Raw genomic sequence first — 72,089 nt, forward strand, 5'->3', positions numbered from 1 at the left:
TTATCAATCAATCAAATTTTGCATAGAAAGTGCATAATTTGTCATAAATTGTCATAATTGACATTTTTGATTTGCAATTTCTATTTGAATTGAATCATGCTAATTTGATCCATCTCTCCAATTTGTCTATAAATTGGATGAATTTCTTCAATCAAATCCCTAATCAGATTATCGAATTTCTAATCACTTTGTCAAATTACGCTTCGAGTACTCTTGAGCAATCATCTTGTCTACTTGCTTTCATATCATGATCATGCACTAGTAGGTGAGATCCACAACAAAACTATTTGGAGAAGAAAGAAGGACAATGGAGCCACATGAAGGAGACATCTGCATTTGGTTTGCTTAGATTTCATTTAGAATGTCTTGTCTTCATGCTTTCATTGAATGTTTTTAGGATTGTTATCACTGCATTTTAGTTTTTGTGATTGAACTAATATTAATTGATACTTGCTTTGATGATTTCCGATTTCCTAGCTACATCAACATAATAGCCACAGAAACAGGGACCAAGCCCACACAACAAAAAATAAAACAAAACAAGGAAAAAACCTAAAACTCACTAGACCAGAGATTGCATCATCTCCAAATTCTTTTGAATCATTCTCTTGTTGATGTCCTCGAGCTCATCCATGATTAACTTGGAGGTATTCTTCTCTTGGTTCCTGCTTCTAGTCCTTGTATAGGGGCCTGTGGTGGTCTGACGTCTCACACCTTGCAAGTTCGGTTCTTGGATTTTCTTCTTTCATTTGGTGTTAGAGGAAGGTAAATTGGTGGTGGGCTGAGCTCTTTGATCCACTATCATCACATTTACCTTCTTAAGACCATGGGCACTGTTATTCATAGCTTCTCTGCTAATATTCACCAGGTTCTTCAGATTAACCTTAATTTCTTCCAAGCTAATCTCCAACTGACCAATCCTTAATTCATGATCAGTTTTCATGGTCTTTACATGTTCTGTGAGATCCTGTGTCATTTGGAGAAGTCTATATATTTTTCTTGGCTGGGGCGTCTCAGTAAAAGTATCAATGATGCCTTTAATTCCGTCCTTCAACAAATTAATTTCCTTACTAACCCAAAGAAAGCAGTTCTCTTGGCTTTTGACAGAGCTACTAAGGAGAGTACCGAAATCGGAATCTTTTTGGGTATTCCCCCGTTCCCCCTGGTCAACGTTAATGGGGATTTCCAGCTTTATTTCCTTCTCCTTTCCCTTGGTATCCCCTATTTTTCCAATTTTAGACTTCTTCGTATTTGATGGACCAGAACCCTGTAACTTGGGGTTGGGTGTTTTATACTTGCTGGTAGCCCATCTGGGGTGTTTGTTTCTTCTTCTACTTCTCGTGATAGGTGTAATATTTTTTTGGGAGCCCTCCTCTTGAGAAGGACGATATTATAAATCATCCGAGACATTGAGGTCCTACCAGTCCATAGCCCTACCAGACTCTTCTTCGTCCATCTCCGTATTAGACACATAATGAACCTCAGTGTTGGTCAGAGATTTGGGGATTTTAATCATTGGGGAGGGTTTAACCCCATGATCCTTAGCATATTCCATGATGAGCATGATTAGCCCCTCATGCAGAACAAGGTTATCACCATTTTTGGCATGATTCACCAGGATATTTTCAAGAGAAGATAATAGATAGAAAGACAAAGAAATTATTTTGTTGTACGTAAAATGGTTTAATATCATAAAGAGGTAAGAGAAAATACTGGCATAGTTCCCATCAAGAGCAATGTACCTCATAATCACTTCGTCCATCTCCGCCCAAAGTGATTACAAGTCCTTCCTGTTATAGCCGTCGTCCTTCATCTTTCACACCTTTTTTTCTCTCACTTTCTTTGTCAAAGAAAGCCACAATGGCTTCTTCTGCTGCCTTCCTTTCTCTATAAAACTTTTTGCCTTCCATCTGCAAACCAGATATCTCCACGATGAAGGTTTAATCAGTTCTAAACTCTGCTCTAAAGGTCGCGAGGATGCCTTTCTCCCAACCATTCACAAAATCCTCTGTCACTTTCAGATCATTGCCATGAAGCCTCTCGAGATACGACACAAGGCCTCCATCAGTAATCTTTGTTCATAGCTCTCTGTTCTTTTCTCATTTCTTGTAGGATGTGGGCTCCATTTTGTTTTTGTCACCTCCCATGACAAAATCGCCTCTGCAACAATGGAAACCAAACCAAAACCAGGAAATCAAAAACTAGATATGAAAGAAGGCTCTAGAAAACCTGGTTTTGGAATTCGGACAAAAATCCCATAAATGATTATAATTCATTTGGTAGTCCATCATCATTAATGCAATTGGAGTGGCCAATGCATTCGGCGTCCTTTCTTGTCAGTTCACACAATTGTCTCGGGAAAGTTTCTTTTCGCGTCCACCACCGTATTTCCACATAATCCACACCCATACATTTTCCAGGTGGTCCGCTAGCCTATTACCTTCCTGATATACATGGGAGATTTTGAAATCCTCCAATTTAGTAATCATGATATGGCACTCCTAAATTAAATGCTTAATGGTCTAGTTGGGCTCAGTTTGCTTACTCACACATTTGATGATATTTAAAGAATCACTCTTGAGCCAAACATTTTGAACCCTTCTCTGATCGCCATGTGTAACCTAATGTAAGCAGCTTTAGCTTCGACATAGTATTTTGTCTGGGTGCATAGTTAGCTAATTCTTGATTAATTAATTTTTCATTAATTAATTTTTGAGTGTTAATTAATTAATTTGTATCTTCATCAACTAACATCACTTCAAAATTAATTAATAATTAATAATTATTAATTAATTGTAAAGTTCAAAGTTAGTGGATGAAGATGGGAATTAATTAAATAATTATGTGAATAACATTGACTATCCTCTTAAAAATTTCACAAATAAACTACATGCACACTCAATATGTTATTTTTAAAAGTCGATCTCTTCACTCATTTAATCATGCAAGGTTTTAATTCCTTAGTTTTTGCTTGGATATTCATAAATAGAATAAATCACAGGTAATTTAAATTAGTTTTGAAATAAGATTAGGAAAAACAAACATAAGTTGCTAAATCAACTTAATTAATATCAAGCATTCATCTCCTCATCTAATTCAACATCTAAATATACCTCTTCTTCCTACAAGAAATCATCAACACACTATAGAAATATTGTATGATCATTTGAGTTTCTAAATTCCATGAGAATGACCAAATCCACTTATTTGCTTGATTGGATGTTTGCTTGTAGTATAGAGTTTGAATTTATTTATTATTATTTTACTAGTCACACCAAATTCATACTTGAACACATTCAAGACAAAGGGGAACATATTTATTAATTATCCTTGCACTTATAGTGTTTGGCTTATATGAAAGTGGGTTTTACACTCTTTAGAGTGATACCCCCCATGAACATTTTGTGATCTACAAAATCATCACTAGTATAATTCTAATATAAAGAAGGATGTGAATTTGAATGGTAAAGTTCTTCTTGCTTCTTCTTTCAAAACTTAAGCTCTCGCCCCTTCAACATCATTTGTAAAGAATAGAATTGGTTGCCCATTAACTTGGTTGGTTTGACCAATCATTGAGACACAAAATACCCCCTACCTCTTTTATATGGTGGAATTGTTTAATCCAAGTTGATGATTTACTCTTTTCTCTAAAACAAAGATTGAAAGGGAATTTAAATTCTTTTGGAAAATGTATTATGCCATTAAAAAATTATAAGAATTTCCCCAAGCTGGAATTCACTATACAAACTTATGTCCTATCACACCATTCATACGATACTAAATTATACAGATTTAAATCATAAATATTAGATTTTTAAATAATTTTTAATCATAATTTATATAGTTTATTTCATTTCTCTTGTATAATGGTTTAACAAGATGTTGAAAGCTCAATCAAAAGTTTAAAGAATTATGATATTTTTTATTATTGGACATATTTATGTGCTTAACAAGATTTTAAATGCAAGTCTTGTCTACATCTCCTCTTTTTGGTTCCCATGCAAGATATGCTACAATCAAATTTCCTTGTTTATTAAATTTTTTTTATGATAAAAGTATGATAACTTGCATGCCAACCTCTCCATAGTTGCATTTCATTTCATAAAAACTTAAATTTATTATTTTCTATTGTCAATTCCTATGGTCTTAAATTATACATACATACATAGTTATAGTACAAATTATAATAAATTTCTCATGTCATATAACATCATTCATACGATACTAAATTATACAGACATACATACATACATACATATTTCTACATCATAATATTTAATGAGTAACACCTTCCAAATATTTTTTCAATTCTAAATAGCACTTATTTTACCTTGTATACAAATTATAATAACATTAGTTCCCTAATTACACCTAAAATATTGGACAATTTTTTAAAACATCACTCCACTCCACCATAGTAACAAATGAGTAAACTAGTTAGCTAGAAGCTGGCAATGTAATATTTTTCCAATAATATAATGTTTCCCCAAGTCATGTATAACTAAGTGTCAACCATACAATATAAATTTTATTATGGTGTTATGATCAATGAAGTTTAACTATTGATACTAAATGAAAGCATACCTTATTTTTTTTATAGAGGTCATGTTCACTTATCATCCTTATCATGTCATCATGTACATTTTGGTAAATTGTGATCACAACCAAATAGTTAAAAATCCTTATCCACCTCATCCAAGTAGATTATATAGCCTATGGAGAGAAAATTTAGACAATCAAGCCAAACAATAGTGTATAGGATCAAATTTCTAATGACCACCCATCTAAGGTAGTACCCACTACTATTAATTCAAGTTATTGTTTCCTACATTAGGATATGCCAAAATTGGATTGTGTGGTCTAGACCAATCTCTGACATTAATATTTATCATTAGAACTTCCTTTCCCCTACAATCCATTAAAAGCATACACATAAAAATGGTATATCACCTATATGTTGCTATCCCTAAGGCCCACATACCATTGGAAAAAACCATTCAACCCTCCAAAGTAACACTGGGTATATCCATCACTTGTGTTTTGGTGGTATTGAAGCTTTCATGTTACTACTGGAATCCATCTATACTTTTAGAGTGACATGAGTCACCCATCACCTACATGCTACTAGCACTAAGGCCAACATGCCACTATCAGTAGATCATCCTATTATCTATAGGTATGGATAATAGTATACAATTAGATAAAACTCCCTAATTTATCTAAGGTTGGAGTATCAATAAGCTCATCTTGGATGTGACATAGCATTTATCAATTGTTGATCAACTTGAAAAAATCTATGAATAATATATGTATCTTAAGGTATGTACACACTTTCCTTATCACTTTATAGATTTCTTAATCCATTTGTCTTGTGTTTCCTTAAAAAATATCCCCCATACCTCACTCGACACTATAAGTGGAAAAGAGACTCTTAATTTCAAAAGAAGTGGTGTCTTATTTTGCCTTCACTATGGCTTCAATACCTATTTCAAGTATTATTATGCTATGAAGGATTATTTATTCCCAATGTTATTTTGTGTGAGCTATTGACTTGCTAAAATTATCTACCACCTTCAAAGAATGTAGTCATGAATAATTTGCTAGCACAAATCCTAGAAGAGGTGATTATACCACCCATAATTTTGAGGTTATTGGCAGGATCTAAGGACCAATACAAATCTGACTTAGGCTATCACATATGGTCTACAAAATGGGAATAGACCTCTAGACTAATTCATAGAGTAATATCTTAGCTTGGGAAGTATATATAATATCATTGTATCTAATATTTGAAAGTAGTTGTGTGATAGAATAAAGATATGTGTGTGATGTAGCATGATAGATTTAGATCGAAAAAACATTTTGTACTTGGAGATTCATGATATAATACAATGATATTGTTAATGGTCAAGTTCCTTGAGTTATGATTGTAATTATGAGTTCTTGAGGTATGAATGTTATAATGTTTTGCTTTATCATCGTATCTACTAATTTTCTTTATTGTGCTCTCAGTGGTATAAAAACTACATTAAGATCTATTTGGAGTACAAATATTTGGATTGTAGTTTTCCCTTAACTCTTGCTAACATTTTGGTTCCATTATCGAGACCCAAGAGCAAACAGTGAAGAATGTTTTGTAGAAGGAAGAGATCCTTGAAGGAGCCTTGCATGTCGTTTATCCAAGCTCCCTATCAATCAATTCCCACCTCTCCTCCCAACACATGTATTGATTATGATGTGATATTTTTAGACTTTGACACTAAGAATGAACCCTCTTCTCTATACATTTCAACACCTCTATTTGATTCTAAAAACGGATGTAATGGACATGATTTAGGATGTGTGCAACAAAGTTTTGATGATCACGAGAAATATGCATCACACTTTTCAAAAGAAGGTTTTGGTTTCCAACCTCCTCCATTGTTGAAATCCCATCCCCCATTGTCTAATGCATATTCTTACAACTTCTGATCACAACAAGAGAGTATTTTGTATGAGCTTCTTAAAGCCAATTTTATTACTCTGCCTTTAAAAAATCAAAGAAAAAATTATAAGAAAAATCAACACAATCCTTATTTTTGCAAGTATCATCAAATCCATGGCCATTCCACCAATGAATGTTATGACTTGAAAGATAAAATTCAACAACTTATTATAACTAGTACCGTTCAAATACTAGATGACAATGAGTCAAACTCTCATCCTACTATTTACACAACATTTAAGTTCTTGTTATCTTTCTGCTCGCTATGTGACATTTCTAGCTTACTTATTGGGGGCTCATTTTCATTCATGGTGGTGAAATTTCAGGTGCAATCATACTTGGGTAGAAACATAATTACATTTTGATTCTTGTATCCATGCTTGGGGGGCAAGAATAGCCTTTCAAATATTCTTTCTTCGTAAAGATCCACTTTTCCTTTGACATGTTGCATCATTTCATAATTTGATGTAAGCTCTTCCATAGAATTATCATTCATGCGAGTACATGTGTATTCCTTGTATACGACCTATTCTTCCTTGAAATGGTTTGTCTTTTATGAATAATCTCTCCTTAGTGAAAGTGTGTAATCCTTCACTAAGAATCCACTTTTTACTAAGTAGTTGAGAAGGTGTGTAATCTTAGTTGACCTCTCCTTTCATAGATGTCTTTAATAAAATCTCTTCTACTCTTGTAGGTAGATATCTTTATGCAAATATCTCTTCCTCCTTTGTCAATCATGCATCCCTCAAAAGGATCCCTTTACACTTGTTGCAGCATATCTCTTTTACAACTATCTCCTCCTTGCCTCAAAAGCTATGCCCTCTTTGGCTTGGATTGCATGTACATTGTTGCTTAAAGGATATTTCCTTGGTGTTGAAGGTGGTTATCCTTGTTTCTATCTACCTTAAGATATCAACATCATACTATGTTGACATTTTAAGGAGGGGGCATATATGTGACATCCTAGTTGTGTTTTCAATTATCAACTATCATTTATGGGGTTGTTGCATCCTCATTTATGCATCATTTACCTTAGATGGGTTGTTGCATCCTCATGTTGCATTCCCAAAACTATACATATTCTATCATGCATCTTATACAGATTGTTGCATGCTCAAAACCAGATCAAATTTTTAGACAAGATGCTTCATTCCTTAAACTAGACAACATCATAGTAGGATGAGTTGACCATCATAACACAAATTTCTAGACCTTTCAACAATTCCTGTTAGATAGGTTGACTAGCATAACACAACTTGCTTGACCTTTCAACTCCTCTTTCTCTCTTTTTAGGATGAGTGGATCTATCATAACACAACTTGCTACTAAACTCTTCCTTCTTACATGGATCACACAACATAACACAACTTGTTGTGTTGTGAGAATCTGTGCTTCCATGGATCACCTAGCATAATACAACTTTCCTGATTGTGGATTTTGTGTTCCCTCTTTCTCCATCTCCCATGAACCCATAGCATGACACACTTTGATAGCCTTGGATCATGGTCTTTTCTCCTTTCAATTGGTGTATGTCCTTGTTATTTCTATAAGTACACTTGTGCTCTTGCAATAACATAGCAATAATCATTTAGTGGTTGAGACATTCTGATTATCAAGGTCTCTTCAACTAGTTGACTTGGAACTTTTTGTTTTAGTTCTAATGTTGTTTTCTTTTGTTTATATTTGAAGGTTACTTGCCTGGATTGATAGGATCCTATGCTTGGGGGCTTGCGCATCCCTCAAATTTAGTTCTCTCCTATCCCTAGTTGGTCTTACTCTCAGATGCTCTACCTTTTCATTTCTACTTTGCCAAGAGTATGACCATAAGGTCATACTCTGCTAAAGTGGGGGCTAAATGGAGCATCGTAAATTGTACACCTCTATAAGTGTGTCCAATATTACAGTCTCCTAGCACTCATTTTAGTATCGTTCATTCATTTATGCATTATAGGACCGTTATTGTAATTAATTAATACTAATTCAATCTTGTGTCTTATTTAATTTTATTACATCATCACACTCTAATTTGGGACCTTAATTCTTGGTGTGCCCTTTATTTCTTCAATATCCCAATTTATCCTTAATTCCACCCCAATTTCAACTTCCAAAACATATTTCACATGTTTATGCATCATATTTTGAACCACTGAGCTGGAATAAGCATAAGAACAATGTTATTTTGCATCCCTATAAATTTGGAAAATGGTTGTTGGAACCAAGTTTCCCCACACTTCTTGTTCCTTCTCTTTTTGCCTCATATTTTGGAAGGGTAATTGTGTGGTAGTACCCTATTCAAATATATCTTTGCGTGAAAATAAACCAAATCTAAGTCATCCTAAAGGTGATTTTAATTGTGAAATCCCTATATAAGGTACCCTCCTCAATTCATTTTCAACATCTCATTTCATGCTAGCATTACCAATTAAATAGGAGAAATTCTTCTTTCTCAAGAGCAAATCTGATTCAATGAACAACATGTTACATCAAGGCATCTTTAATTATATTTTGATAATGATTTCATAATGGATTTTATGTGATTTATCATGTTATTGCATCAACACATGGAGGACTTATCCTAAGAGCATTGCACCACCTATTGAAGGTATAATCACTTACTTTCAAGTATTTCAATTTTAGATCTAGCCTTGCCCTCAAAAGGCAATCTTTGCAATTTAAGTTAAGTTTAATTTCTATTTTAATTAAGTTTAATCCAAACCCAAGGTTTGACCTAGGATAACCCTTATCCACAACACCCGTTAGATCTCCTCTTGTGTGCAGCTATAGGTCACCGACAGAGACACAAAGATCAAGATACCTTCAACAAGTGAATACAAACCTATCTTTAGAATTTGGACCTGATTTTTTGGGACCAAGGCACTCGGGGTACCCATGTCTAGACCAGGGTACTTGGGGCACCCTTGTCCTCAAGGTTTCTCTCTAGATTTTGTAGGTAGCTCTATCTCAATCTCATAAAGTAGATTTGTAGAAACCAACTATAGGATAGAAGAATAGGGTGTTATTGGTGTCCCAGACCCATAGATTCAACTCTGAATCACTATTATTGATGCACAATTAGATGTCCTATCCTCAAATCCAAATTTATAGCTTTGTGTGACATCTGGAACTTACTGTTAGTATGATGTTATGTCAATTTTCCATCATTTACCCTAGATCTAGCATTCAAATTGCATCTTCAACTCAAACAAAAGGGGACCGAATCCAATTGCATTCATCCCTCTTCCTAATATAATTGGGGTTCGATCTATTGAGTTCATTTTCTTTTTAATGTAATGTCTGCAAAATAGATGTTTTTCCTAGTTTACATAGCTAAACTTGTGAAACCCTATTTTCATCCATTACACTCTTTAATTCTACTTTATTTATTTCTAGATATATTCTTTCATTTGTTGAATTCATAAACATCGTAGCTTAGATTTTGGGAGATATTGGTAAATTTTCATATATTGTAGCAACAATTGATAACTATTTTCTTATTATATGGTGTTATTAATAGTCATTTTCTTATTGGATGACACACAAAAAGTAAATATATGTTGTACATCATTCTAAAAATTAACATGTTTATTTAGTTGTGAGGATTCAAAATAGTCTATATAAAAATCAATGAAACTAAGTGCGCATCTGATAATTCATTTGGCCTTTCCAAAATTTTCAACTCTTTTGGTATTTCAATCAACAAAAAGAAAAAGACAAGAGGAATGTTTTAAAGATAATATATTTTTATAGTCTATATAAAGGAACATGATTTTTGATATAAAATTATGTAAGAATTAATTAGTGTCTTATTTGATCCTATTGTTATATCTAGGAAAAGAGATCTTAGAATAACATGGATCAATCCTTCTCCCATGCAACATTGGAACACGAACTAGTCAAATGCATTGTACTTGACTAGCATCATAAAAAGATAGACAAGTTTCATGTGTTCTATTCCTTTTCTATAAATTACAAGGATTATTGAAAGATCTTCAATGAACTAAGATAATGATGATCCAATTGACTGAATGAACATAATACTGATGTCATAGATCAAATGTGCAAAAACAGGTGGATTAGAAAAGATAACATAGAGAAGAACCTAGTGCTAGAATTTGGTGTGAACTATCAAGGATGCTAGTATAACATGCTAGTTTCTAGAGGCTATGAAAAATTAGGGTTATGATCTTATATGGATTCAGCAAGGTTTGGATAACTAGGATAGAAATAGTTTTAAATCAACTTATGAATTGTCATGAATTATTATATAATAACCCAATGTAATCATGATAAGTTATGAAAAAAAAAGATAGGATTTAGGAGTATCTAAATATGTTGTAATAATAAATATTTTATCTATAGTAGCAACCTAGACACCTACACAATGAGGAGGAAAACGATTAGGGGATTGCCTCAATATAATCATGTGTTTGTGTTCCCACCTTCATAACAAATATGAGGAAAATGATAAAGAGTATATATGCTCGTAGGGAAGCAGACGAAAAAAAAAAAAATGATTAAAAAAAACACAAAGATAGGTATTATCATTCATATCTAAAATCCTTGTTGGACTAATGTTGGCACATACACCAAATCTTGGACAAGTCTTGAATGGGTCATCTTCCTCAAGATCCTATAAGTATTAGTGCATATTGTAATAATAATAAATAAGAAACATCAAATAGTTATTGAACATAGATTCACTGTAATTATGGAGCTAATTAGTTTACAAATTGTAGATTAGAGTGCTTGTGGCTTTGATTATCTAAATCTAGTGTGTCATGTTCTAGGCACATTCAAATGCAATCAAGAACATACACTAAAATGAGTGCCAAAACATGTAACACAAAATTATGAGAAATGATAATATAAGATGCTACATTTACCCTCCACTTTATCAAGGGTGTGAAATTATGTGCATACCCATAGTAAAGTACAAATAAGTCAAAGTATTTTCGTTAAAACATTGAAGAGATAGGATGACCCCAAGCTGAGAGATGTGATAAACCCCAAATTTTGGATCCTATCAGTCCACAATGTTAGGATAAAAAGGTCACACACACATTAGATACATGGTAGGAAGGGATATACATTTTTAATCTTAAATTTTTTTTTTTATCAACATAGTAATTTATAAATATATATGCACATAGAGCAACATGACAAATAAACAATATACAAGGTATAGCATCTCATACTAGCAAGATCTATAGATACTTATCAAGAGCCATATCCACATAATGTTTATAACTCATGGCCTAGTGAAGTGCATCGTTTGATAGGTCACTCAAGAACAAGTGAAAAAATCATAGGCTAGTAAAGTCCATTGCTTACTAGGTGAGCTTCAAATCTAGAAAATGGAAACAATATAAGCTAGTAAAATCTATTATTTACTTGGTGAGTTTCATGTCAACAATATAAAAAATTACAAGACAAGAAAAACATCATGTTTACTAGGCAACTCTAATAAATTGCCATATATATTATCAAAATGTATCATGATAGCACAACTAGCTTTGCCACATATAATAAAGTGAAGTACATAGAAGGATGTATACCGCCATCTTAAAGTAATTGCTAACGAAAATAAAGATCAATTACCTTTAAGGTTGTGTAGACATATAAATCTGACCACTTTCCTAAGTGAATATGTAATATTCATTTTAACCTCATTCCTCTATTTAATTAAATTCTATTAATTAATTTCTTCACATTCATCTATTTAATTAAATGAATTACTTGAAATTTATTTAATTAAGTTCACCTAAGCCTTTCATAACCTTTAATTAAATAAATCACTTTATTTAATTAATTTCCCTTTCTCCCTTTTAATTAAATTTACATTTAATTTAATTGATCCTTGCAAATAAATAAATCTAATTTATTTATTTAAATCGCCCACTTGTATTTATGCAAGTTGCATCTATTTGATTGAAATAGAGTAATTTATTTTAATTAAAATTCCCCTCCATCCTCTTGCAAAATCCTACATCTCCCACTTGCCTCCCTAAACCCCTTATAGATTCTTCTAATCAATTCTAATTTAGCGTAATCTATCTCCTAAATATTGTCACATCCCTAAGCAAAGAGAAGTCACTTCTCAAAGTCTTCAAAGTCTTTGAAAACCATTAAAGGCTTTATGTCCTCAACAAGTTAACCCTCAAAGTCTTCATAACCATTAATGGTTAACTCAACCTTCTTGCATGATTAGAGTCTTTCTCTCTAACTCAACCCTCATCTAACCCAAGGGTCTCATAAAGAATTCATGGCTTTGACCTTGGTTATCCCTTTAACCCTTGCACAAGAGTTTATCCCTTAGGTAAAAGCTTTATCCAATGGATAAGCCTAACCTAACCTTAACCCTTACCTCCTAAGGTAACCTTCATGTCTCCTCAAGCATTAAATGTTTCTTTCATCTCCTCCCAAGCAACCTCTTGTTGACAATTGTCACCATTTCATTGGTGAGAATTGTGAACATGGATTGATAACTTTCAATCCCGGCCCTTGTTTAGATTATCTAATATTGACCATCCATTGCCCTATTTTTCCTATAAATAGAGCTCTCATTCTATCATTTTCATATATACAAGTTTCATGCATCTAATTTATAGTCATTTTACTAAGCATTTAGCCTCTCTTTGAAAAAAAATCATCTTAATAGCATTTTAGAAGTAATTTTAAATATCATAGCATATCCATGTTAGACTAGTATATATTGTTAGGATAGGATTATAAATATTTATCATAACATCATATCCATGCTAGTTTAAATCATCATAGATTCAATATCATACATATCTAGGAATGCATTCATGCTAAATTAATCAAACATCCTTCATTCTTGGAGTTGTCATTCCAAAGTCACTTTTCTCAGTGATCTGAGAGAAAATGCATTGACTTGAGGGATCCTGTGAGATAGAGAACAATGGAACACCTCTTGGGAAGTTGAGCTATTCAATATAGCTCCCATAACTTGCACCAAGAGTCCCATTAGTGTGTGGACACTTTGGAATCAGAGTTTTATGTTTCTGTACCCCACATTTCTTGCACACAGGTAGAAATAATGATACAAGCAAAGATAAGCATGTTGTGACAATGAGTCTGCCTCTAGCATAGGAAAATTGTGGCAATACCACATATAAAAAGCATCATGATACAATAGAACATAAGGGATCCAAAGATATTGGATTGGTATAAATGTATGATAAATAATGTATATCAACATGATAATTTTAAACTAACCTCATCCCCCAAATATAATGGAATTACAAGTATGAAGGAGGAAGAGCATGAAAAAACAACTCATTTTTTTTTGGATCAACATGGAAGAGACCTAAATGTCTTGACACTTTGCATGATCACCAATAGATGAAGAAAAATAAAACTTTAAAAAAATGGAAAAATGAAGATACATGTGGGGAGTAATGTCATAATAAATGTGTTCCCTTTGTATCCTTGTGCCAACAAGAGAATCAAGGGTCATCCAAAGAGGACTAACAAATAACTTACACAACAAGCAACACATCACGAGGATAACAACATGTGCAAGAATAACACAAAATATAAATAATATCATGTTATGAGTCAATCTACAAAAAATCATCTTCATCTCAATCTTTCTCATCATAAAGAGATGGAAACCAAGATGTGTGAGGGACTACATCAAGTGAAATACATGGATAGATGCTCGGTTCCATACATGGTGGATCATTCACCAAGAAAGGATCATCATGTATGCCCCTAGAATCCAAATTCATTGATTGTGTAAAAATTAGAGAATTCTAAATTATTTTTCATTATCTCAACCATCTCTTCTAAATCACTATCTGATTATAGCACAATGTGTGGTATAATAATACTAACAACATGGTCGCAAGCATTTGGTAACTTTCTCCATTATCTTTCCTTTCCTTAATATTCTTCATACCTTTCTCTGTTAACTTATGTGTATCCCCATTCATCTCCTTTGGTTGTCTCCAACATGATATTCTATTTCTACTAAGGTGTCTGTGTTGGCTAAGACCCTCCTCCAAACTGACTTTCATAAAATTTTGTGCACCATTTTGCAATGACTCTTCACTTTAATATGAGAGGTTCCCTCTTTTACATTTTCTTTGATTTTAATTTTTTGAATTTAGTTGCATCTTTTGATATAAATGTAATAGGTAAAAAATTAGGGTTTTCACCATGGAAGGACAAAAACCGCTAATTTTACCATTACATTCAAAAGAGGGGTGAAACTGAATAGATTCAATCACAAACCAAAAATATAAGGATTGAATAGTGATTGGATTTCAAAGGGGGTAGAGTGTGTTTTCCCTTTTGTGAATTGAATTACTAAAATTAGGGTAAAGTGCTAAAAATGAAGGTAAAAATGTGGAAACAGTTAGCTACAGATGCGGGACTTAGATACGCACCTGGATCTGAGCAGCATAAGCAGATTCAGACCTAATCCCCAAAAAAGATCCAAAAATGTTATGACCGGAATGCTTGTCGCTCTGGTCCTCCTAACTTTTCACATAACAAAAGGGGTTGATTCGTTTATGTGAATAATGCTTATTATGAAGATTACAGCTTTGTACCTGTTTCTTTCACACAAAAAGAAAGGGAAATAGGTTGGGAATAAGGGTTTTCCTAAGTCAAACCCCAGTTTAGGAATTAACCTTGATTGAAATATTGAAAATACTAAAATAAATAATAGAAGGATATACCTCAGATCTAGAATGACTGATAATGATGCTTTTCTTCTTGAATGTACAATCACATATGTTGTATGAAATGACATGCACATGACAAAATCCTAATCACACACATTCTTGCAAATGAAATATGTAATGATGCTCCACAATTGAAGAATGAAGAATGCAACCTTGAAGACCTCTAGAGATGCTTGATGATGAACACTTCAATGTTTGAATGATTTATGATTATAATTGTGCCCTTGTTTCATGTATCTTGTATATGCAAATGAGAGGGGAAAGCCTCCTTATATACTTGCTTGTTGAAAAACATGCTAATTTCTCGACATGAGCCGACATAGAGAGAGATTTTCTACTCAAATTTGACAATGAAAGAGGTATTCAAAATAGGGCCCAAGTAAGGAGGACCAAAGTATGGAGCCCTAGTCCTAGTGAGGACCAAAGCGTGGAAAGCCTGGTCCCAGTGAGGACCAAAGTGCCACGTTGTGGTCCTACCTTATTTTGGGGCCAGACCAAGGGGTCATGTAGTGCGTAAAATAAAAATAAGACCAAATTTGCATGATGCAAGCATAATCAAGTCTTAATTAAGCATTGGGAGATGAACACTAAGGTGAGGGTCTGAAATGTGGACTAAATTGTAAGGGAGTAAAATTTAGGACACTACAATAAATAAACCCTTTAACTCAAATGCACTACAGTCCCACTATGAGTTTTTATTTAATTGTGCTTTGATGGGTTTTTTCTTCTTCTGTCCCACCTTTATCATATATGCATTGAATGGTTTAATATTTAGAAGCATATAAAATAATTTTGATTTTACATCGAGCACATTTCCAAGTCACGATTCCTTTGAACAATGGCCCTTCAAAACAAAGCTTTTACCGACATAAAATTTATAGCATTTCTCATATAATAAGAGATTAGGATAGAAAAGTGGTGGCAGATTACATGGTAAATCTGGGCACCTAAACTTTTGACATGGCTGAAATGATGGTGGCCTTTATTGGTATTTCTATTGCCAAGGATAAAGGTAGGAGGGTTTTTATTGAAGGGGATTCAAAGAATGTTATCATGATGTTGCAATGCACAACCATATCTAGGTGGCAAGGGGAGAAAATCATTTTTGATTTCCAACATGTCTCCTGAATATTATAACATGTCACGTTTCAACAAGTTTTTAGGAAAGGTAATAAGGTCGCTAACAAGTTTATCAACCTAGGCCCCTTCTCCGAGGGCATTGAAGTGTGGACAAATCTGCACAATTTCCTTAATGAAATATGTGTCATGTTTGATGAGGACAACTAAATCTATAGAGCTAGAAGATTTGAAAATTATCGTTTTATTTCGTTTCCTCTCCACGATGTACTTCTATTATTTTTTGAGATTGACTAGTGCTATTAATGGTAAGGACAATAATTATTCCTTTACCACCTCTGAAAAGGTTTATTTTGATTCTGGTTTGTGTGATATTGCCTTGGCTTCTGGCTCTAGGTTCTATGTGTCTAAGATAGAGGAGACTTAATCCAAATAGAGTCGAATTCCTATGATAAGTATAAATAAAATGTTGCCCTTTGGGAGAAAATAGTTGAGGGTAATTTAGCTAATTATGTGGAGGGTATTAAGGGCTTTGACCCTGCGGTTTCTAATGAATTTTCTTAGTCATGGAGAAATGGTGTTATTCAAGTGGTGAAGGTGAAATTTGATGTGTTGGTGGAGACTATTGTTGTGGTCACGGGGCTACCCATATAGGGCAAGGCCTTCCAAAAGAAGCCTAAATGGAACTATAAGGAAGATTTTAAAAGGTTTCTGGGACCTGGTAAGAAGGTGGCCCCCCACCAAAGCACTTTCAAAATAGATGAATTGCCTAGTGTTTGGAAAGACGCAATCATGCTCTTCATGAAATTATTCACTCTCAATAAACACTTCAAAAGGTTTCACTCTCAATTGTTCCCAATTCTTAATCACCTTCGGCATGGGGTAAGGATGAATTTTCCCTTTTAGATTTTCACCTCTATCTCCCAATTTGACAAGGTTTCTAAGTCTAAGGGCTCCCTACCCCTGCATCAGGGGCTCATTTTTCATCTCTATAAGTTCCATTTGAGTTTAACCCCTTCCATTGACCCTAATGTTAACCCCCTCTGAATTTGTTTCGGGTCTAGGTCTTTGTGTTAAGCTTTCGATCAATCAATCTATTGTTGTTTCTTCTACTAAACCTCAAAAGGTGCCTACTAAGGTTAATCCCTCATGAAATGCTAAATCCAAGACCCCTTTAGGGCCCCCCTATTGGTGAAACCTTGACTTAGAAAATGGTCATTGTAGAAGAGGAATCGTAGGATATGGCCTCCTCTTGGTCTACTAGGTCTGATTGGGCTCCAAAAAAAATTGAGAGTAAAGAGGCATATCCCCTATCCCTCCATTCTTCCTATGATTAACCTAAATCCTCCCCCCGTAGTGCTTTGTTTAAGGAGGAATTTCCCCTCTTTGCGGATAAGGTTAATGAACTATTTGAGGGGTTCAATAAACACAAACTAGTTCTCCATTGGTTGTTGGTTCAATTTGAGGTTTGAGGCAAACAATGGAGAGTATGTTTGACCAACACAGGGAAATCATAGAGAAGAATTACACTACTCTCCATGACATTCAAGATGAGATATCTAGGAGGTGGGCTAAGAAAATAAGACATCTTGAGTTCCCTTCTACTAGAACATCTGTTTCAAAGGTGAAAGCTTCATTGGAGTCCTTGGTTGTTTCCTCTAAGAAAGATTCCTCTTTAAAACTCTCTATGCTGGATAAGGGTAAAAATATCTATGTGGAAAAGAAGTTGGAGTTCTCTCCCACCCAATAAGCCATTGGTTCATGCATTTGGTGGGAGAGTACTTTATTTTGTTGCTTTATCGTGTCTAGTTGTGTCTAGTTTTTAGTTAGTTTCTAGGTTTGTGAGTGCTTTGGTTTCTGTTGGGTCTGGTTAGAAATACGTTTTAGTTTATGGATTCTCACTCCTTGTGAGTCCCAGGTTTTTTTGCCTTTGCTACAGATATGTAAGGTTCAAGTCTCTCATAATTTTGTTGGCATCTAATTCAAAATATGGTTTGCATTATATAATTTATTTCATTTCAATTTTTTCATATTGGTCAAAAGTCGTCTCGTTTCTTTTAGCTATTATATTTTATTGAGGTGTATAAAAATTAATTTTTTTCAAAAAAATCTTATGTTCGTTAGATAAATGCTTAATTTTATTATTTTCATGTCTTTCTCTTCTACCAAATCTGATTTTTATAATAATACACATTCATATGGTTTTAAATCATTTTAAAAATTAGAAAAATAAAACTATATTTCATGAGATAGTCTCAACACAACCTAGGAAGAATATGCATTTTTCTAGATAATGAAAATCAATTCATGTAATGTATATTGGAATGAATAATTTCAAGTGGGTTAGGAGCTCATCAAGTTTTTTTCTTGTGAAAATGATCACTACAAGATGTTTCTCAACTCACACCCTTCAAACTTAGAATTTTTATACTATTGGCATCCTTTCTATCATTTTAGTCATCACATTAGTTATACATTCTATAAATTGGCATTCCCTAGCCTCCTATGTTGTAGTTAGCTATCTTTCATTATTATTGGAACTCGTAAAAAATGTTAGTAAGTGTGTGAATTTAGAAGATTTATCCTTCCTATCCAAGTATTTATTTTCGATGATATTATTTTTTATTAATATCTTTCACAAAAAAAATATTTTGATAAAGCTCTATCTTCTTTCCTTATTGTGCTATAAATTATATACAAATAGTAGATCATCACCAGATTAAGAACATAGTAAACGTGAAGTATAACACTATTATTTATAATAACATATCCACTTTTAAAATGAGGATGGAGGAATATTCTACAATGAATAACTTATTCTCCTTTTGAGAGCTAAGGGATGAGTGAAGAGATGTATTGTTAAACGTATGATGTGTACAAAAAAATCTAGAATCCATTCAATTTAAGAGTATAAGTGCAAATAATAGTATTGTTAATGAATGCCTTATCTTGTTTATTTCTTTTATTTGTTTCATCTTTCTTTTCTTATCTATCTTTATGTAATTTTAGCTCTTAAAACTCAACATTTTTCTCTTTATATTCATTTTTTTTTCTTATGACAACAAAAATAAACTTTTATCCTTCTTTAGTAAGCTTTCTCTATTTTGCAATGACTTTTGTTGTAACTATTTGCACTAGCAATATGAGTTAATATTGGGTATTCGAAGAGAAGACAATGAGCGGGAGAGGCGGTGGACGAGGGTCGGGAGATGGGGTTTTTGCGTCAGAAGAGGATGTGGGCGAATCAGACAACACAAAGGATGGAGATGAAGGCGGAGGTTGGTTTTTTGTGCCTGTGGAGGTCATTGTGGTGCTGGTTGGGGCTGGGGCTGGGAGTGGTGGCAGTGGGAGAGCTTCCCCCCAGACGTTTTTTGAGGTCTCTTTCCCTGCTTGTTGGTGTGAGCTCGTCGGTGGGTGCCTTGTGGGAGTCTAGGATCTGCAGAAGTTTGGCGGTCCATGGAGGCCTTCCCTTTCTGGTAGTTGGGGTTTTAAATCTTCCTTCTATGATGTTCTTTGTGTCTCCATGCTCGCTCCTTTGGCCTTTTTAGGAGGGATTTTCGTCATTGTTTTTGGTGGGAGTTGTCTTCCCTCATCTTTGGTGGTTGTTTGCCCTAGTGGCGTTTGCTATCGTGGGTATTTTCTCTGTCTTCTTTTTCAATGGTATTTCTTAGCCTGGTCTATTGAGGTGACCCCATCCCCTTTTGAGGTGGAGATGTGTTCGATTGGTCTTTCTCTGTCTCGGTGCAGAGGGTTGGTATGCTCTATTCCCTTGGTGCTTTGGGTGATATTGAAGGTTCAAGGGTTTATGTTTGTCCTCCGTTCAAACCCAGATCTTTTGGTTTGGGGAGCATGTTAAATCCCCATTGGGTGGTGTTTTTTGCTTATGGGTTTTTTTATGTATACCCCTATTCTCTTGTTCCAGAGGAAGGTTAAGGGAGCCTTTTTAAAACCCTTGTTTTGTCTGTCGTTGGAGTTTGGTATTCGCTATCCTTATTTTGTGACTCTTATGCCTCTTTCTCTCCTATTTCAGTTTTAGCTCCTTTGGGTTTCCTTGGTTCGGCCTATTGAGGTGGAGTTGGTTTGTTCTGGGGATGAGTTTTCTTCAATTGAGGTGAAATCGGGTGTTGTGTCTGTTTACAGGAGCTGTGGGTGGTATTTAGCATATCAGCTGTCAGGTTGTGGGAACCTTGGAAAACCCTTGTTAAAGGTTGAGGGAGTCTGTAAAAACCCTACTTATGGTTGTGGGAGCCATTCAAAACCCATCAAAGTTGGGGGAGCCTACCAAAACCCCATGTATTTTGTTTTTGCTAAGGACGGATTGGATGTTGAAAGTTTTCAAGAGCCTAATTTGGCCATCTCTTGTTTTTGGTTAGGGCTGGGCTTTTGTGGTGGCTTGGAGAAGATGTTACAAGTTATGGGAGCTTGGGAAAACCCTTTTTGTTTAGGTTGTGTGAGCCTTGTAAAACCCACTAATCAGGTTATGGGTGTCTAGAAAAACCCTTGTTTGTTGTTGAAGGTTAAGGGAGCCTTGACAAAACCCTTGTGTTAGTGAAAGGCTTAGGCCTTCTCCTCTTTCAGCTAGGTTTCATTGTTATATATATTTGTTGATAGACTAGTTTTAGGCTATTGGTTGTCTTTGATGTATTTTTAGCAGTTGTCTATTTTGGGTTTCGGATCCTAGTAAAATCCGAGGATTTCGGGTCCCTTCAAAACCTGTTGTAAGGGGTTTCGGGTCCCCTCGAAACCTATTTATCCTAATAAAAAAAAATGCACTTTTGCTCCATATTTCTCATAATAGAAGCATTTTCCAAAGCTTCCACATCATTTACATCTCCCTTGAGAATAGTTTTTTTCCCTTGGTTCTCTACCTTCTCCATTACCTCTTGCTTTCCCAAAAGAGGTACCCATCCTTTATTGTGGCTTAATGCTAATATACACAATGAATGAACTATTATCAAAAAGATTCATAAGGTTATTTCAAAGTATCTATTATAAGTATCATATATCTACTAATCCTTGTTTTGAAAATTCACTTAACCAAGGTTTGATTCTATTTGATCTTTCATAGATAATTTTCTATGAGATCAAGTCTAATTAGTTCAAATTAAATATTGTATGCTTAGCTATCATCAAATATTGAATATCTTATCTCTCCCACACTTCCCTTAGACACTCCATGTCCGTCATCTAGAATCAAAACTAATCACCATAGTCCTTACATTCATCATCCTAATTTTATCCTTCTAGTTTATTACAACTACCAAGTTTAAACTTTGATGTGTAGATCTAAACTAGTGAAATGTATATTTGTAAAGCTTATACATCCCAATCTCTAATTTCTAATAATCTTGTAAAGATGAGAAAATTTATGGATACCTTGTCTGAATCTATTAGATTACTAGGACCAAGTTCTCTTGGGTCAAACTCTTAGATGGGTTAACTTCAAATTTTGGAGGGAAGATTTGAAAAAACTTATTTACTAATATACAAATGAGGGTCTTTTTCCTTTTCATAAAATTGAATTGTGTTAAATTTAAGAATTCTTTTATTCTTGATTTTTAATATTTTAATTAATGACACATTGAATGTCATATGAAATATCATGACATGGCAAAATGTTATACAAATAAGTCAACTCATAATGACTAGTTGGGAGTGACAAGAATCTTGAAATTTGAATTTTGCAATTATTTGCACACTCTCCATGATTAACCGAATAAATAATGAATGAACAAAAATAAATATCAGAAACAAAAATAATCTTGTAGCATAGAACAAATATACAAAAATGAGTACAAACTAGTATAGACAACTTAAATACAAGATTATCTAAAAAACTCTAAAGATATAAGTATCTAGCTATTTCATTTTCTTAAAAGTTATTTTATTTTTCTTTAAAACTATTTATTTTATGTTATCTTCCTTATTTATTTATTTTATTTGTAATACATGGATTGTTTTACATTTATATAAAACTTATAATTTTGTTTTAGAAAGGCCACTATTAATTATTTCAATATTTTATTTTATTTTACTTTTGCATCATATACATATATATTATTTTTTAAAAGTTTAATTATATAGTTTATAAGTGTTTTTCTATTGAATCTAATCCAAAAAGTCTCACACAATCAAATTTAAAAACATATTTAATCAATATTATAAATTATAAATTATATTTTGATTATCGTGTATTATATAATACTTTTTCTTTAATACAATGTAAAATACCTCTTAATATAATAAAATAGCAAGAATAAATAAATAATAGAGGCATACGCCCCACTAACATTCCAACAAAATGGGTGTATTGTATATTCCGCCGTGGTTTTGAAATACAGGAGGGAGGAAACTTCTAATGGGGGGGGGGATCGAGATCTTCTTGATACACCGCCCAGCTTGCGTATTTAAATTACGCACGTTTATAAAATGAATTAAAAAAGAAATGAGACGTGAACGTAACAACTCACAGACCATGAATCGGACTCAGTCAACCACCCTCGGATACAATATAATACACTCTAATTCTGTCAAACAGACATTTTCTTGTACAAAATTCATGAACATGGCGATCCCAATCCCTCAGAAGCGGTATTTATATGTGTGTCATCAAGAAATTTATTGAAGGTCTTGTAAGGAGATCCTCCTGCCCTCACAGCAGCCATGGCACTGCCCTTCAGTTTGACTACCTTCTCTTTCATTTCTGCACATTCTTCTCCCGTGATTATTCTCCACACAGTACTTTTAATTTCCTCTGCCTCTGCTATAATAGCTCGTTTCAAGAAACCTAAAGGAAAGGCTGGTTGCTTTCTGTGAGGATATAAAAAAAGACCTAGTACAAGCCTTAGGTGAGGGTATAATAAGATCACAACATGTGTCTTAATATTATGATTTGATACATACAAAAGAACATGAACTAAGTAAACTTTAGAATACTATTCAGGGATTTAATAATGATTATCTAGGTTATTATATATTTAAGGTTAAAACGTATCAACCCCATGGTGCAAATTTTTTTAATGTGGATGAGTGGGACTCTACTTCAAAGAGATCACATAGAGACCTACTTCCATAGAAGGGAAGAAAGAACCTGGTTTAGAATAGGAATTGAAGATACTTAAAAAAGATAATAAGACATTTGTAGTAGTAGAGAATTGCTCTGTACAGCTCCATGCGATAATCATCGAGACATGAGTTATGCTAGTTGGTATTTACGTTTTGTCTTGTTCCTCTTAGGATCTTCTATCTCTTTCATTGATCCATTGGGTGTGGATTAATTTGCAAGCTAGCAATTTCAAGGCATCACAACAAAGTTTTTTTGGTCATGGGCCAAGTTAGCTACTAACACCCTAATTAACATTTGTGTGTCTTTGACCTAGGAAATTCACCCACAAGTATGAACCTTTAGTTATTATGTTTGTGTTCTTATGAGGTTGTGGTTAGGATATACTGTTAGTTTTTGGTAGCAAGTCCATTAAGGGTTATGATGATCTTGAAATTGAGTGATTGCCATTACTGTTGAAATATCTATTTCCCTTCATATGATCTCTACTACATAAGTAGATTAGAGTTTGTGACAGGTTTGTTAGTTGCTTGCAATTACCATTATTGATATATTGAATAAAATGTGCGATATGGATTTCATTTGATGATCATCCCATTCTTTAAGAAATTTAGATGCTTTCTTGAGTGTGGTTCTAAGAATTATCCTCTAATGAGAATTTTATATTTTCGATGGACTTTGTACAAAGAATAGAGTTAATTTTGAAACTATCTTATAGGATGAGTATTCACAAATAATAATTTCAAGTGCTTGTGGAGTTTTTTCTAGATATAAATGTTAGAGCATTAACTAAAGGTGCTTGTGGAGAATTGGATGACTGCCTCATCACTAGTTCTAAGCATTGGATGGATGGATCTCACTGATAATATAGAAGTGTTTTAGAAGTCAAAAGAATGGGACAAACATTTACAATATAAATCCATGTGAGAATTGCTGAATTTTAAACATTTTATTATTTTAGAATGCTTTTCCAAAAAGAAAATATGATTAGTATTTAGTGATGAAGCATACACATTTATGAAAAATTAGCTAAAATATAAAATATTTTTTTGTCATTTTATCTTTTAACACAATCTCTACCCTTTCCTCAAATAAATTGATAGAAGTAATAGTGAGTTATGTTAAAAGGATCCATCCTTCTTTGGAGATTGCTTGAACTTGAGGGAACCATTCTTGAACAAATATGTGAGTGAAGAGAAGAAAATAATAGTGTGATGTTAGTAAGCACTCTTTTTCAATATGTATGCACATTAAGAAAATAGATATCTATGAGTGAGTAACCCCAAATGTACATGAGAGACCAGTGATCGTGCTCTTCTTTGTAAGGTGAAAAGTGTAGATAATACTTCTTATGTATAATATGTTGTTTTCTATCATAACATTAATATTATAGTTTTCTTGTGTATTTAGCAATTGACTTAATGAAGAATGCTTGAAGTGATTTGTAACAGTATAGGAAGGTTTTGTGGTAACCCAATTTCTAACCTTATCATTATAAAACCAAAAGGATTAATAAATATAAATGGAACTAGGACGAGCATAATAAACACAAGAGAGATTAAAATATTTATCTTTCTTGATTTTAGATAGTTTATAAAATAACATCAACCTCATATATTCATAATAAACTATTAATTATAATTCATTTGCTGTATATTCTTATATAACTAAATTAAAATTTCACTTCGTAATATAATAAGTTGTAATAACCTATTTCTAAAAATCTAACCATTAAACTTTGATTTTAATCAATTTATTCAATAATGTAAAATATGGCTACTAATGAACAATACTATATAATTTTGAAATTTCAATCTTATTGATTAAAAAATATTATACTACAAATTAAATATATTATGTAGTTTTCGTGATCATATATGGAAAAGAACCAATATGGCACATAAGTTTTAAAGCATTCTCTTATAGCTACTTACTACAATAATTTAAAATTACAATCTATTGTTTATAAAACATTATTATAACCAAAGTCACTACTACTCTTTCACTTTATATAGTTTATTGAAAAAAACCTAAACATCAAAGAGTATATATCTATTATGTGTACTTAAAGAACACACACATAGTTTTCATGATCATGTATGTCAAACAATTAAAATGATCAATTTTTAAACTATTCTCTTATAACTCTTATTTAATACTTTAAAAGTAAAAATCTATTGTAGAGAGTCACACCTAATCTTTCACTTTATATAATTTATTAAAAAAATTCCTTCCAAACACTAAATTATATATATCTATTATACTTACCTCATATAATTTCATAATCCTATATAACAAACAACCAAAATGATCTATATTTTTAAAATCGTTCTTTTATAACTACTTATTACAATAATTTTAAAAACAAATCAATTATTCTCAAAACAACATTATAACATAAACCACTACTTCTCTTTCACTTTATATAATTTATTGAAAAAACTCCATAACACCCAAAAATATTAAATATGTATCTATTATATACTTAAAAACATAATGTCTTTTCAGAAATCCTATCTACTCATCCTCCATTTTACTTTCATTTTATAAAAAACAATTAAATTATATAAATATCTATCAAGGACTTGACGGAAGTACATATTCATCTTCCCTCACTCGTTTTCATGGCATTTAAAAACCTAGTAAAGTTAATGGACGAAGATCCTGCTGTTGCATTCACGGCGCACTCCTTGAGTTTGTGGGCCCTCCTCCTAATCTCAGTCCCCTCCTCTGTCGCCATTATTCTTCGTAAGCACTCCTCAATCTCAACTTTTTCCACAATTCCTTCATCATTTGCACTTAAAGCCAACCCAATCTTCCAAATATCAACAATATAAGCACAATTAAGAAATTGATCTGCAACGCAAGGCCAGCAAATCATGGGCACGCCCGCCGTTATGCTCTCCATCGTCGAGTTCCATCCACAGTGTGTCACGAAGCACCCCACACTCCTGTGTAATAGCACGCTCATCTGTGGAGCCCATGAAAGAATATACTTTCTTTCTCCATTTCGCTCCAAATATTCTGCAGAAAGAAACCTCTCTATTCCGCGCACAACCCACAGAAATGGTCTTCCACTCTTCTCTAGAGCCAAAGCTACTTCCTCTACTTGTTTCTCTTTCAATACTATGCTGCTCCCAAAGGATACGTATATTACGCTCCCCAAAGCCTGTTTGTCTAGCCATTGTAAGCACCCATCTTTGTCCATTTTTTCTTTCTTTTTCTTCTGCTGTGGGAGGAAAGGGCCTACTGGGCAAATGCCTGCCTCTTTGGGAAATGTGGTGATTATGGAATGCTCGAGAGCGTTGAAAGAGTTGCAGAGGACCCATCTGAGCTGGCGGAATCTAGAGATGCTGCGAAGCCAGAACTGGAAACGAAATTCTCTGTCTGCTCGGCTTCCAATCAGCCATGGAAGGTTCGCCGAGGATAGACTTGGCATACCTGGAACATACTTTACCAGTTCATGCTTGTTTGGAATGCCTGAAACAATCATTGATTTTGACATTCAATTAGCAGGATAGGTATACTATCACATAAGACAGAAACAAACACCAATTTAAGATACATTTCATTAAATGAAAGAAGCCTAATCAAAATTGGTGGGTTAAAGCTAATAAGTCACTGGGTGAAATAAATAGTCGAATCATTCTGATATTTGGATTAAAATCAAGTATTTGAATTGGGTGATATTTAAATAGAGGAATACAACAATATCATTCTGTGGGTAATTGCAAAACTAGTTTCAGAGAGAAAATCAATCAAATCTTTGTTATAAATAAAAAACCAAATACCTTTATTTCATTGTGAAATTGATAAATTCAACTTTTTTCTTTGGAATGACAGTTTAATTTTTGTCTTTTCTTTAAAAAATAAAGTGACTATTTACTATATTTACACCTAAATGGGAAAATTAGTAAAGCTGTTTTCTTAGCAACAGATAAAACAAGAGCAAATATTCATATAAGCATGTTTTAGTCGGAGCAGTAATGGGAGATTGTCAATTTATGATATTAATATAAGCTTATTTGAGTCGAGTATTATTGTGGTATGTAACATCTTGATGCTTCATTCTTATATACAATCAGTGCAGGTTTGTATGGTCAGTAATGGCATAGTGTGATGGTTAAATTGTGTGAATTACTATTTATGAAATAATATAAATGGAACCTTTTATGATCCACAGTTGATCTATGTTTAATCTAAAAATGATTTATAGTAGCATGGAACTATCCCATAACTCCATGCAGGAGGCACCTAACCTACTCCATACTTTATGCAAGAGTACCTAATTGTGCTAAAAGAAGACATATATACTTTACTCACGACAGGATTTTAAACTTGTGACCTCTTGAACTAGCTCTCTACCATAAAACCAACACAAATGTAAAACTTAATTGTGATAAATAACATACAACTTAAAAGACAAATTATCTACGTACCGTTTGGTGGTATGATTCCCCTTGATATTAAGTCTGGCATGCCATAAATAATGGCATATACAGCTATGAGCCCGGGCCAGAAAGCAGCTGTTTGAAGCTTAAAGTGGTTAGCAACGTCCACAGCCCAGGAGGCAAAAAAGTCTGCTACCATGCACGTAGCTTTGTGAGCTTCGTCATCGTTGATCTCCTGAATGAGCCTACGCAGGGAAGTAGGCATTGCTGTCTCTGTGACACGAGCCAATCTTGCGAAGTCTGTTCTCCTATCATCCTCTGGCAACCCATCTGGAATGGCTCTAAAATGGATTGTACCATTCCCTTTGTCAGCATTTATAAAACTGCTATAGCCATTCACTGTTCGAGAGTGATTGAAGTCAGTAGTTACAAAAGTAACGATGAATCCATGGGAAGAAAGATTATGTGCCAAGCATAACATTGGATTAATGTGGCCTTGCACAGGAAATGGGACAAGAACTGCATGAGGCTTCCTGCTGGACATTTTCTCTCTTCTTTTTCTCACACAACAATGCTTACATTTCAGCTCAGGCTCAAATTTCATTATATAGATTGTCACAGTTCTGCAAGCCGCGTTACACACAGTATTTCATGTGGATAGTGAACATTTCTTTAATCATGGTGGGTTGGTGGTAGATTTTTCCATGCATGAAATGAGACAACATCGTAATTTTTAATACTACAAAGTAACCAAATCGAACCCTCCTACTGACAAATCTTTTCTTATTCTTTCATGGTTTATGCTGACTTGCCTTGACTCGAGATGTTGAAAACAGTGTTTTATCCTGCGTATCAATTATCCTAGTCTGTCTAGAGTTAAAAAATAATACATTCATTGTGTGTTTCCCATGATGACAAATTTTATATCCATAATAGCAAGTGGGGATAGAAAAGTAGTCTGCGTCACGGTGATTCTCAGTCGTTATCATGGGCTCCCCACTCCCCCGGCCATTTTACCGTGTACACACCTTCATTGATTCTTTCACTATTCGTTTTCCTCCTCCATTATGGGCCTCATGTAAACAACCAGCATGTTTTCTTAATGTTGGTTTAACGAAAAGAATTTACCTTTACAACTTTTCCATTTTTAAGTTAAATCATATAAATGATTTTTATTTGAGTTTATTTTGATTAAGTTCAACATTATAACATATTCATAAAATTTAATTTATCATCATAATGTTTTAAAAAAGATGATAATTATAGGGAAATTTACGAATAACATTGATAAAAAGTTGAAAAATTGTCAAAAGGTGTGTTAGTGAAGTTGAATAGTTTTGAATGATTTTACTAATGATCAAGTCTTGTTGTGTGCAAGGTTCTTAACACTATAATAGATGAGATTGAGGTTATGCACTTGATGACTTTGGTGGAATGGATACCCCTTCATCCTTGATTATTAGTGGAAGAGGTATCAATTTAGATTTGTGCTCTCAGTATCAATAGGTTGCAAAAATAATCTAAGTATGACATAAAACCCTAATTTTTTTTTGATAATTTTAGCACCAATGTGCATGATACATATGGATTTATAAGTTTACAAAATAAAACATGCCTAAATAAAGTGTTTTACGTGAATTATTCATACGAACTAAATAAATGCAACCAATGAAAAAATCTAGATTAATCAAAGTAAGGTTGATGATTGTACTAAATATGTAAAAATAAAATGTAAGTGATTGAGGTACTTAGCTCTTAAATTGACGACGAAGAAATAGTTTTGGTTACGTGTGGAATTGAATCATCATCTCCACAAATTTACTGGTCTAGGTATGATATATATCTCAAAATTTAAATTCACATAGAAAACTAAAAATTGATTTCATAAACCATAGGTTTGATCCTTATTACTATGGTTCTAATCTATTGTGATTATCTTATATGTGATAGATGGAATTGAATTAATAGAGTACACTTGAGTAAATTCATTTTCCTTCACCTTTTTTCTATCTAAATGTGGTCAAAATAATGTTTGTGAAATCTTTAGGAAATTTCTGATTTAGTAGAGAACATGTTCTCTTAGGTCAACCCTCTTGTTGAGCCAAGTTGACAACATTGAATGATATGAAAAATAAAACACATAAACATGCAATTGCCCTATATGTAATCAAGATGCAAATTCCCTTTTGTCCCTTTAGAATTGAAGAGTGTTTTAATGATTTCATCTTGTAATTTTTTTTCTTATGAAATATTGGCACATTGGATACCTTTAAATGCCATGTCACAATATGTCACACAAACACGTGTCAAGATGGCACATAAAAACTTGTAGAAAGGGGTAGAAAATATGAAATTTGAATATGAACATTTTGAAATTTGGGTTCATTTACATCAACCTTGAATTAGACTAAATCAACCTTGAATGATGTGGAAATGAACTTAAGGGATAAAATAACAAGCTTGAGGCATTAAACAAATTTATGGAAGCAAGGGTGAATGGGAGCATTATAATAGTGAGAAAATGATTAATGTATTAAAATTGGTTTAAATAATAGTAAATGGAGGTGGATAGGGATTGGACCATGAGCCAAAATCTAGCATAAGAGTGTGTCACTTGTCGATATGTTATTTTATTTAGCATATTAAACCAAGCTAGGTACAAAACTTAATAGGAAATGGTTTGGGTGTGCCAATTTCACCATTAACCAAATATATCTAATATTTAAAAAATAAATAAGTTTAAAACCTAGAATAATTTAAGGAGACAAGTATGTATTGAAGTAAATTAGTTAATATACAAAATAGACAAGTATTAAAATAAACAATTTGAGATCTAAATTAGGGTAAACCATGAAAATATTGAATTTAATTGATGTAAAGATGTGGTAGAAACTTGTCGACTAAGAATTTAAAAACTACTTCAAGTCAAAGCATGAAACATAGAAAAACATACACTGGGCATATAAAACATATGATATTCATGAAAAATAGAATAACAAAAAATGTTATTATATTTTGATAAGTTCATAAGATATGTCATTGGAATCCAAATCCCATAGGGTATTCGCTACAATATAAACTAATATATATGATGGTGGTGGTAATGTGTTACCATTTAATGTCTCTTTATGCATACATGTGGCATTATGTTTTGATACATGTTTCTTTCTTATTATATCAATCATGATATAAAAATGTATTTTTATATATTTTATTTGATTCTCTTTTTTTTGTTAGATGTTGTGGGAAAAGGGTTCCATACCAAAAGTTATGACCTCAAAATAGAGAGTTCACAACAACGCAATACAAGGAAAATAATGGTCTCCCCTAATCCCAATTGGTTCAAACTTAAGTTTGATAGCTCTACAAAAGGGAAATTAGGTCAAGAAGGTAGAGCAAAGATTCTAAGGGGTGATAAAGACATTGATCTTTTTTGTTAAAAATGAAAAACTCCCTTATATAAAATTAAATATTAGTTCCTAGTTTATAAGATTCTACTACATCATTATGTCAATCAAATTGAACACTTGACTATTTTTTATAGTTACTAATTTACTTCAATCCATACTTAGGTCCTTAAATTATTTTTTGTTTTAAACTTATTTAATTTTTGAATATTTGATATATTTGGGCGAGAGTAAAATTTTCACACCTAAACCATTTCCTATTTAGTTTTGTACCTAGCTTGGCAGAACATGCTAAATGTGATACCATATTAACAAGTGGTATAATTTTATGCTATTTTTTTTTTTTCTAATAACCCAATCCCTACACATTCATTATTTCCTCATTATTATTGTATCCTCCTTAACATTTGCTTCCATAAGAAAATGTATGCCTCAAGATTATCATTTTATCCCTCAAGATTACTTAAGTTCAAATTTGAAGGCACGTGGAAATAAACACAAAATTCAAAATCTTCATATTTAAATACTAACTTTTCTACTCGTTTTGAACTATCTGTTATGAGCCACCTTGACTTCTGTTTGTGTGAGATGTTTTGGCATGGCATTTAAGATGTTCAATGCGCTAGTAATATGTGGTCCAAGCAATTACACAGAGAAACCATTTAAACAGGCTTCAAGTCTAAAGAGATAAAAGGAATCTACATCATCATTACATATAGAATACTTGCATGTTTGTGTATTTTATCTTCAATACCATTTGTTGTTGTTAACTTGACTCAGCAAGGGGGTGACATGTTCTCTATTGAGTCGGTGATGTCTTTAAGGTGTTATAAACATCATTTTGACCATATTTAGTTAGAAAAAAAAAAAAGTCAGACAAATTTATTAGTTTACACTTTATCAATTCAATAGAGCTTGGTACCTAGCAAGATTTGATCTTTAATAAAATCATTCAAAAGTATTCAACTTCACCAACAAATTAAAGATATTTGACAAATTATCATTTTTTATTAATATTTTTCATAAATTTTCTTATAATGTTTCTAGTAAATCTTGTTTAGTCGATATGTTATAATGTTGACCTAATAAACTCAAATAAAAATCATTTATATCTGCATCGTATCAAATCGACTAACTTAAAAATGGAAAAGTTGTCAAGGTAAATTATTCTCGTTTAGCCAACATTAACAAGACATGCCAACTTTTACACGAAGCCCACCATGAATGACGAACACAAATGGTGAAAGAAGGCATGGAGGTGTGTACACGGTAAAATGGCGGGGGAAGTGGGGAGCCCATGATAGCGACTGTCGATCACCATGACTCTGTACTTTTTGTAGCTCCACTTGCTATTATGGATATAAAAAATTTCATTATGGGAAGCACACAATGAATGTGTGTTTTTTTTAAATTCTGGGGAGAATCATATTATTGGTATGCAAGGGAAATCACAGTTTTCAACATCTCTCGATTCAAGGCAAGTCAGCATAATCGATGAAAGATGAAGAAAAGATTTATCAGTAGGAAGGTTCGATTGGTCACGTTTTAGTATCAAAAATTACAGTGTTGGCTCATTTTATGTATTAAGGAATCTACCATCGTTACTCGTAACTACCGACTTCAATCACTCTCGAACAGTGAATGGCTATAGCAGTTTTATAAATGCCGACAAAGGGAATGGTGCAATCTATTTTAGAGCCATTCCAGATGGATTAAGGTGCCTCAACTTTAGGAGTTTGAAGGAAATTATTTAATTAATTTAATGGTCTTGTGTGTTGATTTTATATATTTAATGGAATATACTAAGTTTCTAAAGTGCAAAGTTTAATTGGGGGTCCGATGGCAAGTTGGGTGCAACAAGTTTTGAGGTGAAAGGAAATTGTGAGACTTGGCACAAGGAGGGAACTTTGGAGAAGTAAAATTCATAGGAGCTTCTCAAACCCCTCTTCAAGTGACATGTGGCAATTGCATTCTTTAGCACGTTTTTTAAGAAAGATTTTCAGCGAAACCAAATCTTCTACTTGGATAGGCTTGGAGTAAAATGGAAAGTTCCAAATTAGCAAAAGGCTTGTTTATCTCATCTTAGATGATTTATGTTTATGGAATAAATAATATTTGTATTAAATATTATTTATACAAGAGTTATGCAAAAAGAAGTTTCTAATTACATTCGTAGATACATTGAATGTGGACGCTTTTGGGAAGGTATTGTTTTTGCGTTGTAAGCTCTATAAATATAAGAATTGCTAAAGGAGTTGAGGTAGAGAGGAATTCATTTTACAGGGGTAATGCTGCAGGATTTTCTCTAGGATGGAGCAGGATGTAAATCTCCATGTAGAGGCCTAGAGCCTAAAGATTGTATTGTAACTGTATTTTTTGTTGCTGAATAATACAATGGCTCTATGATTTTGGAGTGTGGGGTTTTTATCCGAAAGGGTTTTCCCCACAGTAAATCTGTGTGTTCTATTCTTTTGTGTTTTCTTTTATTTTTTGATTCTATGTTGTTGAATCTAAATGTATGCATGCTGCTGAAACTGCTCTTTGATCTGGCAAGATCTAAAATTGCAATCACTTTCCTCTAAGGGTTAATGTGGGAAATAATATGTGTCTGATTTCGCTTTATAGCATAGTAGTGCGCATTTGCACTTGATGTTGGATGCGCGTACTAATCTCAGATGGCTATATTTTGGGATGCCCATTTTCCCTTCAATTGCCAGAGGATGATAGGACTACAGAGTTTGCAAGATTGGCTCGTGCCACAAAGAAATCAATGCCTACTTCCCTGTGTCGACTCATTGAGGAGATCAATGATGAAGAAGTTCACAAAGTTACGCATGGTAGAAGACTTCTTTGCATCCTGGGCTTTGGATGTTGCTAACCACTTTAAGATTCAAACAACTGATTTTTGGCCCAGGCCAGACTTAATATCAAGGGGAATCATACCACCAAATGGTATGCATATAATTTGTCATTTTATTTTTTTCTAGGATTTTATATCATTCACAAAGAATTTTGTAGCTATTTAATGTGGAAGTATAAACTTTTAGGTTGAAATTAGTATCTATTCTCTCAAATTTGTCTATGGTACAATTCTGACCTCACCCCTTATGATGTCAGGACCTTGTTAGACTTGATCTTTGGTGAGCTCATTCAAAACTATTCAACTTCAATCAAAGGTCCATTGACATGTATCTTATTTATTGTGATGTCAGGATTCAACTATATAGTTTTTTAGTTAAATTTATTGATCCTTATTTCATGAATAGTGATTCACACAAACCCCTCTCAAGAGAGAATGAATGATCTATTTAACACTCATTGCATCTAGGTGATGTTCGCATAGATGAAGCATAGAAATTTTCCAAGAGGCTACCCATCCCAATGTTATTTCAACTCAAATATACTTATTTAATATCATAACTTAACACACTGTCCAACATATCTCCTATTTATCTTATGTATTCTTGTTTTATCTGTTTCTAAGAAAATAGCTTTACTAATTTTTCCAATAGTAAATAGTAACTTTATTTTTGAAAGAGAAGACAAACATTTAACTGTTAAACTCTCATTCCAAAACAAATTGAATTTATCAATTTCACACTCAAACTAGTGTTATTTGGTGTTTTATTTATAACAAAGATTTTGTTTTGATTATTTTTCTATCAAAATCTAGTTTTGAAAATTACCCACAGAATGAAATTGCTGAATAGCTCTATTTAAATATCACCCAATTCAAATACTTAATTTTAATCCAGATATCAGAATGATTCGACTATTTATTTGACCCAGTGACTTAGCTTAACCCACCCAATTTTGATTAGGCTTCTTCAATCAAAGAAATGCATCTTAAATTGATGTTTATTTCTGTCTTGTGATGGTATATATCTCCTGCTAGTTGAATGCCAAAATCAATGGTTGTTTCAGGCATTCCAAACAAACATGAACTGGTGAATTATGTTCCATGTATGCCAAGTCTATCCTCGGCGAACCTTCCATGGCTGATTGGAAGCCGAGCAGACAGAGAATTTCGTTTCCAGTTCTGGCTTCGCAGCATCTCCAGATTCCGCCAGCTCAGATGGGTTCTCTGCAACTCTTTCAACGCTCTCGAGCATTCCATAATCACCACATTTCCCAAAGAGGCAGGCATTTGCCCAGTAGGCCCTTTCCTCCCACAGCAGAAGAAAATGAAAGAAAAAATGGAGAAAGATGGGTGCTTACAATGGCTAGACAAACAAGCTTTGGGGAGCGTAATATACGTATCCTTTGGGAGCAGCATAGTATTGAAAGAGAAACAAGTAGAGGAAGTAGCTTTGGCTCTAGAGAAGAGTGGAAGACCATTTCTATGGGTTGTGCGCGGAATAGAGAAGTTTCTTTCTGCAGAATATTTGGAGCGAAATGGAGAAAGAAAGTATATTCTTTCATGGGCTCCACAGATGAGCGTGCTATTACACAGGAGTGTGGGGTGCTTCGTGACGCACTGTGGATGGAACTCGACGGTGGAGAGCATAACGGCGGGCGTGCCCATGATTTGCTGGCCTTGCGTTGCAGATCAATTTCTTAATTGTGCTTATGTTGTTGATAATATTTGGAAGATTGGGTTGGCTTTAAGTGCAAATGACGAAGGAATTGTGGAAAAAGTTGAGATTGAGGAGTGCTTACGAAGAATAATGGCGACAGAGGAGGGGACTGAGATTAGGAGGAGGGCCCACAAGCTCAAGGAGTGCGCCGTGAATGCAACATCAAGATCTTCGTCCATTAAATTTACTGCTTTTTTAAATGCCATGAAAACGAGTGAGGGAGGATGAATATGTACTTCCTGTAAGTCCTTGATAGATATTTATATAGTTTAATTGTTTTCTATAAAATGAAAATATAAAGGAGGATGAGTAGATAAGATTCCGCAAAGAAATTATGTAGTGGTCATTTGTGTTAGAAATTATGTTTTTGTAAACAATTGATTTGTTTTTTAAATTATTATAATAAGTAGTTATAAAATGACGATTTAAAAAATATAGATCATTTTGGTTGTTTGTTATATAGATCATTGTGATTTGTGTTGTAATTATGTTTTGTAAACAATTGATTTATTTTTTAATAAGTAGTCATATATATATATATAATTTTTTTTTTTTTGAGGTCCAGACCTACGAGCACAATCCCGACCTCATCCCTTATGATGTCGGAGCCTTGCACTCATCAAGACTTGATCCCTGGTGCGCTCATTTGGATCCATTAAACTTCACCAGTAGAGCAAGGGTTCATTGACATGCTTTGAATTTTAAAATGATGTAAACTAATAAATTGCATATATTTTTATGTATTTTATGTTTGTAATTTAAAAAAAAAATTAAAAAATTATTTGAATATACTTTCTTATAAAGTAAACACTATAATTTAGTTGTTGATAAAATGGTGAAATTGAAGTTACATGAGACATCACACTTTATATAATAAATTTTACCTTTTTTTCTTCAAATTTTTTTATGTATATTGATAACTTGAAACTTTAGTGCAAAAATATATTTTAAACTATTTTTTAGGTATATATATTGTTCAATAAATATGAAAAGTCACGTGTACTCAAATATAAATCTTTCATTCGACGTCGCTTTTTTCTTAATTATTTATCCAAATTAGAAAATAATTATATAATCTTGACATAGACTCTTTTCTCTAGTGCTTTTTATTTTTTTCATAATTTTTAAATAAATTTTAGTATTTTTTCTTAACAAGATAATCAACCTTATATTTTAGTGTTGATGATCTACTCTCAATAAAAATAAAATATAAAAAATACTTAAAATATTAAAAGATATATATTTTGGAAATTTCACTTATAGATCTATAAAAGGGTATTATTACATTTCAAAAAAACAAATTATTTATAAGAGTAAGAGTTGTTGAAACATCGAGTTTTTCAAAAAATAAAATACAATTGGTAATTAGACCCAAAGTGGTATAAAATATACATTTAGTAGACAATTCCAATTGGAAAAGTTTTGGCCCATATATAACATAGTTATAATGAATCTCTATAGACCATATATTTGACTAAAATTAATTTTTAGTTAGAATTACTTAAATTCACTTGTGCTGATAAGTTGGCCTAAAACGTGACACAATTTTGTGCTTTTACCCATATATACAAACCCTTCTTTGGTATTTTGGAGGAGTTTCTTCAATAAATCATTTAAAGTGAAAGAGCATAGTGGTTGTAGTTATAATGATGTTTCATAAAATTATATATATATATATATATATATATATATATATATATATATATATATATATATATATATATATATATATATATATATATTATTGTAATAAGTAGTTATAAGAGAAAAAATGAAAAATTATAGGTTGTCTTGGTTGTTTATCACACATGATTATGAAAACTACACAATATCTTGAGATAACCAGGTGACCTAACCCAAGAACCCAACCACACCTTGCCTCGGTCTTACATTTGTTTTCAAGTTTTGGGGTATGGAGAGGGCAAGTTGAGGCAAGAATACCTCAATAGATGACTGAGTGGGCTCAAACAAACCAAAGATTTTATAATATTAAGAAAAGTTATAATTAGATTAAACCAGGAGAGGCCCAAACCATTACATAGCCGCTACTATGAAGAAACCCAAGGACTCACAAGGAGTGAGACTCCAAAACTAGAGTGTCGACTGCCAAAAAAGACTAAAATCTAGTAGACACCACAAAACCCAATGACTAGACTAGATTAAACAGACAAGCAGAACAAAAAACCAACAGACACACCCCCACTAAAGACACGAATTAATGGCCTACCTAGTGGGGGGCGTCTCAACTTTCCAATCTTGGCTCATTGCTTTCAATTTGTCAGAGAAGGAGAGCCTCTTGTTCAAACCTTTACCAAACAAAATAGTAGGGAACTCCGAGGAAGCTTTCACCTTAGGCACCAACAACTCTAAATGAGCAGCAATGGAGGAATCAAAATGATGCTTCTTTCTTGCCTGCCCCATGTTGATTTCTTCTTGAATGGCTTGTAGAGGTGAAAAATTCTTCTTGGAGATTTCATTATTGTGAGCTATCATTTCCTTCAATTTCCTTTTAAGGGACACCTGCTTGTCCTACAAAACCTCAATTTCCTTCATCCTCTCCTTCCTATAATCCTTCTAGTCTAGCTTATCATAGAGCCCCTTCAATTCCTCCTCCATTCCTTCCCACCTTTCAATCTTTTCAACTAAATCATTAGTCGTTGCCCAAACCCTTTGGTAATTATTGTCTATTGCCCAACTAGAAGCTATAGATATTTTATAATATTAAGAAAAGTTATCAAAATTAAATTTTAAGATTTAATTCTTTTTAATTATGATATTATGAAGCAAAATTTTATTTTAGTTATATAAGAATGTACAACAAATGAATTATAATTAATGGTTCAATATGAATTATAAGATTAAAGTTATTTTAAAAGTCATCTTATAGAATATATTAATCTCCCTTGTGTTTATATCATCCTAGTCTCATTTATATTCCTCAATCCTCTTGGTATTCTAATGATAAGGTGGGAAATTTGTCTACAATCAAACCTTCTTATAATTTTCCTTACAAAAGATTACTTAATGGGCAAATTTTACAAGGTTATATAAGATTACTTAATGGGCAAATTTTACAAGGTTATATCATAGTGTTACAAATGAATAATTAAGCATTATTCATCAAGTCAATTTCTAGAAGCATGAGAACTATAATATAGATTTTGTGATATAAAAAATAAAATTTAAAATTAAAAAAAAAAACCTATTATAATTAAGAAGTATTATCTACACTTTTCACATTATGAGATAGTACAATTAGTGATTGACCTTGTGCATACAGGGTTACTTTCTCTTATGTATCTCTTTCCTTAATGTGTTTACAAATTGAAAAATATTTCTTACTATCATCGTACTTCTATTATCCTCTCTTCATCTAATAGTCACTCAAGAACAACTCCCTCAAGTTCAATAAATCTCCAAAGAAGGTTACATCTCATTTAACTTAACTCACTATTAATTCTATCAATTTATTGGGGGAAAGGGTAGAGATTGTACGCAAAAAAATAAAATGACAAAAAATCTCTTTTTCATATTTTGGTTAATTCTTCCTATATTTGAATTCTTCATCACTAAACACTAATCATATTTCATTTTTAAGAACGGATTCTAAAATAATAAAACCTTTGCAATGCAACAAACTCCACAAGTATTTGTATTGAAAATGTTTTTCCTATTCTTTTTACTTATAAACTACTTCTAGATTTTCTTTGATTTCTGGACATCTATTCAATGCTTAGACCTAGTGATGTTGTAATCATCCAATTCTCCACAAGCATCTTTAAAATTTTTTATAACAAAAATCTAGAAAAAAACTTCACAAGCATCTTTAGTTAATTCTTTAACAAATATCTAGAAAAAATCTCTAGGTGTACATTTAATTAACTCTCTAACAAGTATCTAGAAAAAATGTCAACAAACACCTTCAATTATTGTTTATGAGTGGTCATCCTATACGATACTTTCAAAATCAACTCTACTCTTTGTACAAGTTCGATATAAAAATTTATATATCATTAAGGAGGATTTCTTATAAACTCACTCAATAAAATATCTAAAAACTCTTGAAGAATGAGATAATCATATAATGAAATTCATATCTCAGTATTCTTCAACTTGTCACTATTGATGATAACAAGAAACTAACATTCCTATCATAATATCTACTCATAGTAGATATCATATAAGTATAAGTAGATCTTTGAACCCCAATGATAATCATCTCAACTCCAAGATCATCATAACACTTAATGACATTGCTAAAATAATCAATAGAATCTATCCCAACCACAATCACATATGAAACTAAAGGTAGCAACAAAAAATCTATAGCTGTGGATGATTTTCCTAGATCTAGCATCATCACTTCTCTCAATTATCGTAGGATTTGCCTTCGTTTATTTCTACTATGTAGACCTCTTTATTATGGCCCCAAAGTCTAAGGTGTTATAGTAACTAATTCTATATGAAAATCCCTAGAATGAATTTATTGATGAAAAGAATCTAATCTCGAAATTAGTCCACATACTAAAGTAGTTCTAAGAATGTGGAAACCAATATACTACATGTCCCACTTTTTAACATTATTAGGCTACCAAAATTCGTGTTTGAATCATTCCACACATTCTATCAATTATATTGAGTAAAAATTTAAGAATTTAATCATATTTAATCTAAAAGTTTGTAGCATTTTCTATGTAAATTAATTTGTCTAGATTTAAAAAAAAAGTCATATATGATTAATTTAAAAAAAAAACAAATCATTTCTACTATTTTTTGTTGAGTAACATTTTACCATACCACATAACTTGTATTTAAATTTGAACATGAAGAACTAAAAGCTAAAACACACCAATTAGCTAATTCTTCAACACTAGCACTATTACGTGTTCAATGGATTTATAAAGATTTGCAAGGTACCACTACCAAAAAACTAACATATATTATATAGCTTATCTAATATTTAATTAATAACGAGAGAGGGTGCATCTGAAACCCTAGGCGATGGTAGTGATGGGGAGGAGGTTGATGATGGAGGCAGGAAGGATCTTGTAGATGGTGTGGGCTCCTATGAGGCATTCTAGGTTTGTCGATCTAATTATTGATAGCCAAGGGAAATAAAATACACTCCTCTAAGATTTGGGGTCTAGACCAAAACATCATCCCTCCTTAAGAAGCTATAGATCATGCCATCTAAAATTTGAGCTATTTTTACTCTAACTCCAACTAAACCCCCATTTGGTCACTCCCAAGATTATCTCCACTTCCAAATGTCCACCTATCTCATTTACTATGAAGTATTGAAATCTTCAATCCAAGAACATCCAGCATCCAAAAAAATCTAAGAAATATTTTGCAAATGAGGGTACATAAACATAATTGGGGGACAACCATTTGAAGAATCAAACTAAAAAAGAGAATTTGAGCTTCTGTTATAAATCCAAAAGAGACATTGCTTAATAAGAGTTTGTTGGCAATTGACACTCATCCGGTGATTTCAGGTGACTTCCAGTGGTTGATTATTTGTTTAGGGTTTTCATTGATGGCAACTCTTCGTGGTGGTTCAATCCGGCAGTTTTGATTCATCTTATCCAGAAGTTGGTGTTAACTGGTAGCCAGTTAATTGGTAAAACAGGGTATTTTGGTAATGTTTTGGTCCAGAATGATTTTTGATGATTGCGATATTTTCAGTGATTTTTTTTGTGATCTCGGTGATATGGAAGACATTTAGGAAGCATGTGTTTATAATCTTTTGGTCTGGTGCTATGTTTTGTTCGAGATTGAAGCCAACTTTAAGCTACACATTACATTTCTTGAAGTTGACTTGAAGGAGATTGTTTTGTGTTATGACTGGATGTATAAGATCAATTTGGCGATTGATTTTCAGTGTGTTAGAAATGTGGTGATCCATTTTGGTGCAATTGAGCATAGTTTCATGTGTGCATTTTTTCTTTCAGACCAACTGTTAGTTGACTGAGACAAAAATAGAGTATTCAGCAGAGCAAAGACAGTCAATGATTTTGAGCTTAACCAGAACTCATTTTTGCATTGTCAGATGTTGTTTAAGATTAATGCTATCATATTTCCACAATCCATGGTATATTGTTGTTTAAGAGTTCATTTTATTGTACTTTCTCATTAAATTCAAAATTGTAAGTCAGTGAGACTTCCCTGAGGGTTGTAGCCCTCCGGGAAACTTTATTTGAGTAGTGAGCTCTAGGCAGTGAGCCTGAATGCAAGTGCATTACCCATCTATGTAATATTTATGTACTACTGGCCATAATATATGAATATTGTGGGTTCCAGCCCCACCTTATTTTTTTCCCTTTTCGGGTTTCCACGTAAATTTTTTGGTGTTGTAGATATGTGTATTCCTTATTGCATGTTTACATGTCCTTTTTTGCTATACATTACTAACCAGTGGTTAAAGAATAATTTTGTAGTTTTAACTTCTCGTAGATCATTGATTCACCCCCCCTCTCAATGGTCTCTGATTTTTACAATTAGTATCAGAGCCTAATTCCTTTGAGGAAGCTTAACCGCTTGAGGAAGATCTGGGAGATTGATTCAATGGATTCTGGTTTTTCAGAGACAACTCAATGTGGCACTTGAGGATCTTGATGCAGCTAGAAGTGAGGTTTATACCTTGAAGAAGAATTTGAATGTTGCTGATGAATTCATTAGTGAGCTGAAGGATCAAGCAAGTATTTGTAGTGTTGGATTTTGCCAAGATCAAGAGGTCAATGAAATGTACAAGATAGAGACACAATATAAGACAAGAATAAACTGTATTCTCATCAATAGAAAATGATCAATAATTGTTCAATAGTTCTTACATACAATGTAGATGAGCCTGCTTATATAGGCAAGGCCATATGGATGTATGAGCACACAAATATGACATGTGGCTCAATAAGAAACAAGGGTAGGTAGGAAATAGGTGTGGGTAGGTAGGAGAAATAATATAATATTCCACATGAGGTGGATCACCCACCGAAGGTGGAATTATCACTCCACAATAAGTGGATATGATAGTGTAATAACAAGATCAACACCATAAAAGGTGGAATTTCTCCTACACACACTATCCCAATGTGACACAAACACCCAAGTGTCTCATATCCAAACTACTATGAAATGCATTATCCTAAGTAAACTTAAGTAAGTGTAATAATATCCATGATGAATAATTATTTACACCAACACCCCCCCTTAAGTGCAACTTAGGGGAATGCACTTAAGTCTACAATGCAACTAAGCAATGCAAGATGGGTCCCGACTACGAGGCCATGTTAGGTACCCATGCACAAATGAAAATGCATGCAAACCAATGCAATGAAATCTCTCACAAAGTGGGGAAAGAGAGAAAAACCCAATGGGAAAAAACCCTCCCCCAAAAAAGAGATGAAAGCTATACAAAAAACTCTCAAAGAAGTATGTGAGGAACAAAACCCCATGTGAGGAAAAAGTCCCCCCCATATGAGAGAAGAAGAGAAGTCAAACTGTGATCCTCCCTCAATGAAGAATCTGCACCAATGATAGAAGCTCGATGTATGAAGAAACTGCTCCACGATCGTCGAACAACATTCCTCCCCTTAGGAAGAAACAAAACCAAAGGTGTATCCATGAAAGATAGGTTGCTACCTTGAGGGATGAACTTGCTACTGCCAATCAATATCAAGACTTGATGAGATGCTGGAAAGTCAGAGACATGGAAAGGATATGTGAGGTCTAGGATTTGATAAAGGTGAATCCTCCAGATCTGGACAAGGCAATGCTAAACCTGATCAGAAGAAGAGGAACAATCCTCCGGTAAGATATCCTAATGCTCATAAATTTAATGGTAGATGTTTTACATGCAACAAATTTGGTCATATGGCGAGTCAGTGCAGAAGTAGGATGAATAATGGAATAGTGAACAATAACAATATGATGAACAACATAAATAATGTTCCTACTTTTACCGGTTAGTGTTTCATATGCAATAATTTTGGACACAAGTCAAATGTGTAGAGCAGTAATGAATAAATTTCAGAACAAAAGATGCAATGCTTGTGGAATTTTTGGACATATCTCTAATCAGCGCAGGACAAGACAAAACCATATGAACTTCAAACCTATAAAGAATAATATTATTTGCAGAGCATGCAACAAAATTGATCACATTGCAAAGTACTGCAAAAGAAAGAACAGTGCTCTGGTAGACAAGAACAAATTAGATGAGAAGGAAAAAGTGAAAGTAGAAGAGATCAAAGAGAAGCATGAGAAGATGTGGGTAAGAAATGATGAATCCAGAGCTGACAACGGGTCTGCACCCAAATTTGGTGCATGATCTTCAACTGGTAACTAGGGCTTTATGCCTTAGGGGGAGCTTTTCATGCAGATTCTAAGAACCCCCTCTTTGGTGGTCTGTAATCAATTCTAGAAGGTTTCAGAAGGATTGAATCATATGTGCAGATGATATCTAGAAGTTTCTAAAGGACCTTGTGCTCCAGTATCGAATTTCATGAAGATTATGATAACCACTTGTTGCATTTATTATAGTGAAAAATTTGGTTTTCAAAGGATAGAAGTGCATTTTAAATCTTCATTTGGCACAATGTGATTGAGTGAGTAAGAGAAGAGTGAGAGCAACCAAATTGACGATCTTAACAGAAATTTCAGCGACTTCCAAGTAAATTCTAGCACCTAGTTGTGAAGTGAGGTATCTATCTGTTCAAATTTCCAGTTTTTTCGCACACCCTAGAATTCAAAATGGCTTTAGTTTCTAGCATTGCGACTCCTTAAGTGATTGAGATCAAGGATAGGGCTCATCCAATCTTCAAGAAACATCCATTCAAATTAGTTGGGGATGATCCAGCTGGTGCGTTTTCATCTATGCCCTACGATGTGCTGCACAATGAGGATATTAGGGCTTACATTCACTATGACCTTGAGGATATCGGGAATGCCGACATGTTGGACCTTTATAACAAGCATTTGGCTGACGGTTTGGTAAATCTCAAACTTGAATATAAGGAGCTTCATGATAAGGGTTTCTCTCAATTCGTACATTTCTCATTATTTGACAAGGTAGAGTGGATCTGCTACATTTTGAGCCGTGTACATGAAAAATTCATATGGCTTGATAGACCTCACAAAATTACCAAGAAGGCAATCCATGTTGTAACTGGTTTGGCTGAAACCAGTGAGGTACCCAGCCTAAGAAAGGTTTCAAATGGCACTGTCATAGCTACCACTGGATCAAAGTTTGACAGCAGAGCCATGACTATAAATGATATTTTAGAGAATGATGTGAAGTTTGCTTCTACGGTGGTTGGTTACAAGGTCTACCAGTCTAGTCGGTACAACTCTATCTCTGGTACCGCCATCTACTCTGCATACTAGATGCTTAAAGAAGAAAAGAGGTATGACATGTGCACGACACTTTTAAATGAGTTATTGAACAATCTAAAGAAGATAAAGTGGGAAAAAAAGAATACTTTTAAATATGGTACACTCCTTATTTGCCTGGCACTATACTTCCTGTAAGAGATACCCGGTGTAAATGGAAAGGTCCAATGAGCCTATGATAGACCGGTGACCATGCAGATTAAGGAAGGTCTATGGAGAATTGGTGATGCTACTATGAGAATATCTACCTTTTGGGGATACTTTAGAACCTTCCAAGCCTCAATGAAGAACATGGAAAGGACTCCTAAGGAGGTGGTAGAGAAGTATGAGCAAACCATTTGCTTCATGGTGGACAAGGATCAATGCCTAATAGAAGTAGTGGAGCCCTCGATTATCTGGATCATGCCCATGGGGTATGAAGTTGACTCTGTTACACTTGAATCTTATGCACAACATCTCCTGAGTCAACTAGATCCCAAGGAAGGGAGATTTGGGACATTTAAGGAGAAAGATTTAGTCTGCACCAGTAGTTTACTGCCCCTTCCCAAAAGAGAAAGGTAACCAAGATGGAAGAAGAATTAGTTGCTTAGATGGGATTCACCAAGGAGGAGGTGAAGAAGGCTAGAGAAAAATATGCTCAAAAGGAGGCAAGTAAATCTACTCCTTCTCTGGTGGTATAACCCGTTAAACCCACCCCATCTGGAAAAGGTATATTGAAACAAAAAGAAAAACCTAAAAGAACTTATGTTGTATCTCCAGTGGCCTCAAAAACGGAATTTGAGGAAGAGGCAGGAAGAGCAAAGAAAAAGAGAGAATTTGTCAGGATGGTGAGAAAGCCTCAATCCAAGGGAGCTCAGCCCAACAAAAAGGCCAAGTCAGATCATGCTCCCTCCGGAAGACCTCAAAGAAGCAGACTAGTCAAAAGTTAGTTGGACAAGGACCTTGAATCTGGTAATATAGAAGGTAAGTATACAATAATTCCTCCACTATCAACAGCTCAATTGATTGATGAGATATTAGTGGATGGGAATTTGAAGAATCTTTAAGTAAATTTTGATAATTTTTATGATAGTGATCAAAGAAAAGTAGAGGAAGCGGTAGTATTGTATTTACACAATTTTAGTAAAAAAATTGATTGAGTTAGAGAAGTCCATTACAAAGGACCTATACAGTATTATAGATGCTAGAAGGTTGAATGCGAGTAAAATGGATAGAGAGATGAAAGAGAGAGAACTTGTAAATAGATGTACATGTATAACTCATGATGAAGTTAACAGATTGATTGAAGAAGCCAATAAAAAGGAATTCAAAAGCAAAAATAGAATAAACAGGTTAATGATTAGTAATGTTGAGGAGGTGAGAAAAGAGAGAGGAAATTTGGAAGAAGATCATTCAGAATGACCCTTTGTATAAAGATGCCTTTAAATCATCTTATCTGCAAGATAAGCAAGGTGATTCCGGAATTCAAAAGATTGAAACTCAATCTGAGGATCAACTAGAAGACCAAGGTAACACCATAGTTGATGCTGAGACTGGTGAAGAAGAATGATGATTCAGGAAAAGCGAAGACAACTAAGGTGGGCAGAGGCAAAGACATATCCAATGCGACAATTTCCACTTCTCCGATAACAAGGATTTCACCCAAGATCAATCTTGATGGGTCAGTTGATCTTGGAAAGTTATCTCCTGTAGAGAAGCTTATGCTTGTTGCTGCAGTCCAAGCTCAAGCTAGGCAAGGCTTGGTGAAATCTAAAATTGAAGATAAAAAGTTAATTTTGATGTCCATTGGTGTCTTGCAGAAGGTGGCTACAAATGTATAGCTAGATTCAAATAACAGCCCCTCCAGTAAATTGATTCAATTGATTACCAAAGTAAATAACAATTTTGATTCTTTGGAAAAGATGGCTACTCAAAAGGTTTTGGATAGATTTAAGGAAGTTAGAAAGAAGACATTATTAGAGATGATTGAAGATGACGTGGTGACATTGAATAAGAGATTACAAACCATTTCTGACACATTGTCAGAAGCTAGTAAACTCTACAAATCTTGTCTCATTTTTCCCAAATTCATTACTGATATTGATAAGCAAATAAATGACTGTCAGGGAAAGCTGGCAAGTATCTCACAATCATTTAATCCTAATGTATCACTAACCAAGAGAATTGAAGGACAAATTATAGCTTTGAATGATCATATCTCCAGTTTTCAAGATGATAAGGAGAAAATTTTGAGGAAAGTGGGTGAACTCTGGAACTTGATTGTTGGCCGGATAGATACTATGCTGAGCAATAAAGCAGATTGTATGAAGGAAATGGTCTAACCTATCCCATCAAACTTAAGAGAGTTAGAAATTCATGCCACTGTATTCAATGCATTTATTGTAATTTTGGATAGCCTGAAGAGTGGGTGGGAAACTCACTTGGGATTTTTGAAGAATACTAAGGCTAACTTATTCAAATATTTGTAAATTATTCATTTGTATATCATTTTTGGGTAGCATCCCATCTTTGGCATTGTTGTCAAAGGGAGAGAGATGAGGTGAAAAATGTATATAGTGTGTACAGTACAGTGGTGAAGATTCTTGGATTGTTGATCTAAGGGGGGGCCTTAGAATTCTTTTATTCTTTCCTCCGGTGAACAGGTTTCTTTCACAGGTTTCAACACTTAGCCATTTTCACAGGTGTTGCCATCAATGGAAAAGGGGGAGATTGTTGGCAATTGACACTTGCCTGGTGATTTCAGGTGACTTCCGGTGCTTAATTATTTGTTTAGGGTTGTCATTGATGAAAACTCTTTGTGGTGGTTTGATCCAGCAGTTGTGATTCATCTTATCTGGAAGTGGGTGTTAATAGATAGCCAATTAATTGGTCACTCCTAAGATTATCTCCACTTCCAAATATCCACCTATCTCATTTACTATGAAGTATTAAAATCTTCAATCCAAGAACATCCAGCATCCAAAAAAATGTAACATAATTGGGGGACAACCATCTTAAGAATCAAACTAAAAAAGAGAATTTGAGCCTCTGTTACAAATCCAAAAGAGACATTGCTTAGTAAGAGTTGCACCCCTCTTAAGGTGTCCCAAATCATAGAACCCTTACCAGACAAGTTGAATCTAGGCACATCACTCTTTGCCACTCCAATAAAATATTTAGATGAGATAATTTTGGCCCACATTTGATGTTGATTAATATAGCATTTCCAGTAGAGCTTAGCAACCAAAGCTTGACTAGTGAAGTTTGTCTGTCTCAAACCCAAACCTCCCTTCTTCTTTGGCTTACAAATGGTCTCCCATTCAACTAAAATCTACTTTGACATGTCAATATTACCTGCCCAAATGAATTTCCTTAATAACATATCCAACTCTTTAATGAAACTAGTAGGGGCCACCTACACCATACATCTATAGTTGGTTTAGAACATAGACCACTAGTCTCAAAAGCATCACTCTCCCCACAAATGGGAGGGACCTAAAAGTCCAATGGAATACCTCCCCCTGAAGCTTATCCAAGATATTATTCTAGGCCTCCTTAAGTAGGGAGCTAATTGAGAGAGGGATACCCATGTAAATGAAGGGCAAAGTTCCAATGTGAAATCTAAGGATATGGGAAATCCTTGCTTGGATAAGAGGAAGGGTATTGAAGAAAAAGATAGAAGATTTTTCTTCATTAATACTTTGTCCTAAAGCGACCAAATAAATATCCAAGGAGTGTTTGAAATTGGTCACTTCTCTAATTTGAGCAACACCCATTAAATTCATGTCATTCACAATATATAAATGCAAGGATCAAGGTAGGTTGTTATCCCATCACCACCCATGAATTACTCCTTTTTTCACTTGGGAATTGAGGAATCTTCCCAAGCCTTCTACCATCATGATGAACAAATAAGAGGACAAAGGGTCACCTTGCCTTAGGTCACGAGAAGCACCAAACAATTCAAAGGATTCGCCATTAATTAACACAAAATAAGAAGTAGAAGTCGCACAACTCATCACCCAACTAATCCAATCCAAACTGAAGCCAAAAGTCTAAAGAAATTCTATGAGAAAGGACCACTTAACTCTATTATAAGCTTGTCCATATCCAATTTGATGAACATAGCTTTCTCCTTAGACTTAGCCATAGAATGAATGGCCTTTGTGGCAATGTTCACCCCATCCAAAAATTTTCTACCACCCCCAAATCCACCATGTTCTTTAGAAATAATAAAATCGAGCCATGAATTAAGTCTCTATGTCATCAACTTTGAGATGATCCTATAAACCACATTATAAAGGGAAATAGGTCTAAATAGGTCTAAGGAATTAGTGTTGTCAATTGACACTCATCTAGAAAAGGTTAATGTCATTATGGCTTGTCATTGATGGCAACTCATCATCTCAGGATAAATGGTTTCATTGTTTTGTTAACCGACATGCACTGCTCTAGCCGGTATTCACATTGCTTTACATTGGCACCGGTACCGACATTCATTTCATACCCGACTAATTCTTCATCATGGTAACATGTCCTGATCTTAGTAACATGTATATAGAACCCGATAATGGATAGGACCCGACTAAGGATATCTTTTGGTCCCAATTATGTCTTCATGGATTTTGGTGGTAACGTGTATGGTTGACATGGTCATTGGATTTATGTTTGATTTTCATTATTTTTTTACAACCGACTTGTTTACATTTCTTGTTGAAGCCGACATGGTTAAGTTAGAAGGATATTTAAGAAGATCACCACAGTGATAGATTAAAACACACATGAGTATGATGGAATAGAATGCAAATTTCTGATTGCGAATATTTCAGTGAGTTTTGGTAATGCATTTTTTATCAGCGATTGGAAGCGGTTGTGTGTAGTTTCACGTGCACAGTATAATCGGTAGTAGAAAAGAGTATCAGAGAATCGATATACAGAGAAGGATATAAGAGAATTCCCTAGAACTTATCCAACATGGTCAGACGTTATTTATAATTTCATTTTCATTTGTAAACACTTGTAAATGTTCTATAAGTCAGTGAGACTTCCTATTTTTGTGTTTGAGCAGTGAGCTCTAGGCAGTTGGCCTTTTTGCATGTGCAGAACCTCTTATGTAATATTTGTATACCTTGATCAAGTCTATAGATATTATGGGTATCACCCCCATCGTGGTTTTTTCCTTTGCAAGGTTTTCCATGTATAAATCTCGGTATTATGGTGTTGCCTTTCTTTGTGTTATTTGGTATATGCATTCTAATTTTATTTACTATTAACCGATTAATAAGGAGAAAGTTCAAATCTAACATTACTAGTAGAACACTAATTCACCCCCCCCCCCCGCTCTTAGTGTTCTTGGATTCCAATAATTGGTATCAGATCCTGGTTCCTCGAAAGAAGTTTAACCACTTGAGGAAGATTCAAAACTTGGAATCAATGGAAACCGGTTTGCAGCAACAACTCGGACTTGGTCTTGAGGATCTTGATAATGAGTAGATGGAGAATACTAAACTGAAAAGTAAAATGAAGCAAGCCAAAGAACACATTATTTCATTACAAGGAAATATTTCAGCTGTCAAGGCTAAGAGGAAGGAACTTTGTGATCAATTGCAAAATTAGAACATTGATGAGGAAGATGTTATGAAGGATCATTATCAGAAGCTTACTTGGGAGAACACTATATTGAAGAATGAGATGCAAGCCCTAACCATGAGAATGTGAAAGGATATTTAAGAGAGAAAGAAAAATGAAGAAAACCTAGCTCAAGCATTGAAGGATAGATCTGAGGAATGCAACACATTGACTCATGAGTATGATATGTTGAAACTTGAATTGATCCAATCTCGGAACAATGAACGAGAACTTGAAAGACAGATTATAATCATGAGAGATGATTTGGTTATTGCAAATGAGTACAAGGATAAATTTATAGCTAGCTCTGCCAAACTTGATGAAATGTTGAAGAATCAGAGAAATGCTAATGACAAAAGAGGTATTGGTTATGAAGAAGTAGAAAGCACTAGTACTTCACAACAAAATCAATCATCTAGACAAAAGCAGAATCATGTCAACCAAAAACAGAAATCACCAGTAAGATAGCCTAAATCTCACAAATTCAATGGCACATGCTTTATTTGCAATAAATATGGTCATATGGCTAGTCAGTGCAGAAATAGGAATAATCAGAACAATGCATCATTCACCGGTCTTGGAATTGTGAGATTTCATGAATGTAGTAGATTTGGACATATGGCTAACCAATGCAGATCAAAAGTAAATCAAGGAAATCAAGGGGTTAAAAGGCAATTTAGAAAAATAATATTATTTGTTATGCATGCAACAATATTGGGCATATTGCTAGATATTGCAGAAGTAAGCATCCACTGACAAATAATGGAAATGTAGATGAGAAGGGCAATGCAAAAGTGGAAGATATCAGGAAGCAACATGAGATGAGATGGGTGAGAAGATATGATACACCACTGGCAGAACAACTGATAGAGTCATCAGGCCCTACACCGGTACTAGATACAATTGACAACTAAGACATTCAGCATTAGGGCTAGGCAAATCATTGAAGATCGTGCAAATACCTCGGATTAGGTTTGTAGTCAGAGGATTCTGATTGTGGATGGATACTAAGGAGATTTCAGTTGTTTACTAAAATTTACTTGCAGATCATGTGAACCAGTCAAGCCTAACCGGTAGCATTTATGATAATGGAAAATTAGGTTTAATGATGATAAAAAGGAAGAGTTAAGTTATTTTCTTCACACAGCGATTGAGTATTCAAGCGAGTGAATTTCTAGAGCATTTCATAGTTCTAAGGTAATTTCAGTGAGCACTTTCTTTCAAGGCAATTTGATCTCCCGATAACATTTTTGAGCTATTTTTTTGTGTTTGCAGAAGCCTTATCTTTTGCGTTTGGTTGCAATGTCTTCATCTTCATCCAGCATTGAAACTCCCTTGGTGGTTGAGATCAAGAACCTTCCTCGTCGCATTTTCAAGAAGCATCCATACAAATCCCTCTTGGATGAGCCATTAGGTGAATTTTCACAAGTTTATCATGGAGTTCTTCATACTGAGGATATTAGGGCATACATCCACTACAACATTGAAGGACTTGGCAAATATGAGTTGTCCTGTGTTTTCACCAAAAACCTAATCTCCGACAACTAGTTGAAACTGAAATTTGTACATTCGCAGAGGAAGGGTTTCATGTAGTTTATGGATTTCCCGACTTTTGATGAGGCAGAATAGGTACACTATGTTCTGAGCCGCATTCTCGAAGAATTCATCTGGTTGGACCAACCTTACAAGATTACTGAGGAAGTTATCAAGAATTACACCTATTTGCACAAAATCGGAGGCATTCCTAGCACTAGATGTAAGTTGTCTAACACTAAACTAAATAAACTTACAGGCACAACTTTTGATGGAAGGTCTATGAGGTTAGATGATGTCAGAGATATAGATGTTAAGTTTACAGAAATGGTTATTGGTTACAATGTATATCAGTCAAACCGGTTAAACTCTGCCTCCAGTAATAACATTTTGGTGGCAAATCAAATGGTTAAGGAGGATGCCCATTATGATCTATGCAGTGTAATGCTAAAAGAACTCATGACTAACTTGCAGAAGATCAAGAAAACAAAAAGAATACCTTATGATATGGCTCCTTCCTAATTTGTTTAGTATTTTACTTTTGGGGTATAGTTCCTAGTTTTGGTAAGACTCGGTGGGCTTTTGACCGCCCGGTAGCAACTTAGATTGCTCAAATTCTGGATAGGCAAGGAGATAAAGATATGAAAGCCAATCTATGGGAATTTTTCAAAATATTTCAGGAGGAAATGAAGAATAGATCTCGAATACCTAAATCTATTATTGAAAAATATAACGACACAATTTTCTTTATGGTAGATAAGGATGAATGTATGATGGAGATAGTACAACCTAGAAATATTTGGATAATGCCTATAGGATATGAGGTTGAGGAGGCTACTTTGGATTCCCATGCACACCTCCTTTTGCAAGCACCGGTAGACGAAAAGGAAGAGAAATTTGGCACTGCTAAGGAGAAAGGACTTAAAGCTCATCAAGAACAGGTAGATCCAATAATCCAAAAGAAAATGACCCGGCTAGAAGCAAAAACATTAATAAGCGAAGGTGTTGATAGATCTAAGGTTGAGCAGCATGTTAAAATTTTGGAGGAACATAGGAAGAAAGAGTTGAAGAAGAAGAGAAAAGAGGAAAGGGATGCCCAGAAAGGAGCTCAAGCCAAACCCAATGTGGTCCCAGTTACATCACAGACTTCCAAACAACCATAAGCTGAGCCTGGTAGTCAGACACCAGTAGAGCCACCCAAGAACAAATCTAAGGTGACCCGATAATATATGATTATTTCTTCTAAAATATAATTTGATACATAAATAAAGGAGGTTCCTAGGAAGATAGGTGTATTTGCTAGAGTGGTGAGGGAGAAGAAAGAAGAACAAAAGCCAAAACCTATCAAGGAGACTCTTCGGAAGCCAAATATCACTATTCTACATAAGAGAAAGCCAAATTCCGATAAGAAAGCCAAACCTGATCCTAAAAGGAAAACCGGTAAGAAGAAAATGAATGCTCAAGATTTGATTGAATAGATTGTAAATGATCGTAATCTAGATAACATTTCTTCATTCTTTGACAATTTTGATGAGGAGGACAAGAAGCAAATAGAGGAGGTTATTATTTTATATCTTGATTCATTCAATAGGGCATTGATAGAATTGGAGAAAGTTTTTCCTAAGGAGTTATATGATAGATTAGAAGTTAGAAAGCTACACACTCAGTCTTTGGAGAGGCAAATTAAGGAGACCAAATTGGTCAATCTTTGTCCTTCAATAACTCCTTTGGAAATAGATGATTTAATCAATAAAACTGGATCATCAAAATTCAACCCCAAATACAGAATTAACAGTCTTATGTTGGACAGACTTGAAGAGATTAGAAAGGAAACAATTGATATATGGGTGAGAGTTCTTTTGGGTCTCGGCTTTGAGTTAAGTTCCAGTTTTGTGAAATCACAAAATATTCAGTTTACTAAGGTTAAGCAACCGATAGACAAACAAACTGTAGATACTGAGAAACTGGCAAACACTCAACCGGATACCACTATATCGGTTACTGAGACACATTTTGAAATAGAGAACATCTCGACAGATAATGTATAGATAGCAGAGGATACTGAAGCAAATGTAAATAAGAATACAGGTGAAAATGATACTCAAGTTTTGGATGAGGCACCAAGTGGTGAAGCCACCAGTGCACAAGAGATAAAGGATACAAAAGTTATCTCACCAGTTGATAAGGGTAAGGAGACTATGGTGGATCTCTCCTCTGCCTTGGCAATTGACACTTCTGCCATAGCTAAAGGAAATTTACCACAACTTTCTATCATTTTTGACAAACCCTACCATAAAATGTCACCCATAGACAAGATTTTGGCAGCAGCAACTCTTCAGGAACAAGCCACACAAGAATTAGAACAGGAAGAATCTAAGGACAGGAAATTGATTGAGCACAGTTTTTAGGTTTTGCATCAGTTAGTCTTGGAATTTCATGCACAAGAAAGTGCAAGCTCTTCGGGTAAAGTAGAGGAAATCATTGATTTTATCCATTAGCATTATGATTCTTTATTGAAGATCTCACTAACATAGGCTAAAGAAGATTTTGTGGTGGTACAAAAGCTAACATTTTTGCGCATGATTGTGTTGGCATTGTGTTGTCATTGATGTCAACCGGTATGGGATGTCTACCGATATGAGAGGAATAGGTTATGTGCAACACTATCAAGGAGGAGTATAGGTTGAGATATCTTTGATATCACTTTGTGTTCCAGGACACCAGTAAGGTAAGATAGAGAATCCCAGTCGAAGGAATGATCACTGAGGTCACTGGTACATGAGTTAGTGCCTGATTTGTGTGGATGAGATGAGCCAGTTACTGGTACAATGTATCTCTGATAAAGAAAGGTTGTCAACTTGACGGGCAAGGTGCTTGAGTCATTGTTTGTGATGAAGAGGTGGAATGCTATCTAAGTCACATCAACATGGGAGGAGAAGGATGAACAGGTCATTAATATATTGTGAGGTTGTAGAACAATAGGACTCTCACTGGATGAAGATGCAATCATCATGAGAAGCCACATGAGTGCAATGTAGGATGTAGATTACAAAGATTCACTCTCATCAGTAAGTGGAACTTATCTCCCAGTATGCATAGTGTGCATCATAGCTCCATGAGATAGGGTAGATGAGGCAAAGGCAAGTGTTTCAAGTCTCACACCGAATCTACCAGTGAATCAAAGAAATGCCTTGAGTGCATGAAATCAGTATTATGCACTAGACTGTTTGAGAAGGCATATTGAGGTGTTGATAAAGTTAAAGAGTGACTGGTTTATCACTTTGTCAAGTCAGCGAAGATATGGTTTGAGTTGGTCAAGAAGAATGAAAGGCTGAACAAATGCAAACAAAGGAAAATGGCCAGATTGAAGATGGAGTCAGTTAAAGGTTGGTGACATGGTGTCATCTAGAGTGTTTACTGGTATGTAAGTCCACCGGTAATATGGACAAGGTACAGATGCAAAAGACTCCCCATCAGATGAAGATGTGTATAAGACAGGTTTGCAAGAGTGTTGACCGATTGAGTAGTCCACTAGAAGAGAAGCCAAAGTGCAAGGTTGATAATAGATCATCTTGAGGGTTTAAGCGGCAGGGTTAGTAAATTGACAGAAAAGAGGAATCGATAGAATGTTTAGTCAGTGATCCTATCTCGACCGACATGAAGATCCAAGCTGGCAGTTGGTCGACATGGATGCCACATGGAGTCAAGGTGATGAAATTGTAGGTAGTGGTAGATAGAATGAACGCCGATAAGGTAGTTGTAGAGTTGGCCGACATTAATGGTAGATCCCACAAATCACAGGATGCATTATAGAGTTGTTGCAGAGGTTTGCGGCTCGAGGTATGGAGGAAAACTAAGAACCAACTCAGAATGATTGGAGATCGAGGTAGATGAAGGAAACAACAAGACCAATCTTGGTGCTTGACCAAGAGATCAACCGACAAGGTAAAAAGAAAATCGCCAAAGATAGAAGGTGTGATCAAGAAGGCGCGTTAATGGCAGAGGTGTACAGTTGGCTATTAGGGAGATCAGATTGGGAAAGATCTGATTGGATTTGGTTTGCCTCAAGGATGATGAGGAAACCCTAACCGCCTAGAATTTGAATGGGCATTTGGCAGGAAGACTGGGCTATAAAGATGCAAGCTAAAGAGTTTGTTAAGTGTTGCTGAAGAGACAAAGATAGGGTTTTTGTGAAGTGTTTTGAGTGTTGCATGAGAGAGATAGATCAGTTAGAGTGAAAATAGTAGAAGAGAAGAGTGACTGAGTTAAGGTTAAACCGGTGATAGGGTTTAACAGAGACTGAACCCGTATGGTTTGAGCAATTAGTATAGCAACTAGAGTACATCCTAGGAGATAAATGGTAGGTACTTGTACCGATAGGGGGACAGTTGAGAGGACTGGAGAGCAGAGCAGTGAGGAGGAGATCTAGTAGAGTAGAAGGAGAGCAGAGGTGAACTGGTAGTGTTTACTGGCAAAGAAACATAAGAGTGAATCGGTGTAGCAGAGAAGGTGTCTCATCGACATGGTAAGATATATGAGTTGGTTACAAGATTCACTTGTAACAACATTATTACTTTTGTATTTGATGTTATATTTGTTCTCACTGAGTTGTAGCTTGGTGCAGGGGGTTGTAGCTCCTTTGGGTTGTATCCCATAAACTAGTAGGGGTTGTTGCTCCTTGGGTTGGGGCCCTAAATCAGGGGTTGGTGCTCCTTGGGTTGTAGCCCTAAGCATTGTAACAAATTTTTCCTTGTGAGGCTAAATTGGACCAGTAGACTCCAACAACATTGCTCACTGAGGTTTTTCCCATCTTGGGTTTTCCTCGTATACGATGGTGTTGTGTGATGTTCCTTTATGTGTTTGCATTTGAGTTGGTCTCCCAACTAATTGGTAAGTCTGTTATGAGTTAGATCTAATAACCGGTATGCTCACATAGGATAGTTTAAGGGAAAGTTTGAGAACCACTAATTCACCCCCCTCTTAGTGGTGCATTGTGCCTAACAATTGGTATTAGAGCCTAGGTTCCTAGTTAGACGAGATTTCTCCAGCTTGGGTAGATTCTAGCTTAAGGACACAATGGTTTGTTTAGTGTTAATCCCTGCTCTAGTGTTTGATAGATCAAACTACTCTATCTGGAGTTGTAGAATGGAAGTCTTCCTATCCTCTCTAGGGTTTGATGTCTAGATGTCTGTTATAAATGGGTTCCCTAGTAAAGCTTGTCCTACCACCAATTCAGATGCATAAAGAAGAAACTAGTGCAATGAAGAAGCCATGAGGGCTATATTTAGTGGACTCACCAATGATGTCTCCTCACAGGTGGACAGATGCAAATCAACAAAAATATTATGGGAAAGATTGAAGAAGCTCTATGGAAATGAGCCCACTATTGTAGAACTGGTCTGTGATGATATGATGAGAAATGCATTTCATGTATCTGTAGATGATGAAGGCAGATCCACTAGCAACTATTGCATTGATGAAGAAGGAACCCACCTCTTCATGGCTCAAGAATCTGAAGATGAGGTGCACATATCTGAAAGTAATAGGGCAAATAGACCCCATCGACAAGATGTGTTTGGCAGTGATGATGAGGAAGAATGAGACAAGGCAGATAGATCTAGCCATCAAGATCTATTTGATAGTAAAGGAGAAGAAGAAGAGGAGGCAAAAGTTGATCTTGGAGGAGAGCTTGTGTATGAACTTGGAGAACTCAATAGAGTCAAAAGGGAAAACAAGATATTCAAGAATGTTGCTATAGTAGAGCGAATCCGGTTGACAAAATGCCTTGAAGAATTTGAGAAATGCATCTCAGAGTTAAAATATCAGGTAGAAGACACCAGGGAGTGTCAGTGCAGTGATATAGCCTCTGAGATAGAAGTAAAAGAAAAATAATATCAGAAACTGCTTGGAGAAATGGAGTTTCTCCGAAATGACCTTGAGAAGTGTCAAGATGAGCTCAAGGTAAGAATCTGGTTTGATGGCAGTAGTGATGCCTTGGACAAGATGTTGAAGAATCAAAAGCATGCCAAGGATACCAGTGGATTAGGAAGTGTTGTGGATGAATGCTCCACCAGCAAGAATGTTCCTCATAATGACATTTTGTTTGTCTCCTCGAATGGAGAAAAAAAAGGCCAAACCTTCACAGTGAGAAATGCTCCCCAAAAGAAGGTTGATCTAAACACAACCAGTGAATACTTGCAAACAAGAATACAGATCGATGATGAAAGAAGAAGGAACAATGCAAATCCAAAAGGTAAAGGGAAGATGGGAGAGGACAACTTCACTAGAAGCAGGAAAATGAGAAGACAACAAAGAGAACCTCCTATCGGCAGAGGTCAAAGAAATTCTACCACCCACAGGTCAAAGAAAGTGTGGCAGAAGAAGAGACCAGAAAGAAGGGTTGCATAGAATGGACATCCCAGGATTCATTCTCAAGGAAGGAGAAGTGGAGATGCTAAACTGGTAAGATCACCTCATGGTTGGCAGAATAAATTTGTAAGTAATAAGTCTCCTTTCTCCGGTTATTGCTTTGCATGTAATGGCTATGGCCATGGAGAAGAATAATTTAGAAAGATATCTAGAAGGAATAATATAGGATCTCATGAACATCATGCATATGAGAAAAATGTATCTAGGAGTAGCTACATGCATGTCCCCTCTCCCGGCTATGCTAGAAAGAATCCATCTATTTTTGTATGTTATAACTACAATGGATTTGGCCATAGAAAGTTTGAGTGCAGCAAGAGATACCTGCAGTCATGTGGAGGCTAGTATAACTATGCTCTGCAGAAAGGTGAATACAGAGCATATGGAAGTCAGAGACCTGCATGGAACCAAAGGAGAAATGTCCCTGTAGGAGCAAGAGGTCTACCGGTTTTGGTTTCCAGTCACAACAACATGACCAGAAGAAGATGGTCAAACTGGTATGTCAAGAGATTCTCTAATCATGAAGTTGGGATGGATGTTGTGTGGTACTATAGCACTACTTCTGGCTATGATGGAGAATCAGGAAAAAGATGGACCCATCAGCAGAAGAAGGAAAGACCCGCTCCCAAGCCTGAAAATGGGAAGAAGAATGAGACCAAGCAGGTATGGAGGAAGAAGACCATGGGCCGACACTATGCACTCATTGCATAGGTGATATCTCCTAAGGCATAAAGGAGATGCAGGATCTTAGGGGGAGTAATATACTAAATTTATCATTCACCCCCTCAGTGATGAAGGCAACATGGAAGAACTTGTTGTTGCCAGTATGAAAGATTGGATCACTACTGCTGTATCAACATATGACAGGATAAAAATTGAAATCAGATACAGTGTTCACAAAGGTTAGGAGTCATAGGAAGGTGCTCTAGTAGTGATAGTGGAATGGTATAGGAGACCGGTATGTACAGGATGTTACCGACATGAATGCTAAATAGGTACTTTCAGGTTATATAAGACAATAAGGTAAAAGATAATTGCAATAGCCCCGGTAGCATGGAATGAGGAGTTCATGTCTCAGGTGGTATTGGAAAAGATATGAATGACATTTGTTGGCCTAGTGGTTGACCATGTAGACATGCATGTTATTGGGCTAACCGATTAGATTTATGACTTGATGATGATATTGTATGGCATTGTGTTCATCCAAGATCATGTCATAGGCTGTGGTGGATATAATGGAACTAAAAGATCATTAGATCATCATAGTTGCATAGCTCAATCGATATGGAGACAATTGGAGCCCTGGTATTAGACCTCACCAGAGTTGAGGACCTAAGATGTATGACTCAAGGGGAGTTCAAGTGGCTATGATGAAAAGACGGGATGCTTGAACTTGGAAGAGTAAGTGCACAAACTGCCCAAAACTACAGATGATGAAAAATTACAATAGGAATACCTAGGAAAATTTCATTATAAGGGGTATCTACCTGTCTTTTGGTTGGTTGTATTGGTTGTACAATCACATTTGACTCCTAAAGAGATTTGGGATCAAACGGGAGATGATGCAATTTGACCTGCAGGTGACTAGTGTTTACTGACACATCCCTCTATAATCGAGTATTCTAATAAATGGTATAAAATTTGCATGCTCAATTGGTGTCAGTTGATGGTTGAGTCCGCCATCTCAAATGTTGTGACTTGAGAAGATGTAATAATTTGTAGCAATTGGTATCAAAGGAGGAGATGCATCCAGTAAAGAAAAATGGGGAGGAAGAATTTTGGTAGTGCTTGGCAAATAGAGGAGGAATGATACCCTGACAATGCCCTTTGCCATTATTTTTAAAGGGGGAGAAAGATACTATAGTATACCGGATACTACATGTGTTGACATCACTACCAAAGGGGGAGATTGTTGGCATTGTGTTGTCATTGATGTCAACCGTTATGGGATGTCTACCAGTATGAGAGGAATAGGTTATGTGCAACACTAACAAGGAGGAGTACAGGTTGAGACATCTTTGATATCACTTTGTGTTGCTGGACACTGATAAGGTAAGATAGAGCATCACACATAGAGGAATGATCGTTGAGGTCACCAGTATGCAAGTTAGTGCCTGACTTGTGTGGATGAGATGAGCAGGTTGTCAGTACAGTGCATCTCCGACAAAGAAAGGTTGTCAACTGGATGGGAAAGGTGCTTGAGCTGTTGTTTGTGATGAAGAGGCAGAATTCTATCTAAATCACATCAACATAGGAGGAGAAGGATGAACAGGTCATTAGTATACTGTGAGGTTGCAGAACAATAAGATTCTCACCGGATGAAGATGCAGTCATCATGAGAAGCCACATGAGTGCATTGCGGGATGTAGATTACAAAGATTCACTCTCACTGATAAGTGGAACTTATCTCCCAGTATGCATAGTGTGCATGATAGCTCCATGAGATAGGGTAGATGAGGCAAATGCATGCATTTGAAGGCTCACACCAAATCTATCGGTGAATCAAAGAAATGCCTTGAGTGCATGAAATCAGTATTATGCATTGGATTGTCTAAGAAGGCATATTGAGGTGCCGGTAAAGTTAAAGAGTGATTGGTTTATCACTCTTTCAAGTCAGCTGAGATATGGTCCAAGCCGGTCAGGAAGAATGAAAGGTTGCACAGATGCAAACAAAGGAGAATGGCCAGATTCAAGATGGAGTCAGTTAAAGGTTGGTGACATGGTGTCATCTAGAGTGTTTACCGTTATTTAAGTCCACCGGTAATATGGACAAGGTACAGATGCAGAAGACTCCCCATCTGATGAAGATGTGCATAAGGCAGGTTTGCAAGAGTGTTGACCGATTGAGTAGTCCACCAGAAGAGAAGCTGAAGTGCAAGGTTGATAATATATCATCTTGAGGGTTTCATCGACAGGGTTAGTAAACCGGCAAAAAAGAGGAACCGGTAGAATGTTTAGTCAGTGATCCTATCTAGACCGACATAAAGATCCAAGATGGCAGTTGGTTGACATGGATGGCACATGGAGTCAAGGTGACAGACTTGCAGGCAACGATAGATAGAATGAATGCCAATTAGGTAGTTGCAGAGTTGGTCGACATTAATGGTAGATCCCACAAATCACGAGATGTATTGCAGAGTTGTTGTAGAGGTTTCCAGCTTGAGGTCCAGAGGAAAACTAAGAACCAGCTCAGAATGATTGAGGAGATCGAGGAAGATGAAGGAAACAACAAGACCAATCTTGGTGCTTGACCAAGAGATCAACCGACAAGGTAAAAAGAAGATCGCCAAAGATAGAAGGCCTGATCAAGAAGGCACGTTAATGGCAGAAGTGTACAGTTGGCTATCAGGGAGATCAAATTGAGCACGACCTAATTGGATTTGGTTTTCCTTGATGATGATGAGGAAACCCTAACCGCCTAGAATTTGAATGGGCATTTAGCGGGAAGAATGGGCTATAAAGATGCAAGCTAAAGAGTTTGTTAAGTGTTGCTAAAGAGACGAAGATAGGGCTACTGCAAAGTGTTTTGAGTGTTGCATGAGATATCTAGACCAGTTAGAGTGAAAATAGCAAAAGAGAAGAGTGACTGAGAGAGTGAAGGTTAAACTAGTGATAGGGTTTAACAGAGAGTGAGCCCGTATGGTTTGAGCAACCGGTATAGCAGCTAGAGTGAATATGAGGAGATAACTGATAGGTGCTTGTACCGACAGGGAGACAGTTGAGAGGATATCCAACAAAGAAGAAGGAGAGAAGAGGTGAACTGGTAGTGTTTACCGACAAAGCAACAAAAGATGAGAGCAGTAGAAGAGTGAACCGGTGTAGCAGAGAAGGTGTCTCACCAACAGGGTAAGATATATGAGATGGTTGCAAGATTCACTTGTAACAGTATTATTACTTTTTTATTTGATTTTATCTTTGTGATCATTGATTTGTAGCTTGGTGCAGAGGGTTGTAGCTCCATTGGGTTGTAGCCCATAAACGAGTAGGGGTTGTTGCTCCTTGGGTTGGGGCCCTAAATCAGGGGTTGGTTTTCGTTGGGTTGTAGCCCTAAGAATTGTAACAGAGTTTTCCTTGTGAGGATGGATTGGAGCAGTAGAATCCAATAGCATTGCTCACTAAGGTTTTTCCCATCTTGGGGTTTCCTTGTATATGATGGTGTTGTGTGATGTTCTTTTATATGTTTGCATTTGAGTTGGTCTCCCCACTAACTGGTAAGTCTGTTTTGAGTTAGATCTAATAACCGGTATGCTCACATAGGATAGTTTAAGGGAAAAGTTTTAGAACCATTGATTCACCCCCCTCTCAGTGGCACATTGTGTCTAACAGATTGAGACTGATAAGGAAAAACTTCAGACCATTGATGCAGCTTTGGCTGAAGGAGGTAATATTTATAAGATGTCTAGATTTTGATAAGCTAACTAGCTCCATAGACAAGCAATTGTCAGACTGTAGGAAGAACTTAATTCAGATTTCGAACTCCTACAACCTGGCAGTTAATCTAACAAATTCTTTGGATGGTCCAATTTTCATGTTTATGGATCAAATTTGAAACTGGAGATGGATAGGGACAAAATAATGAGAGCAAATGAGCTCCAGAATCTAATTGGTCCCCGACTTGACAACTTATTATTTCACAAAACAAAGTGTATTTCTAATCTTCAAAAGGAGGATCCCACTACTTCGTAAGAGAGAGAATATTATGCCAACATCTTGAATGGATTCATTTCTATTCTTGAATCTCTTAAAAATGGTTGGGATAATTACTTTTAATTTTTGAAGAACATGTATGCAAATATTTTGAAGTGTGTATAGAATCGACTCATGTTTATAACTATACAGATTTCTTTGTGGGAACCTCGCTTTGTCATTGGTGTCAAAGGGGGAGGAGTAATTGAAAAATGTATGTATTTCTTAGGTAGAGCATCAAATGTATATAGCAGACACATGTACAGATCAACAGATTCATGGATTCAGTGGCAATTTCATGGATGACATCATTTTTCACATGAGTGTTGCCATCAATGCCAAAGGGGGAGATTGTTGGAAATTGACACTCATCCAGTAAAGGTTAATGGAATTATGGGTTGTCATTGATGGAAACTCATCATCTTAGGTTAAATGGTTTCATTGTTTTCTTAACCAGCATGCAGTACTCTATAAAGTGGAAAATTGGATCCTAGTGACTCTCTACCTAGGAGAGAGAAAGGAAGCCACTAGGATGATTTTCACTTGGAGGAACTTTACAATCAAAAGAGGGGTTGAATCCACTAGATCCAAATCCAAGAGAAGCAAGGATGTGAATTCCGAGTGGATTGCAAGGGTTGAAGTGTGATTTACCCTCTTTTGTAAATGAGAAAGTTGACTTGTTGACTATGCGGAAAGAGAGAGGAAATGAGTGAAATGAGGAGCTATCAGTTCCAAATCACGTTGTAATTTTGAATTTGAGCTATTTAGACTGATAGGGATCTAACCTACAAATTTGGAGAAAAGTCATTGGGACTGTGGCAGGAATGTATATGGTCCTCCACAAAATCTGTGAAATGAAAAGGGTTCTTCTATCTTTGCAAATTAAGTCCAAACCCACAATTACAGCTGTGCACCTGCAACCTACACACATAAAAGAGAGAGAGAATGGTTGTGGATAGGGGTTTTCCTTAGTCAAACCCCGGTTGAGGAATCAACCTTGAAAGTAATTACAAATGCTTGAATGTAAACAATGGAAATGTATACCTTGTAGATCTGCAACTTGTTGATGATGATTGCTTTACTTCTTGAATGTAACCACAAATATTGTATGAAATGGCATATAACATGACAAAACCTTAACACACACACATTCTTGCAAATGAATGTTGTAATGTTTCTCCAATGGATGAATGAAGAAGATTTGAATGCTTGAATGCTTGATGATGACCTTGAAATATTGTATCTTCTCCTTATACCTCTCCTCCTCAAATGAGGGAATTGAATCCCCTTTTATGCATGCCTTAAGGATTAATTTTCAACCACCGAAGGCCGATAAAGAAGAATTGCAAACCCCGAAGAAAAATTAAGCATAGGAGACTAGGAAGACCGAACTTAGGGCTACCCAAAGGGGTGGGGACAAGGGCGCCACACCCTTGTCCTGCCCTATTTTGGGGTTTGGACAGGGTCTAGAGTAGCCACAAGTCTTGGAGAAGGAAGGGTGAAGGGATGAAAATGCAGAAATAGGTCTTGGTTAGGAAGGAGATGCCACCACCAATGTGAGGACCTAAAATATGGTTAAAATTGCAGGAGGCACAATTTTATGATACTACATACTCTAATTGGTATTCACGTTGCTTTACACCGGCACTGGCACCGACATTCACTTCATACCTGGCTAAGTCTTCATCCCAGTAACATGTCCTGATCTCGATAACGTGTATATAGAACCTGGTAATGGATAGGACCTGGATAAGGATATCTTTTGGTCTCGATTATGTCTTCATGGATTTTGGTGGTAACGTGTATGGTCGACATGGTCATTGGATTGTGTTTGATTTTCATTGTGTTTCGGTAGCCAACTTGTTTATATTTCTTGTTGAAGTTGACATGGTTAAGTTAGAAGGATATTTAAGAAGATCACCTCAGCGATAGATCAGAACACACATAAGAGTATGATGGAATAGAATGCGAATTTTTGATTGCAAATATTTTAGTGAGTTTTGGTATGCAAATTTTATCAACGATTGGAAGCAACTATGTGCAGTTTCACGTGCACATCATAATTGATAGCAGAACAGAGTATCAAAGAACTGGTATACAAAGAAGGATATTAGAGAATTCATCAGAACTTATCCAGCATGGTCAAATGCTATTTATAAGTTTATTTTCATTTGTAAACACTTGTAAATGTTCTGTAAGTCAATGAGACTTCCTATTTTTTTGTCTAAGAATTGAGCTCTAGGTGGTTGGCCTTTCTGCATGTGCAAACCCTCTTTTGTAATATTTGTATACCTTGATTTTATATATATATGTATTGTGGGTATTGTTGGAAACCAATAACACTGAGAGGGGGGGTGAATCAATGTTATACCAGAATAGTAGATTTTAGCCTTAACAAAACATTCATACACCAACTGGTATACCGGTATAAATAGAATTGAAAGAAGTAAAGCAACCAATAAGCCAAACATATAAATGAGAATCATAACACACAGATTTATACGTGGAAAACCTCAATGAGGAAAAATCACTATGGGATTTGTGACCCACAATATCAATTCACTGGTCCTATGAAGAGATATTACAATATATGATGGGCCTGCACTTGCAAGAAGGCTTACAACTTAGAGCACACTACTCAATCACAATAGGAGCCTCATTGACTACATAAAATTCCAGACAACAATCCAGAGATGTGTGAACTGCTAAGATAGCATCTTCTATGCTAGAATATAGCTATGGTTTAAGCTATGTCTATTCTGGTTAAAACCCTAAACCTTTGTACCGGAATAACCCTTACAATAAATTCCTTATATACATAGTCTCTCTGATATATTTCACATCATATCACATTTACATATCGATAACATACATTCCATACTATATCTAAATGATCTAATCAATATGCCCTATATACCCTATACAAATTTATGCCTTATATCGGCTTACAAAGATATATACAATGTCAGATTACATGTCGACCATATAATATAAATGAATAAACATTAAAACAAGTTGTTGATGTCGAATCCAAGATAAGTCGGCCTCCAATATTGATAACCTTAACTATAACATGTTGACCTTCATTGCTAGTGATCAAAGAAATCTTCTATCCTATCAGTGTCGGTGCCGGTGCCGGTGCCTGTGTAGAGTTTGTGAAGTTCCTGTCGATACACCATATGAAGCTGGAACCCAAAATCATGTTGCCATCAATGACAACATAATGAAAACTAACCAATAGAGTGTCAATTGCCAACAATCTCCCCCTTTGGCATTGATGGAAACACTCATGTGAAAAATGGTCATGGTTTTTGTGTCGACTTGAATTTCATCCTTAGAATGTTACCTGTAATAAGTTAGTTTCACAAAATACAAATGGAAATGCATACAAGAAATCCAAACTCAACCAATGAAACTGCATGAAATACATATGAAATAAAATATTAATATTACCTTCATGGCTTATGTCTCATTGTGTCCTAACTCCACTGTTCTTGGTTGCAGATGGTGTGCTCTCAGACAATGCATTGATGGCTTCCAAGATGACATATGAAGAATGGACTAATAACTTGTAGTTAACTAATACTATGATATGCAAATACTACATGGTTATGCTAAAATGATATTTTCTATTTGCTTCAAAACTAAAACTCACGGATGCATATGATTAGCTTGCAAAATGCACTTGAAGTCTCTTGAATTCTAACTCTCTCTCAACTAAAGCTCTTGATTTTATAGACTTTGAGAGGATGAGATGATGTGGCTTAGATCAACGGTCATGATCAGATCTATAGATTTGGATGGTTGTGAGCAAAGGTGAAGGTTGAGAGAAAAGGGAAAGGAGAAGACAAGTGTCACTCATCTCACCTTGACTGGGTTTCTGACTGAGGGAATCTAGGGATGGTTGGAGAAGATTTAGGCATGATAGGACAAGTGGACTCAAATCCTTCCTAAGATGTAGGGGGTGTTGGAGAGAATATAGAAGATGGTTATGAAATATGTGTACATACACAATTTTCATTAATTTTGGAAGTTGAAGGTAAATGATGAATTAATATTTAAGAAATATTAATTTACTTAGCCACATGTTTGATGAGTTGGAGAAGGGAAGATGAAGTGGAGATGGAGGGTGAGTTGGAAAAGGGATTAAATAATTTTGAGAATTATTTAATATTTGAGACTATAGGATAGGAGAATAAATATTAAATATTGGATATTTAATTTTTTGGAGGAGATAATTAAATATTTAGATATTCAATTAACTTGGTTAGAGGAATAATTAAATATTAGATATTTAATTAATTAGAAGAATATGATAGATGAATTAATTAATAAAATATTAATTAATAGAAAGACATGAAAATGAATTAAATAAATTAATCTTTTCAAATTAACTATTTAATAGAAGAATATGCTCATAGCCAATTTTTATGTGTATATAGTTTCAACTATTAGTTTCATCCTGCCCTGCTCCCCCTGAGTTGAATATGCAAAATGCTCCATATCTCCAAAAACTCTTTAACTCCCCCTATTGTATGCAATCCTTTTTCACATCTATACTACTCCCCCTTTGACATCAGTTCCCAAAAAAAATGTCAAAGAATAATTAATGTACACTGAATACCTCCAAAAATTCCTTACCGAAGCTTGACCAGTTTCAAGATTTCTGGATAAGCTTTCTCCAGTAACTCCATATAAGTATCCCATCTGGTTTTGAATATGACAAAGATAGATACAAGTCCACTCAGTAAATATGAAAGTGATTATTTCTCATTAACTTATGCCGGTGTGGGCTTTCCTAGCATATCCATGCATTCCTTCTTATGTACACAGAGTGAATCCAATCTTGGACTCACCAAACCTCTGAGACTTCTTGCTCTCCGAATGATCTTATCTCTTTCCTTTTCAAGAGAGGAAATTTGGTTCTCTAAAGTCAAAAAATTTCCATCTGTAGATGTTGTTAGTGAAATTAGTCTATCAAAAGAGTTAGCAATACTAGCAATCTTCTCTTGTATCTCTTTTATCTTTATAATCTACATTTGTTGTAAGTATCTCGGTATTACAACATACCCTGTATATATTAGTACATTGTATCAAAGAATTTTCTATCAAAATTAGCTTCTCCTCAATCTTTTTCTTCTCTCTCTCAATGATCTGATCAAAAGTGGCTCTCTTAGCCAAAGTGAATTTTTCAAGTGCTTGTCGGTTAGAGATCTGCTGTAAGGATTGAAAGTCTTTTGATATGTGCTCAGTTATTACCTTAAGCTTGTCGGAAGGGCTTGCTTTATTTTCAATCTTACACTTTGGGACCAATCTATGCAAAACAGTTATGGATTGATCTATAATCCCTTTGTCTGTGGTTCCCTCCTTCATCAGTTTTTGATCAGACATCATCATTAGTTCTATGGTACTCATCTCTGTGATGGTTTTATTTTCAACTAGAGAAGTGTCAATTGTCAATAATTATGTGCTAGCAATTGGTTCCCTGTTGGATTCCCCTGTTTTCTTTGATAATTTATCCTTTATTACCTCCTCACTTGCACCGATGGCTTTGCCACTTGGTGCAGCCTATGCAACTATCAGTTCCACTCTAGGAACAATATCCTCAACCTATACACTAGTATCCAGAGGACTGTTGTCCTCACTGTTAGTATCATGTACAATGTTCTTAGTATTAACTAGTGTTTCGGTATTTGTCTGTACATCTTTATTTACCAGTGGCTAAATTTCCAGTATCTTGACATTCTTCAAAACTGAGGGTGGATTACCCATGATCCCTTTTCCTTTCCCTTCAACCGGTGTATCTATAGTCTTGGTTTTGGTCTCCGGTGAAGTAAATAGTCCTCTATGCTCTCCCAAAAAAAAGGCTAGTTATTCATCCTTCCTAACATCAGGCTAGTTATTATATGTTTGCTATTGAATACCTTCCTATCTATAGCCTCAATTATCTTTCCCATCTCATTTGGAGTTATAGCAACACATATACCTAAATGTTAGGTCCCAGAGACAACTGAGAGGGGGGGGGGGGTGAATCAGTTGTTAAATGAATTCAAACCAAAAACTTATTAACCAACTTAATGCTTAATACCGGTAAACCAGTTAAGTATGCCGGTAGACAGTGTTAACAGTAAATTGCCATACCGGTAAGAATTAATGCATGAAACATAAACACAAAGTCATCCACAACACATGACACCAATATTTGTACGTGGAAACCCTGTAAGGGGAAAAACCACGGTGGGAAACCTTACCCACAATCAGATGATACTACTGTAGATAGTAAGTGTACAAAGAGGGGTCTGCACATGCAGAAAGGCCAACAGCCTAGAGCTCACTGCTCAATCACAAACGGGAGTCACACTGACTACAGTTGGATGGTTAAATCCAATAAGAATGTACTATACAAAATCGCATCTTCATATGCTGAATTCAGTACTGGTGTAATGCTGATATGCTTCTACAAAAACCTAACTTCACCTTCAGATGATGTCTTCATGTATGCCTCTGCTTGATCTCACATATACCTTCACTCAAATCTTTTTTGCATTCCACACTTGATCTTACAAATAAGATCTTACATTTATACCATACCCTAAGACCAATTTTAGTAGGTCGACTCTACAAGATATTACAATAAAACATTTTACAAATAATATAATATCCGATACAATAACTGATAAAACATGTTAGCTTAGTGCATTTATAACAATAATAAATCATCTCCATAGTGTGCCATGTTGATTTGGAAAAGATAAACCTGCCGGTGTAACCCTAGATAACCTGCACCTATTTGCCGGTAAAGGCAAATATGCAAATAAGAATATATCAATGATTAGTACTTCAAAATAAAGTGTCCACATGATGTCTTTGACATTACCAACTGTCTTCCATGTCATTCCAGGTACCGGTGAACATTATATCCTACTGGTTGATCATATACCAGTAACTGTTGCACAGATTACTGCTTGCCGGTGAATGTTGCTGGATCTCCAAAGTAGGTGTATTTAGTAGGTGTTGACATCAATGACAAAACCATACCAAAATACCAACAATCTCCCCCTTTGGCATTGATGGCAACACAAGATGGAAAAACCATCAAAGTGCCAAAACAGAAATGCCAAATACAAAAACCAACAATCTTCATTTCTCCCCCTGGGAGTAACAATACCAATCTTTAAAAAAAATCTCTTTTTCTTTCCAAAAGGATAATGTGTTTTTCCATAGATATCTCTCCCCCTTTGACATCAAATACCAAAGTCACAAAAGGTCAAGTTCATACAAAATACCAACCAATTCAATATACCAACTACTCCCCCTGAGAAGTAACTTCCTCATCAAATACCGGAATAAAAGATTTGTCCATTTAATTCTGCTGGTTGATGACAATCATCAACTGTCTAAGTCACTACCGATGGTGGTATGACTCCGAGCTGATCTCTGAGATACTCAAAAGTTTCCTTAGGCAAGGGTTTTGTGAAAATATCTGCAAGCTATTCTTTAGTATTCACATAAACCAGTTTTATCTCTTTTTCTTCAACTTTTTCCCTTAGAAAATTTAGTTTGATAGAAGCATGTTTTGTTTTAGAATGTAATACTAGATTTTTAGATATATCAATTGTTGTAGTGTTATCACAGTATATAGTAATAGGTTCCTTGCATTTTACCTTTATGTCTTTCAACATTTGCTTAAGCCAAAGTACCTGTGTATAGTTTGTTGCTGCTGCAACATATTCTGATTCTGTTGTTGATAAAGATGTACAACTCTGTTTCTTACTCAACCAAGAAACTAATATTTTTCCAAGAAAGAATGCTCCTCCAGTGGTTCTTTTTCTATCATCCACATCTCCTGCCCAATTTGCATCTATATATGCACATAGATCAAAATTTTCATCTTTAGGATACCATAATCCAAGATTTGCTATGCCTTGTAAGTACCGGAAAATCCTTTTCACTGCTGATTCATGATTTTCCTTAGGATTACTCTGAAATCTAGAAACTATACATACTGCATTCATAATATCAGGTCTGGTTTGTGTCAAATATAGTAAACCTCCTATCATAGATTTGTATCTAGTTGGATTAATAGGTGTAGATTCATCCCTTTGAGATAATTTGTCATTTGTAGTCATAGGTGTGCTTACCAGTTTAGAGTTCTCCATCCCAAATTTCTTAAGTAGTTCTTTCAAGTACTTAGATTGACTCAAAAATATACCTTTATCAGTCTATAAAATCTGCAATCCTAAAAAGAATTTTATTTCTCCAATCATAGACATTTCAAATTCTTGCTGCATTTCAAGAGAAAATTCTTTGCATAATTCATCAACTCCTCCAAAGATTATATCATCAACAAATACTTCAATAATCAAGATGTCATCATTAGTTACTTTGTAATATAAATTTCTATCTACATTTCCTTTAGTATAACCAATCTTTAAAAGACACTTATCCAATCTTGCATACCAAGCTCTTGGGGCTTGTTTTAATCCATACAAAGCTTTTCTTAATCTGCAAACTATATCATTGTCATCTGTTAAAGAAAATCCATCAGGTTGTTCAATATAGACTTCCTCTTCAAGATCTCCATTAAAAAATGCACATTTAATATCCATTTGATAAACTTTGTAATCCTTGTGAGCTGCAAAAACCAAGAATAATCTAACTGCGTCAATTCTGGCTACCGGTGCAAAGGTTTCATTGTAATCAACTCCTTCTTTCTGAGAATATCCCTTACACA

At 35.0% G+C, this 72,089-nt stretch overlaps 2 protein-coding genes across 2 annotated transcripts; one reads left to right on the forward strand and one right to left on the reverse strand.

The window, feature by feature from the left end:
* Positions 1-22,832: 22,832 nt before the first annotated feature.
* Positions 22,833-28,273, reverse strand: LOC131048224 (UDP-glycosyltransferase 82A1-like). Its single transcript, XM_057982115.2, has 3 exons — positions 27,778-28,273; positions 25,978-26,818; positions 22,833-23,085 (listed from the first exon to the last, which is right to left on the reverse strand). The coding sequence occupies exons 1-3, from the start codon at positions 28,271-28,273 to the stop codon at positions 22,833-22,835; spliced, it is 1,590 nt and encodes a 529-aa protein (XP_057838098.2).
* A 6,774-nt stretch (positions 28,274-35,047) lies between these two features.
* On the forward strand, positions 35,048-35,941 carry LOC131048225 (UDP glycosyltransferase 9-like). The gene has a single exon (XM_057982116.2). It carries the CDS (start codon positions 35,048-35,050, stop codon positions 35,939-35,941), a length of 894 nt encoding a protein of 297 aa, XP_057838099.2.
* Positions 35,942-72,089: the final 36,148 nt, after the last annotated feature.

The sequence above is a fragment of the Cryptomeria japonica genome, chromosome 10, assembly GCF_030272615.1.
Source record: "Cryptomeria japonica chromosome 10, Sugi_1.0, whole genome shotgun sequence".
Lineage (NCBI taxonomy): Eukaryota > Viridiplantae > Streptophyta > Pinopsida > Cupressales > Cupressaceae > Cryptomeria > Cryptomeria japonica.

Bases quoted from the DNA above. Each gene is read 5' to 3' on its own strand.
- LOC131048225 (XM_057982116.2), top strand. From the start codon at position 35,048: ATGGTTGTTTCAGGCATTCCAAACAAACATGAACTGGTGAATTATGTT.
- LOC131048224 (XM_057982115.2), bottom strand. From the start codon at position 28,273: ATGTCCAGCAGGAAGCCTCATGCAGTTCTTGTCCCATTTCCTGTGCAA. The intron at 26,819-27,777 runs GTACGTAGATAA...TGATTGTTTCAG, and splicing joins GGGAATCATACCACCAAACG to GCATTCCAAACAAGCATGAA. The intron at 23,086-25,977 runs GTTTTTAAATGC...ATATCCTCACAG, and splicing joins TCGTCCATTAACTTTACTAG to AAAGCAACCAGCCTTTCCTT.